Source organism: Cavia porcellus, unplaced genomic scaffold (assembly GCF_034190915.1).
Source record: "Cavia porcellus strain 051 isolate PalLab524CR breed Dunkin Hartley unplaced genomic scaffold, mCavPor4.1 scaffold_1, whole genome shotgun sequence".
NCBI lineage: Eukaryota > Metazoa > Chordata > Mammalia > Rodentia > Caviidae > Cavia > Cavia porcellus.
In genome coordinates, this window is record NW_026947484.1 from 110796472 (window position 1) to 110867482 (window position 71011).

Here is a 71011-nt window from a genome sequence, read left to right on the forward strand (position 1 = left end):
ATTTCCTCTCCTCTCTTTCTTTTCTTGCACTTTCTTTTCTTTGTCTAAAACTCAAGGAAGTCCCTAGGAGTTGCTGGCAAATGATGCTTATGGGATTCTACTCCACCGACTCAGTCTCAGTCTAGACAGAATCAAAAACCCCACCCTAACCCTAAACTAATGTCCAAGCCACTTCACTATTATGGCCATTGTGGATGAGCTAGAAAATGCTAAGAAACAGGTTCAGAAGTTTCTCTGAGATGCCTCTGGTGTGGGTTTCATTCCAGAGTAACTGTAGGACATTCCCTGAAAGGGACATTTTTGTTCATATTTGATAACTCTTGGATGATATGCTAGAGGCATAAGTCAGACATCACCACCCCACAGCCCATCATAGCCTTTCATCCTCCCAGGTCTCCATGCATCTTAGGAAGTAACACAGGATTACAACATATATCTTTGGTCTCAACATGCCTCTGCCTCCCACATGTGTCCTAAAATGGCCTTTAGTAACCTCCTTCTCCAATCTTCCCTCCAATTCAGGAACATAGAAGCTGTGCCTGTCACCTTTTGTGAGAAATGCTGTCTTTTCTAACTCTTTCCTACCAATTCCTACTGATATACCTACCAATCAGTATCCATTAGAGTGCTACATACCAAGATGGTCATTGTTTTTACCTAACACTTACCATGCATATTAAGCACTTATTGGTGCCATGAAAGATTCTTGAAACATAGTAATATATGGATCCTTGTGACTTCCCTAAAAAACTAGGTATTTTAGACAGGCCATATTGAGGGTTAATCTTCAACAACATGTCCTTATTTCCCAGAACTTCTGATTAGTTTCAGAAACCATGGAAGTAATAGCTGCCTGCAATAGCAATGTTGTCCCCAATATCACCTCCCCCAGGCCAGCTCTGTGATGATGAACCTCCTAAAAGATACTCCCTGATTTGGATTAAGAGCAATTTCATGAAATAAGCAAAGCAAAATAATTATTCCCTCAACAAATTTTAAGCTGTGATGTTAGATTCCTACCAGACTGATGTCAGAGCTGGAGGCCACAACCACCCCCCTCCGCAAATGTCCCACTCTCTTGTCAGCTGAACTTGAGGAAGTTACTGCCTCAGTGAGGCCTGGTTCTCTGTTTAGAAGACAAAGTCAATGAAGATCTCCACCGTGGTTCTAGGATTCTGTTCCTTTTGGAAACGATGGCCAAATACATGACCCCAGCCAACAATGAGGTTGAAGTGTGCTGGGCAGCTAGAGACTGCTGAAGATAGAGCCCATCTCATCAGGGAGAGATGCCTGAGGTGTAAGGAGAAGCACAGGACAGGGAAGAGGAGTGACAACTCATAATAGAATTATTTTCAAACCAAACCCAAAGGAACCTACAGTGAGAGAACATTCATCAGTCTAGACCCACTGCCAAGTGGGGAGGACAGCTACAGAGCAGCAACCAGGAGCCTGGGGAGGTAGCCAATCCCAACTCATTGCCTTGCTTGGATATTTTTTTTTTTTTTTTTTGCTATTAGGATCTCAATTCCCTTGTCCTTAAAATGAAAGGCTAACCATGTATTTTCTGATATTTGAGTTTTTCCAACAGTAACTCCAATATCATTATGTCTAAATAATAAGGAACAGAGAGACCTTTGTTGCATTATTGCTTCCAAACAATCATTATTCACACAAGACAATATGAAAACACATTCAAAAGTGAAGAATTACTTAACTCACTTCCATTTTAATTCAACAGCATCTGTTTTTAGGCATTTACTCCATGTCAAATCATATGTATAAAACTGTAAGAAATATTCTGATGTGTTAAAGAGTAGTGTTATTCTCAATGAGAATAACACATCGCGCCAATAAGCTCTTGTAAATGTTGGCCCTAATGCAATATTTAACCCCCTGATTAGTATAATGACAATGGTAAGATAATTAAATTATACCACAAATTACTTAGCACTTATTTCTTGAGCTTTGTATTAAATGCCTCACAACTGGTATATAATTTAACTCTCAAAAAAAATCCAAGAAATGAGCAATATAATCCTCATATCATGAAAGCAAATCAGACTCAAAAAACTAAGTAAATTGTTAAAGACTGTAGTACATATGAGGCCAAGGAGTGGAACAGAGGTCTGTCAACTCCAGAACAGAACTTAAAATTATAAAGTTACACTATCCTTTAGCAAAGGGAGAACACTGTGGTAATTTTTCTGTTATTCAGTTTAATGACAGTGAGTCTTTGAAATCACTTCTAACACAAGGAGAAAAAACTTACCACAGACCTGAAGACTCACAGCAGAGAAGACAAGAAGCCAGGTCAGCATCTTCATGGTGTTCCAGGACACCAGTAGGGAGAGTATGGATGCCAACCCTTGAGGGCAGTGACCCTGGAGAGACACTGGCTGTTAATATGAGCATGATTACTTTTAAAATCAAGCAGCCACTTGCTGCCCAGTATATCTGCCTGTTCCCTTACCACATTGTGGCCCACTGAAGGTAGTACTTGGCTCAGTTTTCTTAAGTTCTGCACGTATCAATAAATCTAATCAGATTAATATCCATTTCTAGCCACCCCTCTTCCTACCTACCTCCCATTACCTGTGGAGCTCCTAGTCCCTCAGAAGAACCCAGTTCTCAACTTTATGTCTTCCAGGATAGATAATAACAATTTCTAAAACTGTTGAGTAGTTGTTATGAGCAAACCCTGTGCAGATATTTCCATGTCTAGGGCCACAATTTTACTTCTCATAAAATCTCGATAAGACATGCATTCTGAGTCCCACTGTTAAAAGAGCAATGATGCTCAGAGTGAATGACTGATAGAGTCGGGCATGGGCTCCATCACATGCATTACTAGAAAATAGGAAGTACTTAAAGTCATCTGAGTCAGTTCCTCACTCTGCAATGATCCCTGGAAGATACCCAGATAATTTCTTCCTGAACAGGAATGAGAATTACAGTAGTTACCACTTATTGGTTCCATACTATGGTCCAGGTATTTGCTGAGGTTTCCATAGACATTTCATTAAGTCTCATAGTGACTTATGAGGCCCATAGTTTCCATCAGAAAACTGAAATTCAGCTAAATTAAGTCACTTGCCCAAAGTTGTCTAACTAGTAGAAGCAGAACTTTAAGCCTACTATCCAGGCATGTCTGACTCTAGAGCCTCTGTCTGGAACTTCACAATCTGCCTGAGTTTTATCAGTGGAAATTTTCAGTATGCCCTCAGAAGTAAAACCACAGGATGGCAATTATCTCTCTTAGCTCCTTCAGGCAGAAATGAATTGCTTACTCATGCTCAATCAATATGAAGTATCAAGTATCTCAGCTATCAACCAAAATTACAACTTACCCATCAACTGAAAAATAGAAAATCATTAACTTTCAAGGTTTTTATATAACAATCAGAGTACACAGGGAGCAAATTTTTGGAGCCACAGATTAAGAATTAAGCACATAAAACTTTCCTGAATCAGGACAAGCAACCTCTTAGCAAGTAACATCCAGGATTCCATTCACTTAGGAAAACTATGCATTAAAGACAAAATGATCCCATCAGAAATAAGCAGACACCTAATAAATATGAATGAAAGTACTCAGCTTTCCTCATTAGCTAAATGAGAAATAAGGATTAATTTGTCACTTTATTTCCCCAAAAAAGAGCTAACCTTTGCAAGGCAAAGGAATCAGAAGCCACAGTCATAATCAGTAGGAGGTTTAGATATAATTGAATCATTCTGTACCTCCAATCATGAATATTAAAATCACAAATCTTATCCCAAGCTGTTTATATCACACACTTAAGGCTTTAGGCTAGTACCAATTTTCCAGGGTCACAACTAATGATGTCTCCCATCCTACCTTCAACAGCAGAGACCACACAGGGACTTGAGCTCTGGATCACATTGCTATGCATCATTTATACTTAAATATAACTGGACCCAAGTGAGATATAACAAGTACAGAGTTAGCGCTCTATAAAAAGGGAGGAAATTATTTAGAGGTAATTCTAGGACCCAAACTTGGCAAGGTAGATCAAGGAATGTTAGTATCAAATTCATTTAGGAAAATGCAAAATAGAAAAAAATTCCTGATTTGAAGAAAGCTTTCAAAAGGGCAGATCAGGGGAACTTGTTCCACCATGTTTACCATGATGTAGCTCAGCTCCTTCTAAGAGAACATTCCAAAAAAGAACACTCACACGCATGCTCAGAAACACTTGTGGACCCTGTGCTATTCCAGCCCAGTAGGTCAAGGTGAAGTCCACTTGCCTCTCATTGGATGGCAGCTCCTCCCTTCAGATTTGGCTTCCAGGTCCTGTCCCTCTTCCAACTGGTTTCTCCTCCTCTTCCTCCTCCTCCCTCTCCTCTTTCTGCTTTTCTTCCTCCTCCTCCTTTGTCTTCCTCTTTTAACCCTTTCTGTCCCTCATACTAAGAGGGAAATTTCTCCTTGAGAAGAGAGAATTTGAGCTCTGCCTTCTCAGATAGAAAAAGAAAGTCCTGTGTCCCTAACAGAAGATGGAGGACAGAGATCTGAGGCTGGGAGCTGATAATGTCCACAGCACTAAGAGGAGCTCAGGTGAAACCAGACTTTAGCTGAGAGCACTTGGGGACCCACCCTGTGAGTAAGCCCAGGTGCCTCCTCCCTGGGAAAGGGCCTGATTGCCCAACTCTCCAGGGGTGCCTTCCTCATATCCAGCCATCAATAAGCCCTTCCAACATAGGCATCTCTTGTGGGGCCAGGAAACATTGTCTCTGTCATCTGAGAGCTTCCAGTTCATGGAAGCAGTACTACTCTAGGAGTCTGAAGTCTGTAGATTGAGGTCATTCATCAAGATTTCTCCATTTAGGGGAGTCCACAGATGGAGGAATAGATATAGAAAACTGTCTTCTTAGGAAATGTCTCACAGTGTGTCATTACTAGGCCTTTTGATCTTGCAGCCACCATGACCATTCATTGCCCTTTCCAACCTCAACATCCAGCTGTTCTGGGAAACAAAGCAATGACCTCTAACTCCTCAGCCACTCCTGATTGTGGCCTCTGTCTTCAGCTCTGGCTTCAGATTCTTTTTACCTTCATTGCACAGCTTCATGCAGAAGACTTTCTTATACTGCTCTGTTGAATATATCTGAACTGCAGCTCCTAGAAGTGGGAATGGTCAGACCAGAGGTCTGCCATCACTCTTCCAGCTGAGAGGGGATTTGGATAATTAGTGTTCTACATATGGATCAGCCAGACTGCATTTTAGTGCTAGAAGCTGAGAAGATCCCTCTCAGAACTCAGAATCTCAAAACCTGCTGGCCTTGGAAAGAGACATGCACAGTGAGCACCACTATCATTAGTAGTAATATACTGTACTCATGATAACTGCTGAGAGTAGACATTAAATATTCTTAACACTAAAAGTAAGAATGTGAAGTGATAGATGTGTTAATTTAGTTGACATAACCATTTCAAAATGTATGTATATATCATTAGCACATCATGTTTTGTACCATAAATTTATACAATTTTTATTTGGAAAAAAAGATTTACAAATCCACTGTAAATCACATAATCAAGATGGGGGAGGGGACAGAGCAGCAAAAATTAATACCAGAGGCCACAAGGCCTGGTTAAGTGACCAGCATCATGGATAATCTTGGGGTGGGCAATGAGACTATCAGGAGCAGAACCTGGAAGCAGCAGCAGATGTTTATCTTCAGAACATGGTGCCACCCAAAATGAGTACTGCTGTAGATAGGTCTGCCAAAGAACAGGACAGGATATGAGAGCTGGTGGGGCTGTCAGAAAAGCAGTGGAGTGTACCTGAAAGTGAAGGCTGGACCACAGTGCATTTAGTGAATAGGTCAGTAGGGGGCAGCAGCAGCAGAAGCCCATAAACTGGGACAGAAGAGTCATTCACATTCTCCCACCCAAACCAAGACTGTCACCAGGTACTCCTGCAGCAGCTAAGCCAGAAAGCTCCAACAGCTAAAATTTTAATGATGCAAATGTAAAAGTGTCACATTCCAGAGGAATATAGCAAGAAATAAATTTTAACAGAAATTTTTTTCATTGTCTAGCTACGAAAGGATATTTTAACTAAGTGTGGCAGTGCGTTCCTATAATCGTAGCATTCCAGAAGACTGAAACAGGAGGATTTAAAGTTTAACCCAAGACCAGGCAACTTAGTGACTTAGGGATACTCTGTATCCAAACTAAAAAAATCTAAAAAAACAAAACAAGAAAAAAATAAAACAAGAGAGAGACTAATCACCAGTACCACAAAAGAGGAGAAAAAGAATAGCAAGAGAAGGAAAAGAGGGAAGAGGACCAGGACGGGGAGAGAAAGATCAGGGAAAGAGGAGGAGACAAAACAGAAGTAAAAGATCTCAACGAATAGTCCAAGGAAACTGAAATAGAAAAAAAGAAAAAAACATTACAGAGATAGTGTACATAATACAAATTTATTTATTATATTTGGACTGTACACTTAAAGTAGTTAAGATGATTAATTTTATGTGTATTTTATCACAATTTTTTAATTGGGAGAGAAAAACGATTAGAGAAAAAGTGATCCACCTAGAAGATGAGCAAAGAAGATCCATCACACCTATCAAAAAAGGAAGACAAAAGTGTCAAAGAAAAAATCTTTTAAATAATAATTCAAGAAATCAAAGAAAGTATAATCTTTCTTGAAATATGACGCTTTTTTACCTCACAAAGTTTCCTAGAATACTAAACAATAAGATGTATTGTGGTACTTAAAATATTAGGTAACATCTTTTCATCCAGCCATGAAGAGAGGCCCAGACTGAGATGCCAGTCTGTGTCAAGTGCCTGTTTTTGGCATTGTCTTATGGTAGAAAGCAGATGTGTAAGAATGCAAGAGAACAAGCTCATTCCTATAGCCACTTTTTATAATGGCATTAATGTATGTGTGAGGGCAGGCTCTGATGATCCAAAAGACTCCCTGTGAATCCTGCCTTCCCAACTCTTGAGTGGCAGATTAAGCTTTTGACACATGAATCCTGGAGGACACACTGAAACCAAAGCAAGGCTCAGGAGCAGTAATACGTATCTAGTATCTGTGCCTTAAAACTGTTTTTTTGTGCCTTTTATTCTTTGAAGGATAGGCTGGCTGTATATAAAAACCCTTTCTCATGTTTATTTTTTCTGTAATGAGTGTCATACAGATATTCTTCCAATGTAAGTATTGCTATAACTATTGTTCTTGATAAGTATCATGCTGACCTGATTTTTCTGTTATAAATGGGCCTCTTTTTATGGAAGAAAAAAAACCTGGAGAGTCCTTGCCACGACCTTGAAATCTGGACAGTTTCTGATTCATGTATCCAGTTAAAGGAAACTCAGTTTCTCTTTCCTATTCTTGCTTACATCCTTCAGCAGAGGGGAGGGCGGGGTAGGAATGTCTGTAGAACAAAAAGATGGAGGTAGACAGACAGCTCATTGATGACATAAAAAGAGACATTTCCTCTGTCGCTGTTCCTATTAGGAAAGAGGGAAAATCCAAACTACACAGCAGCCTAAGGGAAAATGACCGATAGGGAAGAGAAACTGATATATTGTACTTTGAAAAGCACAAATATATTTTATTTGAAATTATGAGAACTCTTACATTTACTTCTGATGCTATAAGACTACAGAAACACGTTCAAGACAAAATCTAAAGAAATAAAAATATTTTCAACATGACAACCTCTTACCTTCTTTCCTGATCTCCTTTTATTCCCCTTTCTTTTTTGTAGACCAAGAGCCAGAGGTGGAGGGGGACTCTGGCTTCCAGCAAGTAGGAATAAGAGGGCTGCAGACCATCAGGACCCTGAGACCTCACTCTGTCCAGGTTCCACCACAGCCTGGCCATGTACATGTAGGCAGCAGGCCCTGAGCTTCCTGTGAGGACACAGACCTGGCCCTGCAGAAGTGTGTGGTACCTGCCCTCAGGCTATTCCAGACCAACAGGGACACAGGATACTGGAGACCCAGAACCCATTACAGACAATACCAAGAATTCTCTGCCTCGGATTGTGAAGAAACATGAGAAAATGCAAGTGGAGGAAACTGTTTCCAGAGGAGTTCCCAAAGAGGACAGGGCAAAACAAACTGCCCAGACAAACAGAGACTGGGCCCACTCATTTATTTATTCTTCCATTTCTTCATCAGACATCTAAAGAATCTAGTAAATTTCAAATACTCCTCAGGAACTGAGGACATAGTAATAAATAAAACTTGGCTGTTTCCTGGAGAAACTTAAAATTCAGGAATGATAACAGACATATGTATAAAAACTTATACCTTTTAAATAAGGAAAACATACAAAGCTGTACAAGACAATAATGTGTGAGCAGAGATGAGAGGTGGGTATCATGGCGTGGGTGATGAGTGAAGGCTGAGGCTGCTGGACAGACTGCAAGAGGAGGGAACTTAGGCACAGAGACAGGTACAAATCAAAGGAGAAGTATGACAGCGTCCACGCTGGGTCTCATCCTGCTGAGCAGATGCATGGTCAGGGGACAGGAAGGTAAAGAGAGGTTGTGGACCAAAGGAGGCTATAAATGCCCAACTATGGGGATCTGGTGGTGGTGGAGGATGCTAGCAGGAAAGGACATAATCATCACAACCTGGAACAAAGTAGGGCTGGCAAAGGAGGCAGAGACAAGTGTTGAAGCAAAATGGGAGGTGAGAACAGAGACCCAATGAAAGGAAAGAAGCCTCCAAAGGAGCTTGAGCCATTTTCAGTGTTTGAAGTGAGGCCATGTCTTGATGATGTTGTACAAAGCCTGTCCAGGGGACAGCGTGTTGGCCACGTCTCTATGGCCCAGCAGTAGGTAGTTGGGGGTCAGATACCCTTTGATCACAGCACACTGGATCAGGTCCTGGGCTGCCTCTAGTGCAGTAGCATTGGGTAGGTTGCCTGCAAAACACAACCGCCCATTGATCATAGGGCCTCAGCATGCTCAGTCGGACAGGATACACTACTAAACCCTATCCCACCCAGAACCACCACCACGCTATCCCACTGTTGGCAGTTGCACTACAGAAGACAGAAAACCAGTCAAGATTTTAGATGTGTCAGTTCCAAAAATTTTCTGAAGTCCAAAGAATTCAGCCTGAGAAAATAAACACAATTCTTTTGAATATATACAAAGCCATTTGCCATAGCAAATGTTTAATCTTCTAGCTCTCTTGGGGGGAGTTTAGTACACAAGAGGACATTATGCAATGTTTGGAGGTATCTGTGGTTGTCAAAAGTGGGAGATGTGAAGATCCTGTCATTATCTCATTGATGAAAGCTAGGGGTAATACTAAGCATCCTACAAAACACTGGACACCCAACAACAAAGATTTTTATCTGATCTGAAATGTCAATAGCACTGAGGTTAGAAAACCTTATTTTAGTGACAGGTATGCTTCCTGCATTTTACCATAACCAGTTCCAATGTCAGTTGGTCACAGTGCTGAATCACCCCTATATGTGTTCTATACCCATTCCAATATTGGTCTGAACCAACCCCAGTGACAGAGTTTCTCTTTCCATAGATTCAACTAAAAGCTCCTAAGTATAAATAACTTCTTAGCAAGAGCCTTGAGCCTTGACAATCCACAATGTGTACTCTCAATGCACAATCAGGATTCTCTGTACTTTGACATGTAAGGCATAATAGCCCTAACATTGTTCTATGATAACCAAAGAAGGATGCACCTGTTAAGATAATCTAAAAATACTCACAGAGTGTTCCCTGATTTCATATAGTCTTATGTTTCTTAGATATTGGAAAAGAAAGAGACTTACACACTTAATTACATGTCAAATTAGACGTCTCAATATGTGTAGGCATTTAAATGATGGTTTATTTCAATATCTCTACTGTTCACATCAGACACCCCTCCTTCCAAACACCACAAAAAACCACTTCTACCCAATTCATTCAACTCACCTGAGAAGGTGCCCATGAAGACAATGCCCAAGGCAATATCACTGTAGCCAGGGGTGGAGCAGCCTTGAACATTCCAGCCAACCCCTTCATAAACACCACCATCCTGGCCCACAAGGAAACTAGAAAGCACAAGGGGAGATGGAGACTAGCATGAAAGAGGCACTTTGAGTTGCTTTTTTGTCTGTATTCATTAATTCATTCATGCCTTTATCTTTTAGCTATAATCTATTAAAGTATAAATTAATATATTATGTTACCTATAACAGTCTAAATTACAGAGACAAATAAAAAGTCTTTAACACTGATGTGCTAGTAAACCAGTGGGGGAAATGGGGAAGCAAGATGGTAAATGGAAGCCCAACATATAGCACTTGTAGGTTTCTGTGGAAGAAAACTCCCACCATGGCTGACTTTATCTTACCAAGGATTTAACAACTGGATTGCAAAATTCCTGAATCTTTAATAACCAGTGCTCATGATCTAACACATGTCCATCTTTCTCCTAGACATCACTTGCATCCTGCAAGAAGCTCATCACGAGTGAAGAAAGAAGAAAGCTTTCAGTGCCTGCTTTCTCTACCTCACCAATAAAACTATTACTCTCTGAGATGAACTAGAACACCATATTGACACTACTATCTGGCACTGCCTACCAAAGCATTTAATGGCTCCTGGTAGGTGATACATGTTAAAGAGAAACATTCTCTTATTTGAAAAGGTTTATTACTAATATGTCAGAGAGAAAAGATGCAGTCAGCTCAAAAAAAGATAATCAATCAATAGAAAATCTCCACTGCTCACAGCTCTGCAGAAAGATACTTGGTTGGGAGACAATAGGGACTAAAACCCAGCTCCACTGGCTAAATCAGGAGCGGGGCCTCCTTTATTAACATGTAGAAATATACCACATTGGCTAGTGGAGGCCAGTCTTTAGATTTAACATTTAGTTTGATTGTGTCTGATCGGACTGGAGATGGAGTTGAACCCCAGATGTACTTGAAACCTCTGAAAGCATCTGCAATAAATTTGTATTTGTTTTGCGTACCATTTGTTTTTCTATGTGTGTTAGGAAGACACACATAGAAATGGGTGACACACATCCATTAGTTTAGATAGGATGACAAATATCCTTTAGTTTATTGTTGTAGTATTGGGGATCAAATCTAGGGCCTTTACACTGTTTAAAAAAAAACTCCCTTCTTAATTTTTTATTTTGCAACAGGGTCTCACTAGGTCACCATGTTGCCCAAACTGGCTTTGAACTTATAACACTCCTGCCTCAGCCTTCCAGAGTGTTGGGATCACAGCCAGGCCCAGCTAAAATTACTAGTTTCTTAAATTCTTTGATGGAAATATCTTGACCAAAATTCTGTCACAGAAATTTGAAACCCATTTGGATTCCATTTAATGAGGAAAAAAGAAAGAAAACTGTTCCTTTTCCATTAGATCAGTGTGTTATTACAGAATTACAGGCCTTTCTACTACAGAAATCAAAGGATATCATCCTGTCCCTCTCCTTGCTTTCAAACGAGAAATATTCTCCCAAGGAGATTTCCAGTCTGTAGACCCAGAGGCTTGGCACTATAACACAACAAGAAACAAGCTTCTAGGTGTGGCTGCTTTCTCTAATGTCTTTTCAACAGGCTTGGCATCCTTCATGTGAATGTATCTTTAAAGAGGCACAGGTTCTGAGATAGCCCCTTAGCTGCCTCCAACCTGATGCCCAGAGTTAGGTAGAAAATCAACGAGACGGTACCTAGAGGACCTGTCAGATGGTGAGTATTTGATATATGTTAGTTTTCTTTCTCACTGTTTCAGAGGTTCAATTTTTATTCCCACCAAGGGAAAAGAAGACCCTGGCCTTGTGTATACTTACTTGTATCCAATATCACACTTTTTGTGTTTGTCCATGAAGAGGGATTGGAGATCTTGGACCAGGAGACGGCACTCATTAGCTGAACTACAGGTTCTCCCACCCGTGTGGAGGATGATAACATACTTAGCGGGGAGGATCATCTTGCGACAGTGGGTCACCCTGGCCCCCCAAGCTGACCGTGGAACAATGCTGGGGCAAGCTTTGGGAGAAAAGAAACAAGATGTAGAGAATTTGATTTGCTCACCCATGTCAGCCATCTACATGGTTCCTAGGTGATTGAGACATCCCAACCCTATGCCTGCCCTCCGCCTCCAGCCCTGACACTGACTGTGGGTCTTAGGATCAGGATACATCCCGGCAGCAGGATCCAGATTCTTTATTCTAAAAGACTGTCTTTAAGAGTCACTTGGAATCCATAGAACTCTGTCAGTGTAAGGCAATACACGGCATCAGTCCAAAGACAGAATTCAAATTGATTCAGTGCTTTAGGATGATAGAAACAATTGCTTCCAAATTTCATTAAGCCCAAGAAAAGACTTAAAAGTGCCCTTCTCCTCCTCCCTCTCCTTCTTTTTCTTCTTTCTCATACACCACCACCACTACTACAGCTATTACTACTACTGCTAGTGGTACTGGAGATTGAATTCAAGACCTTGCACATGCTAGACAAGCACTTGACCACTGAGCTATATCCCTAGCCCACTTTACTATTTCTGATGTTTTTCCTTATGAACAAATAGTGTTTACCCAGTTATCTAAACTCTGTTAAACTCTTCCTATAAATTCATTATAAGTGGTAACTTAAGTTTTCCTGAGTACTTAAGTCTGTTAGTGCTGTTCTAATTTTTATCCAAAAATATGTGTTAGTGTATAAGCATTTATAAATATGCACGCAAATGTACTGTGGCCCTTTGTAAGTCATTTTTTTTTTGTTCCTAGTACTTTTCACTTGGGCTCACCAAGTATTTTACTTGTTCATGTTGCTGTTGCCTTTCTCTGCTCTCTATAATGAAATGCCACAAGACCAAAGATTTCTTGTGTTTGCTTCCTTTGTATATCTTCAAGGTCTAGCAGGTGCTCAGTAACTTCTTGTGGAATAATGGAATAAACAGAGGCATATATATACCCGGGCACAATGCCAAGGTTCCATCATTCTGAGGTCTGAATGGTAGAAAGGTGGCCTGGAGCATCTCTGTCAAAATTTTTCAGCCTCAAAGTTTCAGAAAGTTAAATGACTGGTAGCCTTCCGGGAAGAATCTAATGAGAATCTGGGGAAGAGGTCACTCTTGGTATTGTCTGAAGGTCAGTGGGTGAGTCTGGAAAGAGCCCGGTGTGGTTGGAGGTCTCACCTTTCTTTAGGATTGTCTTCTGAGGAGGGACCAGGCAGTTTTCACCTTCTACAAAAAGTGGCTGGGTGTACCTGGGTGATAGATGGCCCTTTAGGACAGCATAGGAGATTAGGCCTTTCATGGCTGACAGGGCTGCAGGGCTGGGACTATGGCCTGAAAGACAGTAATTTATGGAAAGTATCAACCTGACCTGGGTTTCCGGGGAGCTGAATGAAGAAAACAAGATGCCCTGTCAGACCCTGCTTAGCTGTTGGAAGAAAAGAAAGGGACGGAACTCATCTCTTAGGTCAGAGACATGAAAGTCAAGGACCACCTAGATGGAGTTCTCGGTGGTTCAGAATGAAGCCTTTTCTTAATAGCTTGCCAAGACCTCATTCAGAGATGGCACTGTGCTGGGCAGCACCCACCTTCTCAGGACAGTGGCTCCTGCCACACATCCCTGCCAGGCACGTACCAGGCTCTTTACTTGCCTTAACTCGTTTAATCCTCACTACAAATCTCTGATGTTGATGCTACTATTAATTCCATTAAGGCCATCTTGAAGCTCTAAAAAGTGACATGCTCAAAATTGCAAGCCATGGCATTATTTATATGTACATTTAACTTAAGTAGAATTTAAAAGAAATCTCTGTTGTGAAAAGTACACCAATTTCCACTGACCCTAAAATCAAAATAAAATCTTGCTCTGCAAAAAAAAAAATTGCAAGTCTATAAATAAAAAGAAATAAATAAGTAAATAAAGAGGTCCAGCACAAAGAGTCTTCTTGCATAGAACATGTTTTAGTTACTTTTCTCACGGCTATGCCACTCTGGGCTACCTACTGCTCAGAGACTCAGGCTGTACACTATAGTAACAGAAATCATGAAACTTGCCTGAACTATCTCAAAAGATATTGGTGAAGAAATCATAAACTAGATTATGATTTTTGGAGAAAGCACATTTAAGATGCAGGTGATGGCGGCTTAGAGCAATAGACTAGAAGAAAGTGGGAGGAAGCCAGAGACTAAAAGTCTCAAAGTGTTTTTTTAAAGGCTTGTAGGAAATCTGGGAGTGAGAGATGGAGAGAGGAGGTTCCTGGCAGGAAATTGGAAGCACAGTCTCTAGCCATAGAAATGTCAGTGCTAGAGAGGAAGTGTGATGGTTACTGATGTAGAGGGCAGAGTTCCACAGTCAAGAATGGGAAGAAGAGACTGGGGAGCAAATCCATGTGTGAGCTGACTAGAGGAAAGGGGCTGCTGCATAGATGGATATGGAAGTCAGAATAATTGGAGGGAGGACCATGATAACTTCATGGAAGCCAAGGGAGAAGAGCATGCCCAGTCAGTAATCTTCAGAGATATATGAAAGGGTAGCAGAGTGTGAAAATGAAACAAAAGAATCTTGGAAGAAGGGTTATCAGGGGTGATTATTACCTTCCTTGGTTCCAAAGAAGGCAGTGCTCAGGGAGATGTTGTATCCCTGCATGTGCAGGCCTTGGATATTCCAGCCGACACCTTCATACACTCTGCCATCATCCCCGACCAGGAAGCTGTACACAGTAAGCAAAGGTAGATTTGGTGGCTGACATGATAGCACACTCCTGAGAGAGAAAATTTCTTACCAAGGCTCATAAAAGAGGTTTCTAGTCATGTAAAAGGAATCTCCATGGATTCTTCGCACACAACAGAAAGACAAAGTCACTTAACATTCAGAAAGACCTATTCCCATATTGTGTATCTTTCTTCCCTGTGCAGACACAAGAGTTGTACATGAATCGTCCTATATGCTCAGAAGAGGAGAGGTGCTGAAACCTGCACAGTAACTAATAAGGACCCAACCACACAATGCTGACTCCACACATCCTGAAATATGGTCCTCCTCCCTTCTCCAAAGTGCATGCTGCCATGAGATCCCCATAGGATTTGAATCTTCTTGTAGGGTAACTGACTCACAGAGATCTTGGACCTACCACAAGGATGTAGATGTAAGTAATGCATCTGGGAAGTAATTCCAGAAGCCAGAATTGAGGGAGCAAGAACAATGAGAGAGGCTAGAGAAACTTGATAAAGTGTGACCACCTGTGATGTTTTTCACATCAGGGTCAGCATTCATACCCTCCATGTCCTTCTAAGGAACTGTGTACAGGAACTATGCACTTTAAAGATGTTCTTTAGAAGGGACTGAGGAGGCTCCCATAAACCCCTAAAACCCAGGTGCTCATTAACTCCTCTTTCCCATCAACCACTCAAGGGAAGGCCTGAAGCAGGAGATCATGGATGGTGTGGCACTTGAAGAAGGAAGCCATTGTCATTTCAGAACTGTCCGCAGATACCCTAAGTCAGATGTAGGTTTCCTGGATGGGTCATTATGGGAACAGGTGGGAGGTTCGCTCCACGAAGAATGAGTCTATACTTGTTGTAAGGTGGAGCACACTGAGTACAGAGATTAGGTTTCATGAGCCCACAGCTATGTAACTTGAGAAAACCAAACAACTTTCTCTACTTTGGGGAAGTGGAAATACTTTTCTATCAAACTGAGGGCTGCTGGGAAGCAAATGTATACAACTACAAGTAAGTCATCTACAACCTGTGATATGCTGGGAAAATCAAGTATTGATGAGAAAAAAGTACAATTACTACTTGACCTTCTTTCTTCCTTTGGGAGACTGCAGTGGCAAGAACTTCCCGAAAATTTCAAACAATTTAGGATTTCATGAGAGTCTTAAATATTTTATTCATTATAGAACCTACATAACCACAATCTAGAAGGTGAAAGCAGATGAGAAGGGACAGGAGGGCAGCTTTGGTCACATGCCTGGAGGCCCAGGCCCAGCTTCTTACTTGTAGGCCACATCACACCTGCTGTTGTTATGGACATGGTAGGACTGCAGTTCCCGAAGCCTCCGACTGCAGGTAGTCTGGTCTTGGCATTCCAGTCCAGGGATGTGGTGTGTGACAAGTACATCCACTGATGTAGTCATCTGAGACCTGCAGGCAGGAGCTGCTGCTTCCCACTCCTTGTGAGAGACTATTGTAAAGACACCTGTGGGAAGGGGCATGGATGTCACTTGGTGCATTCTGTCCCTGGAGTCCACATTAGCTTCCTGGGTTGCACTTGCTGGTTGGGACCACATCAGCCCCACAGTGGTAAAAAAGCCCTAGAAAGAGGCCCTCAGGAGGTAGGTACTCTCTCCTGTTCACCGCCATACTGTTATCTCACTGAGTCTGCACCCACCAAAGAACCAATATGGTCCCCATTCCAACATGTCCCTCAAAACAGACAGAGCCCATCTCCCAGCTTCTTTCCTGGGCTACCCTGAGCCCCTGCTTCAAGGAACATCTCCATATTATCCCCTGGAGAAAGTTCTCAGTGGCCTCACACTGTCACCTCAGCAGTTATGGACCCTCAGTATTCCCTTGAGTGTGGGGCTGCATCTTTTGTTACCCCAGGGCTCCCTCCAGATGCTGATTTTGTCTCCCTCTGTCTCTGCACTCCCTGAGGACAGGGTTTGTGGCTCCATCTACTGCAGAGGCTATTTCTTCCCTTTCTGGATTTCATTCCTTCCTGGTTCTGTACCTATATCCCAAGGACCTAAGATAATCTGCACAAGTAGATGGCCAGAGCTCCCCTCTACAACTCACATCTGTTCACCCATTCCAGTCACATGTATCTGTATAGATCTGGGAAACCTTTCTGGCCACATGAGAAACCTCAAGCGGCCTCACCATCAAGACCCAGTTTATCTTTTTCAGTGAGCTGGGAGATGTTTCCAAACAGGTACTGCAGCCCCTCTGACACTAGTTTCACTTGTGTTTTGTTTCATGAGAAAACACCTGCAAAATAATATTCCATTTTGCATCAGTCTTCAGAAACTTCCAGTACCAAGTATGTCAGTGGCATGGGCTCTAGCCCTGAAACAGCTGACCCTTCCGCCTTCTCCATGGCCCCAACCCCTCTCTATGAAACTAGAGTCCACAGCAGTTGGCATGACTTTCTAGAGCACCAGCCTTTGGCAGGGCCCCCTCCGCACCAGGTGCTGGTAATGCCTCAGGATGAGAGTTAATAGTTAAGCACAAGAAGTGAGTATATTAACCTAGTCTCCTGAGAGATATCTATACACACAATTAACAAAAAATCCCAACCTGGTATTGTAGTCAGGAACCTCAAAACCACAAAATGCTTCTTGGTGTGAATTTTACACAATGACAGCAAAGAGGATGAGTAAGTGGAAAAGCAGGAAGGATTATTTGCATAAATCAGGCCTGTTCCCAGTTATTTGGGAGCATCTGCTAAAACCATGTTCCCATACAAAGGACTATGGGTGTGGGCACAGGCATCAGTCAACATCCCCAGCCCCAGCAAATGACACTCTTAACCACAGAAAATTTTCTTTTACTGACAAGCATATGTCTGTGTTTGGTTAGACTCTAAAGGACACACCAAAAATAATTGTTGCCAAGCACTAAGTCCTCTTTGTACATTATGTTATTTAAACCTTATAATAAGATTAGGAGACCTGTTACCATAACCTTAATTTGCAGGTAGGAAGTCTAAGATTTAAACAGTTGCATAACTTATTAAAAATCATTACTAGATCTAGAGACTCCAGAATCTATGCTCTAAATATAAAGTAAAAGGGAAACAATTAAACAGTTGCTATTATGAGACTTTAGGATGACTCTTCTTAGTCTTTAGTCCAGAGAAAGAAAACTCACCAAGGACTTGGACACTCAGAGCAGGGAAGACAAGACACCAGAGTAGCATCCTCATGCGGTTCTGGGACGGCAAACCAGGGTAGTGTGGTCAGCAATCCTGGGAGGACAGTGTCCCTGGAGAGACACTGACAGGTAACATGACCGTGTTCACTCTGCCACCAGAGCACCGCCCAGACTACATGGTTCTGCAGTTTTCCTCCTGTGCCACACTGTAGGCCTCCTGAGAACCAGTGCCCTACTCAGATTTCTCAGAGCACTCTGCATATCACAGATGAAAAACATCCTGTCCTAGTACTCTGCCAGTTCAATTTCATTGAGTGTTTACTGTGTGCACTGGAGCACGCAACTCAATTTAATAACTCCTATCTCTATAAGACACAAGAAATTCAAACTCTCTGGGAGGAGTCTACAACAGAGAATTCCCTCGCAGTGGGAGATGGAACCAGATTGTGAGGTAGACAGGACTGAGAGGGCTCTGAAGAAGAAACACTCAGGTTCACACTCAGAAATATCTGTGGACCTTGTTCTGTCCCCGCCCAGGATCCTCAAGACAAATGTCTGTCCTAAACAAGGGCCTCAGGAGGGAGGGTGAGTGGTTTGGTTGGTCCCTTTCGGGAGGTTGAGGTTCCACTACAGCCCAACTTTTTCTGAGATACCTCTGTGACTAGAAGGGATGGGATAATTGAGGGGAAAGTAGATCTCAGTTCTAGTACAGAGAAAATCTGATTTTAACATTCATCTCGTAGAGTCCATCCTCTTCTAGAAGAGGGTTTCAAAGAATAAACACACTCAGAAATACCTGTGGACCCTGTGCTGTTCCAGCCCAGTAGGTCAGGATGCAGTCCACCTGCCTGTCGTTGAGTGCAGCTTTTCTCTTCAGACTTGGCTTTCAGGTTCTGCCCGTCCTCCAGCTGGTTTCTCCTCCTTTCTTCCTCCTCCTCCTCTTTCTCCTCCTCCTTTGTCTTCCTTTTCTAACCCTTACTGTCCCTCACACTAAGGGGGAACTCTCTTCTTGGGAAGAGAGCATTTGAGCTCTGGCTTCTCAGAGAAAGAAAGAAAGCCCTGTGTACCTTACAGAAGATAGAGGGCAGCCATCTAGGGCTGAGAGCTGACTATGTCCATAGCATTAAGTGGAGCTCAGGTGAGACCAGACTTGAGCTGAGAGCACCTGGGAACCTGCCTTGTGAATAAAGCCCAGGTGCCTCCTCCCTGAGAAAGGGCCTGATTACCCAACTCTCCAGGGGTGACTTCCTTATTTCTAGCCATCAATAAGCCCCCACAGGCATCTCTGTGGGGCTAGGAAACTGTGTCCCTGTCATCTGAGAACTTTCTGCACATCCAAGCAGATCTGCTCCAGGTATCTAAAGGTTGTAGATTTATCTTATTCACTAGTTACCCTCCAATGCCCCGTCATACACACACACAGGAGTCCACAGGGGTCTAGGGCAAGTGGAAGAGATATGTTCCCTGGAGGCACTCCCATTTGTGACCCTGTAGGCTACTCATCCATCATCCCACCCCCTGCCATAACCCAACTTTGTCATTAAAGGTCTCTTACTGAAGAAATCTCCACAAAATGAGTACCTCCAGCCTCTCTCCCACTCTAGGTTTGATAGTATTGTGAGGTAGACAGGACTGAGAGGGCTCTGAAGAAGAAACACTCATGTTCACACTTTGAAATACCTGTGGACCTTGTTCTGTCCTGGCCAGGATCCTCTGGCAAGCCCTGGCCAGATTTTATGGTCTTTCTTTCTTTCTTTCTTTCTTTCTTTCTTTTTTTTTTTTTTTTTTTTTTTTTTTTGAGCCAAAGTCTCACTCTGCAGTTCAGGCTGCTCTTGAGCTCACTTTGTACCCCAGACTAGTCTGAAACTGGGACAATCCTGCTGTCTCAGCCTTTTGAGTGCTGGGATTAGAGGCATGTCCCACCATACCCAACATTTTTTGCCTCCTAGGGTAGCAAGAATAAGACCCACATGACACTTTCTAAGAATGCACATCTCCCAAGTAACTTTCAGACCTGTCATCTTTAGAGGGCAAGGCAGCCTTGGATACCCTGAAAATGTCCCATACCCAGAAACGCTACCCTTCCTAAGTCACAGTCTCACCCTCAGGCCAGAGATTCCCAGAAGAGCGCCCTTAAAGGTACCCTTAAGTGAGCACAGGGCTCATCCACTATTTCTCTAGTCCTAAGCCCAGGCCCAGGCTAGAGCCCTATGCGATAGCAGGGACTGCTGACCTCTGCCCAGTCCAGAATGGAGATTGAGCAGAGCTGGCAACAGAGATGAAGGAGCCCAGGACTAGTACTGAAAGAGTCTGAAGGCTTCTGACCCTCAGGAACACATTGTTTCTCCATGCCTCGCTGTCTGTACTTCCCAACCTGCAGGAAGCCCTTAAGTAAGTCCTGTGAGACATCCAGAGAATTGCAGACATTCAGTTTCCTTCCACAAGAGGGAGTTGAAGACTGAAGGCCAAAAGAGAGACAGGGAGTGGCTGCTACTAGGTCCAGCAAATGCTGTCCTTTCTAGACATCAACAAATTTCTGGGGACTTACAGACCCCATGAGACAAACGTTGATCCTACAAAAAGGCATCAGAGAGAGACACAGAGTGGTTTTGTTTGTTCCTCTCTAGTTCTGTGATCTTAGAACTAAAGTCCTAAGAGGCTCTCCTAAGTTCTGAACAACCTGATTCATGTCACCTACCTCTTTCCCTGGCCCCATCTCAGTCTTGCCTCTCTACCAGAGTGGGTTCCCATGGCTGTCTGTCCTCTGCTGCCTCAGTGAACCCTTCCTATCTGCTCCCACTCCTTCCTCACCTGGGAGCTGAGAGAGGGGACTCTGTTTTACCCTGATTTTTTCCAAGAAGCTTCTGTGATGAGTAGGGACTGCTGGGCATCATAGTCACTATTTCACAGTAGCCATTTTAAATTGTAAATCTCAAGCCTGGTTCTCTCAAAGAAAAGCACTTATATGATTGATTTGTTAGCTGAACCAACCATTATTTCCACAGAAGGCCACCTTTACTTGAAAGAACAGGAAATGGTCAAACTATGAATACTCATACTTATGTATATACCAGGAATTCTTTTTAAAAATTAACAAAGTAAGCTTTGGTTTCAAGGAAAATAACTAATGGAATTATAAGCTTAATAAAATTAGAGCTTTGAAGCAAAAATTAGAATTCAGAAATTTATATCTGCTACCATCATTTTACAGCTTACTTAAAGGCTTTACTGATAAGATCAACAGTGATATTAACAAAGTGACGTAGGCATATATACACACATGTAAGTACATATATGTAAACTTATATACATATGAACATATACATACATTGGATAATAAAGCTGGTCAGCATTTAGAAGGTGTTCATCAGTCAGTGAGCCAGTATTTTCAAAATGACTAATGCATTAAATCACAAAATCATACTTAGATAAAAGATCAGTTAAAATTTCAAGATAGCCCAGTTGATTTCTAACGAAGCAAAAAATTTATCTATGTTGTCTAAGATTCTATATTACAAAAATTATTCAGGACAGTTGTTGAGTTTTGCTGCAAGATCAAAGAAGGATATCTCCAATTATTTGTAAAAGCTGGTCATGTATTTCTGCCCATTGCAATTACTTATCTAGGAAAAGCTGTGTTCACTCACAACAACATGTAGCAACAAACTGAATGCAGAAATAAATGTGGAAATACAGCTATGTTCTTCTATGAAAACAGGTGCAAAAAAATTTTTTAAATGACAATTCTTTTTTTTTTTTTTTGCCTTTTTATCAGTACCAGGGATCGAACTCACGACTGCTTGCTTGCAAGGCAGGCGCTTATGTGCTGAGCTAAATCCCCAGCCCTAAATGACAATTCTTGGGAGACTGAAACAGAAGAGTTGTGTGTTTAAGCCTAGTCTGGACAATATCAAAATAAAAATTTAAAAATGACTAAGGTTAGTTAAGGATAAAGGCTTTGGGTTTGATCTTCAGTACCACCCCCTCCAAAAGACATTATTCTCACTAACTATATATATATATATATATATATATATATATATGTGTGTGTGTGTGTGTGTGTGTGTGTGTGTGTTTGCACGCGCATGTGTATAGTAATTAATAAACGTGGTTGATATGTTTTGGGTTCATCAATGCTACTTTAAATGAGTTCGTAAATATTTAAATTATTTAAAACTCCAATATGGTAAGTATTGAGAGATATAACCCCAAGAAGGTTTCGGTTATACTCGGTAATTTTTTGAAGTACAAAGGGTCTGGGGCCAAGGGAAAGCCACAGGCTGTCCTGACGCAGGTAGGTCACCAGGGGGCAGCATGCGCTCTTTGATGACTTTGGAGCCGCTTCCATATCTGCATTTTCTCTTTGCATCACTTTTCTCCATTTCCTTTCTGACTCTGTGTTCTTCTACGCTGCACAGCTTCTAAATTACAGGAAATAATCTTTGGAGAATAAACTCTACCCAACCAAAGCTGGCATTCATCTTATCCTACGGAAGCTTATCAGATGACCCACAGGCAGTTTATCATCCAGGGATGGCAAAGCAGCGTAGGAAGCCGCTCTCCAGGAGTCCTGATCTAAGGAGGCAGCCAGTGATTGTGGGTCTAGTATGCGATGTTTGTGAAACCCTTTATTTTCTGCAAAGGAGAGTAGACTTCAAGGGGATTACTGAGAGGCAGAGGAAGCCAAGGAGCAATGCTGATAACCTTCGGGACTTGTGGAGGAATCTAGAACTTCAGTGTATATGGGGAGGGACACCGAAGAGAAGGGAGGACTGAAGAGAAAAGTATTCAGAGGACACATGAGGAAACACCAGTTTTTCTTTTTGGAATTTCCCAGAAATTCGGAAGATTTCTGAGTGAGGGTAGCTGTGTTAGAGTTAGGGCTGGTATTCACACCTGGGAAAGTTTCAAGGTAGGGTCCATGAAGCTCTGTTACTGTGAGCCTCAATGTAGGTGCTGGAGCTGCCCAAGATGTAGGGACAGGGGAGGGACTGTCCCATCAGAGACCTAGGACGGTCAGGCAGTGGAAGCTTGGTGTGGACAGAACCCAAGATGGTGAGACAATAGTCTGAAGATGATCCCACTGAGCTATCCTTGAAAACCTGCAGGAGTCAAGGAGGGGGTGGAAATGGATCACAAAATTCACATCCATAGAGCTCTTAGCAAGAGGAGGGGAGGAAGTGGAGCATGAAGCAAGTTGTGTGTGACCTGGGAGCTGCTAAACCCCAGATAACAGCCGTAAGGAGTAGAATCTGACTTCCACTGCTGGGGAAACAGGAGGGAAACCAGGAGTCACACAAGGCCTACAAAGATGCCATCCAAGTCTGGAGTCAATGATGAGAATGACTCAAAGTCCACCTAGCCCAACTTTCTCAACTAACAGATGAGAAAATTGAGGCCCTAACATGAAAGAGACAACCAGTGGTCTCCAGGAAGCCTGGCAATCTAGCTCTAAGTCAGTCCCTTTTTTAAACAAACTCCCATAGCTCCAAGGATGTAGAGCTAGGGAAAGTCCCCACTGTGTGGTATCCAATACAATGGAGAAGGGCCTAGTACACTGGAAGGCCACAGCAGCAGGGCAACAAGAAAGGAAAGGCACAGACCACTCCTGTAGCTAGGCCTGGGGAAGTAGCCAATGATTTGGTGGGAGTTTCAGGATCCTCTGCTCACCTTATTTATTTGCACACTTTGAACTCAGCTCCCTATTCTCCCAGTGACCACAACCAGAGTCACTGTCTAGAGCCAGGAAAACGTGGTTCGCTTTGTATCTCAGCAGGAGGCTCTGGGTATATCTGATAAGTCAGCATCCTGAGAAGACCCACGCCCCACCACTCTGCAGTCCTACCTGTGACAGTGAGGAAGTTAGTGGGATTTGGAGCACCTACTGATCAAGCCAAAGATAGACTGCTCAATCTGGGAGGCTCAGCCCCGGCCTCACTTGGGCCTGCGCTAGCCTAGGATCAAGGCCCTCCACAGCTTTCTGAGAGAAAGCCCACTGTCAACATGGGATCTCCCATGTGAAAAGACTTACCTGCTTCGAACCCCGTTTTAGAATCATTTGTCTTCCTTATCCCACTATTTTACTTTCATCTTGAACCAACACTATATGAGCCCAGTTGCAGAGTGTTGCAAAACAAAAGGCAACAGATCAGTGTTTATTTCTCACTCACTGCCAGCACTTCCTCATTCAGAAACTTTAATCTGACGTCCACTGATTCAGGCCTTTGTTCAATCCCAGGACCCAAGGGCTGAGTGGTCAGTGATCCTGCCTGGAGGAAACAGAGTCACATAGCACAGCAGAAGTCACCCACCATCTCCTGCAATTTTACTTTGCCATACACTTAACTTGATTGTTAACACCTTTGCTTTTCTTTAAAATTTATTTGGAGCACCATATAAAAATCCAGTTCCCCAGACCTTTAGGAGACCCCACAACATGTGATTCACATGGCAGCTCTCACCCAAGGCAGAATGCTGCTGGCTTTTGAGTTCAGATGGTCCAATTTGCTACAGGCTCCACCTCTCCCTAGTATCACCAACCCAGAGAACCAGTGTCAGCTGTCAGGGTAGTTCTTTTGTTAGACAGGGTCCAAAGAGATCCATCAAACAGGAAATGGAGACTTCAACTCACCCTACTCACAGGGTACTTTGAAGGTTCACTGATGTGTAAAGAACAAGTTGGAGATTAATGAGAGGCATAAATCTGTTAGATAGAAAGAAGTATATACTCAGTAGGGAGCATGAATATTTTTAGTGCAAGGCCTATTTTGGCCTGGGACTGGGAGAATTGTGTGTTTTGGGAATGTCCTCAAATAAGTGATCTCGGATGTATTTTCCTGGTATCTCTCGGGTTACTCATTAGTGGGCTAGGTTAAGATGCAAACTGTATGTTTGAATTTCCGTGATGTGGAACCCACTAAACAAGGCTCTGGCCTTATTTAGGTGTATGGGAGGAAAAGCTTAGGCTTAATTTATAAGTACAAGGCATGGCCCCCATTTATAAGCTGGGTGTATTTTTAACACCTGGAAGGACTTTTTAGAGTGAAGCTCCTGGTAGAGAAAAGGGCCTTGCAACCTTGGCTAATTTTGATTCTGCACTGAAGCTCCAGTTTTATTAAAAGTAAAATTTTAAAATTATGGTTTTCCTTGTCCTCTTTCTAACTTTCTTTCTTCTATCTTAGTCCTATCGGTACTTTTGATGTTCTGAGGTCCAGGTCATCTTCAGGTACCTGGGGGAGATCCTCCGTACAGATGGAAGTTTTTCAACCTTGCCAGCAGAGAGCGCTATGGGCGCGTACAGGAAACATCTTTGGCACAACTTGTAAAGGCCTAACACTGCAGGTTTCTCACTGGCATGAGGAAGCACGCAGCTTCTGTGCTGGCTGTCGTCTGTGCTTCCTCCTCTGCTAAAACAGTTCGGGGGCAGCCTCTATTAAGGAATGAACCTGAAGTTTCCCTTCACATATTCCTTGACTGTGTCTGTAACGTTCATCCATTCATCCTAGTGTGCACTTTGCAAGTATTTGTTAAATACTTGCCATGTGCTTTGCACTGTACCAGACCCTGTCTGTGGCTACCAAGAGTTTAAAAATGTATTTATCAAGACAGGCTATATAAGATTATGTGTCCCCTGTATGTTGTGACGCATTCACCAAATTCCCCCAGTAGCTAGCATTATTATCTGGTGCACAGAAGTACCAATACTCTTTGCACAAATGAATGAAAAGATAGCTAATAATAATGCTTCTTCTTCTTATTTTTTTATACTGGGGATCAAACTCATGACCTTTCACTTGCCAGGCAGGTGCTTACACCACTGAGCTAAATCTCAGCCCAATAATGCTTCTTATCCCCTGAAATTTTCCTAACTTTCCAAGTATTTTTACAGTTCTCCAGGTCAGTCCTATCTATTTACTGGTAAAGAAATCAAGAAAAAGTTAAGTCAACTGGCTAAGGTCAGTCTAAACTCATAACCTCTCTTGTGTGTAGCATCTGAGCAGGGCAAGGCAGTGGCCAGGGACAAGGATTAGCATCCATAGGGCTTACGTAGGGTAGGGTGGGAACTGGCCAGTGAGAAAAGGCCACATGAAGATTAGACAAAAGAGCTTGCTGAGGTAAAACAGGAAAAATGTCTTGCCTGGTATAAGAGAGGAGCTGGAATGACCAGAAAACAGGGAAATGCCCTAAGTAGACCCTTCATACATACTTCCTGCATCAAGGCAAGGATACCCGTAAGGAAACACGATGATTCAACATATGCAATGGTGCCCAGCCCTCGATATGTGCATAGGTGGAGATGAACATTAAGAAAAACCTGTCTCCAGGGATCTACAACCAGTTATTAGTCAGAAGAAAAATAATGAAACCACTTTATTCCAGGAAATCAGATGTTATGAGCTAAAAGTGGGGTGCAGGAAATTGTCATGGAAAAAAAGATTGTCTCCCCCCAAAAAACCAGAGCAGCTTTCTGGATGAGGCAGCATTTGAACTATACTATGAGGGATGGGTAGGACTTTACCCTGTAAAATTGTCAACCGGGAACCAGGAGATCTGAGTCCCATTCCTGCTATGTCACCAGCCCGCTCTATAATCTTGCTCATGTTCTTCTCTAGGCATCAGAGTCTTCTTCTACAATGCAAAAATGTGGGTCACCTGAGAGTCTTTCTAATCCTGACTCCCACCCCTGCAATCTAGTAACCCATGTACCCGCTGGCCCTCCTGAAAGCACTATCACAGAATCAGACACACCCAGGGGCAGGCGCAGCCCATCTGTAGACTGCAGAGTACAGATTGCACTCAAAGGGAAAGAAGAACGGGTCCTCAGCCAGTTTCTGGCCCTCACAGGTATATGAGAGGGGATATGTGAGGGGAGCAGAGGAGCTGCAGGCCTGTCTACTTGCTCAGGACAAGCAGGGGTGTGTTGGAGGGCAAGTGAATTAACCAACCAGCTTCCTCTCAAACCAGTTCAGGCCCAGGCCTGAGAGTTTCACAAAACAAGGAAAAGAGCTATGTTATGTGAACATTTCCTGCCCTGCTTTACCCGCCTCCCTGGCAAGGTTGCCACATGGCTCTCCTGTGAGGCAATCTTCCCCCGAGAAGGCCATATGTTCCTGCCAAAGGCTGCCTATAAATGCTGGGGCAGCCCAGGTGTGTCAGGTGCAGTGTCTCCTTCGCTCTGGTGAGTGAGCTTCCCACTTTCCCAGGCAGGAACCTGCTGCCAGGTCTTTCTTTTCTGCTCCAAACTTTCTTCCAAATCCTCCTACTAGAATACCCCTTTGGCTGATCCTGTTCATGTCATAGCTTCCTTCACACATTCTTAGAGCTTTTCCTGCCCTCAACTGCTTTGATTTTTTTTTAACATTCTCTGTCAAAATTCATTTCTCACATGTGCATGAGAAACTGTTTCCCTGAGTAAGAGGCATCCTATGCTTCTTGTTTAATTTTATATCTCCTCTTCTTCCTGCCTGTGGCTGGAGGACCTTTCAAGGAAGCATGGTGGCCTTTTCTTCTAAGCACCCATACCTTTGTTTCTTTCTTATTTATACAGAGTGCAAGAAGATGGCAGCCAATAAGTCGCAGCTGGAACGCAGCTTAGAAACCATTATCAACACTTTTCACAAGTACTCTAGGCTGTCCGGACACCCAGACACCTTAAACAAGAACGAATTCAAAAAACTCACGGAAACGGAGCTGGCAAACTTCCTCAAGGTAGGGCTTGACTAAGGTGAGATGAAACATGGGGCAGTCTACAGCAGACAAGAGAATTCTAGTTCCTTCCATCCAGAGGCATCTGGGGTATGTGTCAGGCCCTGTTTGGCATACAGGAGGGGAGTGAACAGGGAACCTGATATCCTGAATTAGGCAAGATAAAATACAGTTAATCCAACGTCAGTAAGTGCCCTAGGGGAAAAAGAAGATTCCTGGGCCAGGTGGGGCAGAGATGACTCTGGATAGTGGAAAGGCCTCCTGGAGAGTGGACATTTGAGTTCAGCCCTGTGGAGGACATTGGCAGGAGGTTGAAGGATTCTAAGCCTTAGTAGGGAACATGTGGTAGGGCTTTTCTCATCCTTAGGGTCTCCAGAGGAAAACAGAGAAATGAAGAAGAAGTAGAAAGCACCCAGCACAGCCTGGAATGTACAAAGGATGTAGCAAAACATTAGTGTTGTCCTCCAATCTGAAAATGACTAGGCAGTTCTAGGGCAGTGGGAGATCCCTCCCAAGTCTTTTCAGGTTCGAGGAAGCAGAGGTCTAGACTAAGAAGGAAGGGACACATGGGTGTCAATTCCATTCCTGGGTCCAGCTGACCTGGGACAAGTCCCTAGCCCTTTCTTCCCTTTCCTTGGTAAGATGGAGAACTGTCCTATGGGAGGTGTTAGGGAGATTAACAGCTTCCCACAAGTGGTGGTCTCAGGCATGAAGCCTTCAGGGTCAGGATAGAGAAGGTGCAGCTAGAAGACCATGTGGGAAAGGTTTCACTCTGTGAAGTCCCCATGTGCTCAAATTTCCCCTCCCTGACATCCCTGCCACATTTGGACGGGCCACTTAGGCTCTGGAACTGGGCATAGCTGAGGTGACACAGCCAGTAGGCAGCAGAGCTGTGGCCACCTGGTGCTCTCTTTGCCCCATCTAAATCCTCCCCACCTGACATCTTCCTTCAAATACTTTGGGGGCAGCAAGCATTTATTTTGCTCTCTCCCCTCACTCAAGATATTGCATTGTCTGGTTCTCCTAGGTCCTTCTCTACTATATAGGTAAGAATGAACTTTACCAATCCTCCAATGGAGAGGAGCAGGGAGTAACTGAGAAGAGAGGAGGGAATGGGGCAGGACTGCACTCTAAGTCAGATCTGCTTCCTAGCCTCCTCAGCTTGCAAAAACCACCAATCCTAAAATGTGGTTTCCTCAAAGAAGATACCACTTCTGCTTGTTAAGTTATTATGAGGACTAGATATGAGGACATTTCAGACTTACTAATTGTAGGACCTTCTCCATAAAATGAAGAGGCTCACCCTACCTGAGTTGTAGGAGTGTCTGGGGAATAAGCTGGCACATGATTAGCATGGATTTTGGCTCCATCCTGGGTACTCAGGTCACTTTTAAATTTTAAATTTTGAATTTTTAAATGGATCTACAGGGCCCAGGCTTCCCTGTGCATTTGCCATCCGGACATAGATTGTGCTCCCTAATCTCTATCCCTGGCCACATCCAAGCCTAATCGCTGTATTTTCTCCACCCACAGTGTGAGAATAGAAAAGAAGATGAAATAAATGACATCATGCAGGACCTGGACACAAACCAGGACCAGCAGTTGAGCTTTGAGGAGGTCATCATGCTGTTTGCCAGGCTGATCAATGCCTCCCATGAGAAGATGCATGAGGAGGGACACCACCGTGCTCCGGACCACAGCCATGGGCCAGGCCTTGGAGAGGGTGTGAAAGGCCATTGCCATTAATTAGGAGGCCAGGCCACTCTGCACCTGCCCAACCATGTTCATAGAAAATATGTGCTATATCATCTTGAATGTGGGGCTGGGCGTGGGGGAAATAAAGTCTTTCTGTATGCCAATGTTCTGTATGTTTTGTCTGTCTTCTTGCCAGTCAGGATTCCAGCCCTACACAGTCCTACCCTTGTCTGTAGCTCAACCCCTGAACTTGATCATAACAAAATGAGAGCCAACAACATGTGGGTCTGTTCTGAGCCCCTTGGGCCCACCTCCATGGCCATATATTTTCTGACATCAGATCCCACTGTTTAGATGCCAGTCATGCTGCATAGCATTTCAACATGGCCTTTGACACTGAAGAAAACAAAGTGGGTTGTCTGTGCCCCTCAGTATGCTGACTGGCCACCTCCCCACTCAAACCCAGTCATCACTGATTGTGTCTCTCCTAATAGAACCCTATTCCTGTGGAGGTCTTCCAGCAATGGACCCAAGCAGTGCCATGTCTGAGGAGGAAAAGTGGAGTGAGGCAGTAGAAAAAAGGATGAATTGGGTGTAACTGCCTACAAACTCATTTCTGGACTCAAGAGAGCAGTTTGGTTTCTTAAAAAGCCTAGCATTTTAAAAATACAAACTGGTGGCATATAGGAGTTTCCTCACTGGTAAAAGTGGGAGTTACCCAGGAGTTACCTCATTCCCAACTCAGGAGGAGGACAGAGAGTCCAACAGAACTGAGCTCCAACCCAGCTTCTGCAGATAGAAAACTCTGTGAAGAGTGTGAGGAGCTTGGATGTTGGGTCAGAGATCCCCTTGGCCACTTAAGATTCAGATTGGGGCCAGCTGATCTCTGGGCTGGTGGAGATCCTTCCAGTCCCTGATCAGTAGCTAAGGACTCAGCCTTTGGGGGGCATTTCCTCCTCTCTGCAAAACCTGTAGCCAGATGGACCTGGCTCTAGCTCCTTTAGGCCTGCTGTCACATCACATGGCTTCCTGATCCACGTGCTTACCTCAGATACTGCCAAGTGACTCCTTGTTTATCCACCTTCCCTCATCCACAAAGCCCCTCAGATGACAATGGTTTCACAACACACATATCTCATCCTTTTGTTACAGGCAGCTGAGCTAGTTAGAAATATTATAGGCAGTCAGACAGGGCTAGGCCCTCAAGGGAGCTGGTATAGAGGACCAGATGTCTGATGACCTTGGAGGAGACACACATCTGTTGCTGTAGGTCATATCTCGGGACAGAAGGCAAAACAAATGCAACCACACTCTTAAGTATAATCCTTAGGGATTAAGTCTGAATCACCATGAGAAGTTAGGAGTCACCATTCCAACCCCTAGGGGAGAGTCACTGCTCTCTAAGAATGCTGGCTTTCTACATGACTCACTTCTGAATTTGTTCCCAATTTAATCAATTTTACCTGAGCTATTAATCTTATTTGCTAACCAGAGCGAGTTCCAAGTTTTTCCCAATTTTAGACCTGCCTCACCTCATGGTTTTACTCTATAAAAATCCCTACAAAAGACAGAATCACTGGCAACCCACTTGGGACCCCTTCTGTCTCTCTCTCAGATAGAAACTTTCTTTCTCTCAATAAATATTTCTGCTCTTCCATTGTTTCTAAAATTCATCCTTCAACTTTAGAGAACACGAACTTGTTCTGGAAATATAGTAGGTTGGGAGTTTCAATCCCCTATATTACTTTCAACAGAGAAGAATCAAAGAATTAGGGCTTTAAGGAGTTGGAGAAAGATGTAGTCATCTATTCTGTTTTTAAAAATGAAGACATAGATGCACAGAGCAGAGAACAGATTAGTCCAAGGTTGTACAATGGTAAATGTGATCAACATATGGTAATGAGAAAGGGAGCTTGGATTCCGTCTGTTCCACTGGTGGCTCTCACAGCTCCTTCCAGAGCTGAAGCTAAAGAAATATTCACCAGGGTCAGATTGCAATTGCTCCTTGGTCTGGGGCCCTACATGCCTGTTGCAACCCCTGCTCTAGAAAGCCTCAGGGCCCCACTGTGCATGAGGATGAAAGGGTCCACGAACTGTTCCAGGCTGTGTGCCAGAGGAAAAGGGTTTAGAATCCTTCACCACATTCTCGGTGCCTATTTTGAAGGAATGACAACTGGCAGCTCTCATATGAAAGTCTTCTGAATATTCACATCCTGGTGATATAGAGAAGTGAAATTCCCAAACTACTAGATGGGCAGTACAAGTTTTTTTCCCTCTAAAATTGAAAAATGAATTTTAGGAACAATGGAAGTCAAGAGCATAATATATTTACTGAGAAAAAGAAGGCTTCTGTCTGGGAGAGAGATAGAAGGTGTTCCTAGTGGGTTGCCAAAGACTCTGTCTTTTCTAGGGCCTTTTATATAGTAAAACCATGAGGTGAGATGGGTGCAAGATGGGGAAAACATGGGAACTCACAAAGAGGGCATAAGGTGGGACAGAACTGTCGTCAAACAATAAGATTAATTGCTCAGGTAAAATTAATTAAATCAGGAACAAATAGGGAAGCAAGTCAAGTAGCAACTGTGCAAACTAAGTGTGCATCTGGGAGATTGTTCTAGAACCCATGGTAAGTTCTGATAACAAGTCATTTTTACAATTCCCCATGGAGTTTTCTTTAAACATAGTTCAATAGAGCTATCAAGTTGCCTTAACCCCTTCATTGACATTAGCTCCTTCAGTTCAAGCAAACAAACTTCTCTTTTTTGTTGAGTAAAGGGAAGATGGCATCATTCCCTATATAGACAGCCTAAATAGGTTGCAGATCCCAGTGCTATGAGATGGCTCTAAAATTTGGGAAGAAATGTAGTTCCTTGTCCTTTTGTTGAATAAAGGGGAGATGGCATCTTCCCCTATGTAGAGAGCAAAAGTGGCAATTTCAGGATAAAGATTCCCACTTTACATCTGAACTTCAGGCTACCCCTGTGATTAATGAGTTCTTCTCGAAAGTACAAACTCTGGGCAGTTCTCTGGGATTACAGTGACTGTGACACCACAGACAACCTGTCTGTCATGAGATGACTGTCCTCTAGTTTTTACATGGGGAGTTACCCTCCAGCGGGGAGTTACCCTCCAGCAGGGAATTAACCACTGCAGCTGAACTTCCTGCTGTCTTTCTGGGAAGAATGAGGAAGGACTAATGGTTTCCCGAGCTGTTGAGCTCTGTCCAAACATGTAACAGTGCTCTGAATTTGCTTGCGGTCCTGAGTGGTATGAAATGGTTCTAAACTTGAGGAGAAATGGAATTTTCCATTTCTTTGCTTTCCCACTCATTTGCCCAGCAGATATTAACAGGACACTTGCTGCATGTGAGGCAGACCATAATGCTGCCTAGGGCTGCTATTTTAAACAAGACATAATTCTATTTTCAGGAGTGTACAATCTTGCAGTGGGGAAGAGATAGCTCCTCAATTTAGACAGCTCCTCATTTTCTAAAAAAAGAAAATGAAAGGCCAGGGAAGTGTGCAGAAAGCTGGGCCTTTGAAGTAGATGGTCTCCCTGGAGGGACGAGGTAGGGTAGTGCTGAGACTGGTAGCTGCAGACATCCCAGATAGACATGAAAGTGATTCAGAGAAAGGAGCCATGTGTGCAAAGGTCCAGGGTGGTTTATATGGAATAGAGCACAAGTGAGGAGACTCGGGAGTTAGGAGGAGAGAGGAGAGCTACAGAGAACAGGATAATGCTAAGGCAAAGAGCTCACCTCTCATTCAGTGGATGTAAAGGCAAAACAAGGAAAGGTTTCAGGAAGGAAAATGATGCAAGGGAATTTTTACTTTATAAACACCTTTCTCTCTCCCTGTCTTAAGGTGTAGATTTGTTAGGAGTCAGACCATGGGCATACAGCTACTCTAATAGTCCAGGGCAGAGCTGAGCAGAACCTGCAGCGAGGTTCTCAGAAAATGCAAATTAGATCTGAATCTCAGACTATTCCAAGACTCCATCTCAATTAAGCAAAACACAACCTGAAACTTCCTTAGGATAAATAGATGTCATAATTTTATGCTGTTTACCAAGACTTTGCTGGGAGGGAAGGCCTCTACTTTCGCCAGTCCCTTGAAGCAATCTTATGCAATGCTGAAACAGGTCTTAGTCTAAAGTAAACTTGAGAAGTCAACCTCAGACCCCCTGACACCTCCCAGCAGTTGCTTAAAATTTTGTAGTTTAGAAAGCTTTGTGTCATGAATTTTGAAATTTTACCAAGATGACAGTAGGACTGAAACACTTGGTTGCTCAAGTCCTATTGTCTCTTGGGGTTCAGACCTGAACCAGTTTCTCTACCTAAGACAGGCCAGCTCCCTAGCTAGTTTGGACTCTGAGATCCCTTCCTTGACACAGCAGCAGGGAGAGTGAGCTCCAGCAGGGAGCCTCTGACTTCTCCCAGGTTTCTCTTTTCACTCTAAGTTCTCTCATTTTTGACCACATCCCCAAAGTTATCCCATTAAGACTGCATAGTAAGGAAGGGGATTGTCAGTAGGGCCTGAGATGAAAGGGAAGAGGAGGACAGCAGCTCACAGCCACAGCAGGGAGGTGAAACCAGGGGCAGCCTTACCTTGTGTAGAGCTGTCCCTGTCTCCTTGCTCTCTCCTGCCCCTGTTCCTCTTTTCTTCTTGACTTGCCCCTCTTTTTTTTCACTATGGTCTTCCTACATTTTCTCTGGACATTTCCATGCTTTAAGATTTTTGTGCTTTATCCTTAGTGATGAAATGAGTCTTGTATATTGGAGTATTTTCAGGGACAGAAATAGCTTTGAGAAGTTAGTGAGGATTCCATCTAACAGAACCAGCTTCTTAAAAATGCTCAAGGTTAAACTTCTAGGTCTCTTCTGAATAAAGAAATGAGCAAATTGTAAGGAGAAAATACGGTTGTATATATTGACAAGGAGTAGGCAATTGGTTATTGTGACAGTGAAGGCGTGAGTGTGTATAGAAGGTGCACATCACAGAGTGCATGTAGAGAATGTGCATCATAAAGGATACATGATGTTCAATGTGTGCATCACTCACTCCCTTTGGCCTTTTCCTGCAGTCAAGAACTTGGTTATTAAGGGACAGATGCTGGCAAAAGTAGTGCATTGTGTTACACAAGCAGGGTGGGCAGACTAAAGTGACAATAAATGTATACTGAATATATAAATCAATAATATAGATACTACCATTATCAAGTACTATTTATGTACATAAAGTGTATGCTCTATACTTTTATATGTCTAGAAGTGCACTGTGTTCTGCATTAGCATCTCAGCCAGAGAACAGGTATTCTATGCAAGGAACCCAACACTCCTTCCTTCTGCATAGGCTCCCTGAGTGGCCACTTTGTGCAGGGAGCTGTTCTAGGTGCTGGTTCACAAAGTTTATAAGGCCCTGTTCTCTTGGAGCTGTATCTCAAGGAGAGGACACAACACACAATGCAAGGAATAAGTAGCTGGCATTATTTCACATGGTTCTGAGTACCACAGAGGAAATAAAAGAGGAAGATATGATTGACTGTTGTTAGGTGAGGCAGAGACAGGGTCAGATCCTCACTAACGAGGGAAAAATGAGCATGAGGCTTGAGTGATAAGTATCAGTCTCCACAAAGAGGATGTCCTAGAGGTTTTGGATAGGTTTACTCAGGTGGTGATCTGAGCATGGAGGGCATTCTGGCTGCTGTGAAGAGTAGATGCAGGGTCCAGAGTGGAGTAGGTAGAGAGAGCTGGTGAGGAGGAAGCTACAGGGATTCATTGACTCTGTGTCAAACACTGTACTAGGTCCCCACTCTCATGGAGACCACAGTCTAGTGGTAGTGATAAACAAACAAATACTGTCAACAACATTTGTGGGCAGAAGATTAAAAAAGAGTAGTTAGTACCAGATGTCCTGGGAATACAGAAGAGATGCTTCCTATCTGTCTTTTGATTGGGGCAGGAGAAGATAAGGCAAAATTTCCTCAGATTAATCCCTGTCTTGACTTCTGAAACTGTGAGAGTTAACCTTCTGCTTTCCCAACACTGTATTAGGCAGTGAGAAAATGGGAGAAGCCAGAAAACCAGTGTCCTTGCCCTCTAGATATTTATACTCATTTGCTTTCTTTCAGTTTTGAAGGCGACATGTCTTGGCCAAGGCAAAACAACAAGGGCTCTCTACTATCCCCATGTCAGGGGCTGCTGGTAGCTATCCCACAGATCCAAATTTCTAGTTTGCCGACTCTAAAGGCAATGGTACAGAGATGGGCTTGATTTGTGGTGTACCAGCAGCCTGCCTCAAATGTCTTCCCTAAGGGCAAGAATTGTACACAAATCACCAAAATAAGGACATTGCTGTTGTGTACTATACAGTGCTAACACTCAAGTGGTTCCATCACTTATCATTCCAGCAGGAGCCCAAGAAGGGAATATGTGGGTCAGACCAAAATTAGAAAAGATCTAAAATCTACTTAACATGGGAAATTTGTGAGGAGGTAGGAACAGGTAAGCTTCCTGGATGAAGATACTGGAGTTTGGTCTTTGTGTATGAGCAGGAACTCCACAACCAGATAAGGGTCATACTGCCCTGTACCAAGACAGAGTAGACACAGACAGTGCTGTCCGTGTCTCAGGCAGTGAGAGAAACAAGGACACTGCAGACAAAGGTACCAACAGCATTGCAGTAATAGGAAGCTGAAAATTCCTGGGGTAATTGGAGAATATTCTAGAGTAGCTGAACAGTAGGCTTCTAAGGGTGCAAAGATGGTGAGTGTGAAAATACTAGTGAAGACAGGTCCAGTGTTTCTCAGCTCTGAGAGTCTGAAAATGCTTGTGCTTGTACTTTTGTTTCATGACACCTGTCATAGTCAAAGATTCTAATCTTTGTTTCCAAGTTGATGGAACTTACAGAAAGAGACAGTTCTCAGAGAAGGGAAGCCACCTGCACAAACTCAAATCCCAGAAGAAATTGAGCTGTTCTCTATCCAGGCTCATGTGATTCTAAGTGGAAAGCTCCTTTTACTTATACAATGCTTGAGTTTTTTTTCTTTGATTTCAACTCATTTTGGGTTCAGCTGGATGTTGTAAAAAAAATGAGAGCTGGCAAATGTTCTCACAACAGCAAATACACTAGATTGGGTTCTTGTTGACAGTGGTTGTTTTCTCCCATTGTAAATGTTGGAAGTGGTCAGAGATATATGAGGACTTTAAGCAGGAGACCCTGTATGTAGATGCACAGTTGCCTGCTTTAAAGGCCTTTAGAGAAAGACATTGCATAGTTGCCCTTGGTTACTTGTTTCATACTAACCAATTAAGCTAAGTAGACCCTAAGTGGTCCCTCTATCTTTACTTTATTGTTGTAGTTGTGATAGTGAGGGTTAGTTGCAATGACTTCCTCCTGGACACAGAACCCTCTTCCTGCTGTTGCCCATTTCTATGGAGTTCATACCATAACAGTGCTGTGCCAAGTGCTCTATTCATTCTTTGCGATTATGTAGTCCTTATATTTTCCTGAGAGAAAGGTGTTATTGCTATTCCCATTCTATCTATAGGGTAACTGAAGTATGAGGATTGTAATTATTTTTTCAACACATCACAATGAATAAGTAATAAAACTGGGAGTCAAACACAGAAACGTAACTTTAGTCTTCATGCTGTTGTCATAATGCTCTAGTGTCCAGGAGTGTTCTCCTAAAAACCTACTAATGATGGCCCTGAGAACTGCTCAAAGTTCTCAAATAACTTACAATCTTAAAACCACATGGTTCACCTTGTCTGAAACTTTTCAAAAACAGAATTTTAAAATTCATCAGGCACCCTCAAAAAGTGGAGGAAATAAGGCAGCCCAGAGAGATAAATTAATTCCCTCAAGATGTTTGAATTTTCCCTCAGTCTCACCCACATTAGGTAATCAAAGCTGCCCAGGACTGTCTTCTCTGAGGCCCTTATTTTTTCCTCTTCTGACAGATTCTACCCCCATCTTCCATCTCTCCAACCTGTCCTATCCTCAAGTTCCCATTCCTCTTGTGCTTTCCACACTTCCTGCTGAGCTTTTTTTGACTCACACTCATGTGTCACAATGCAGTTGTTTCCACACACAATGCAGGTGGCTGTTGGTGTGCTAACCTAGATAGTTAGAACTTGTCACTCACTATCCCTGTGCTGAATTGTAGCTTCCTGGACAACGTCTCCACATACTTTTCATGAAATAAAAAGAGCCAAAGTCACCTACTTCCAATAAAACACTTCTTTCTTCGGTTTTTCTTATATCTGTCACATCTAGGCTCCAGTGAGCCTATTTCTTCAATTCTTTCTCTGATCCTAAACTTCTGATTTTTTCCAACTACTAAAGAATAATCAGGAGAATAGCCTTTGGAGGGCCTGTCAAGGTCCAAGAAGGCATTTGCTTCTATGAGTATCTTGAAATTTCCATAAATTTTAACTCCAAGGCACACAGCTTACTTCAGCCTCCAAGCTCTCCATAGATCTCATCTACCTTAGCAGTTGGTTGGCAGGAGGCAGATCTAGAGGGTAGAGAGTCCTCCAGCCAATCCTGATGATCAACTGAACTGCACTTCCCTACAGAGAACACTGATCCAATTCCTTTCCTTTTGGGAGATTATTCCTGCATCCTAAGATCAAATTCATTTCTATTTGCTCTGGGACCATGTGTGGGAAATCAAACTAACAGCTTTGTGATTTCCACACTTAAATTCACCTATCTATAAATATTGATCCAACATTGCCTCACTTCAGTTGTACTGCTAGCACAAAACACTACAAACTAATGTAAACAATGGTATTTTATTTCTGTCATTTTATAAGGCCACTCAGTCCAACACTGAAATGCCAGAAGGTCCATTTTCTAGGGAGGACTGCTATGATTGCAAGCTGCATCCTCCTGAAAAAACAAAAGGGGCAAAACTGCCCAATCAAACTTTTAAGGCCCTAACCCATCTGTGAGGGTGAAGCTCTCACGGCCTTTCACCTTTTAAAATCTTACCATTTCACACTGTTGACACTAAAATTAAGTTTGTGTGAATTCTGGAGAGTCAGAGACATTGAAACTAAACCCAAAAACTCCCTCATACTAGGTTTTGTGCTGTTATAGGTGGTGGTATAGAACCTATTGTCAAACAACCTACTTCACCAGAGGAGGTAGACATTAAACAATTAAGCACAGCAATACATGGAGAGTCACAAACAAAAAAAGAACACCAGGTCCTATGGGAGTGTTTAGCAAAGAATCTGGCCTGCACTTGTGTGAGGTGACCAGAAAACTCTTACTTCTCCTTCTTCTTTGCTGATCACAAAATAATATTCTTCTCCCTGGGTCTTTCTCCTCTATTCTTGCCATTTCTTTATTTTCTGTCCCCACACTGAGAAAATTATAAAAATTATTCTTTATTTGTCAGTGCTCATGGACATGCACATTTGTATTAATTTCCTCCTTTCAAAGTTCTACCCCAAATATCATGATCAATTCTATTCCTTCAATATGAATGACCCTATATCCCTACGTTGGACCTCCTTCCTACTCTTCCACAATATTCTGTGCTAACTTCTGACAAAACACATGACACAGCATAAAGCTTTCTGGTAGCTTGAGTTTTTCATTACTGGAGTGGAGCACCTTAATCTGAGGATTTACCTCTAGCACTCAGCCCAGTGTCACAGAGAAAATATTTGGAGTAATCTTTGAAACCTTTTTAGGTTCTATCTTGTAAATGTCTTCACAGTTTACCCATTCCCATCACCACCATTACCACCCCCCAACCAACCTCATTTCATCTCTCCAAGGATCTTGGCTTGCAGCTTATCAAATCGTGCCTATGAGTCATATACGACCATCAAGCTGTTGAAATATAGCTATACCTCTGAAGAATATTGGAAGTAAAAAATACACATTTTTCCAAAGTGTTAAGAGAATAAAAATATAAAACATCTCAAAAGAATTTTACATTGTGGAAGTGATCATACTCCTATCGCATGAGACTCAAACCACACAACTCTTTGACCTGGCATTTCAGTTACGACTTTGCTGTACTCTGTCTTTGGTGCTGTTCTTTGAGCAGGTCAAGCATGTATTTACTTCAGGGGTTTGTCTTCTCAACCAGGAATTGCTGGCCATCTGATATATGAAAAGCAGTTTCCTTTATTTCCAGTTTATAATGTAATTTTACACAAACATCTGAATCCAAAATTCCAAAACAGAATGTCTAAAATTCCAAAACAGAATGTCCGATCTGTGGATGAGAGAGGGCCTACAAAAAATAAATAAACCAGGGGAGCATACACAATCGAAGTAGAAAACAATCATCAGAAGAGTCTCTAGTTCAGTTGTACAAAGTCTGTGTCTGTTTTAGCTGTGAGATGGGTGGCAGAGTAAAGTTGCACAGTGATGTACTACCTACCAGATATATTTAAACTTTATCTGATTTTACATCTATGCTCTAGGAAATTCACACTCAGACTGTCACTGTCCAATTAGATAGACAGTGATGCAGTTGAGACCCTGGTCAACTTAGTAACAGGTTACACATGGATTATTCAAGTCTTGGGGGAAAGTGCTTTAAATGTGGAAGTCGCAGGTTCAACAATGTTTTATATCACAAAGGAATTTTCAGGGTTTCTAAGACTGAAAGGAAGGCTTCTTGACCCCAGAATGGAAAGTGAATTATTACTGAGACAACCCCTAAGAGATTAAGGAAATCAAAATGCCAATTCTCTTGCTATAAATATAGGGAAATTACACTTTTTGGAAGGATCGCTCACACCAGGAAAAACTCACCAGTACCTCATGCCCCAGTGCATAACAGGTAAAGTCTTGCACAGAGGCAAAGCCCTAAAGGCTCTTCACAGCACAGATTCTTCAGGGATCAAAGAGAAAGAACCTACAAAGGCAGGCAGAGGAAGGGCTTGCCCATCCGTGCCAGCTAAAAACGTGCATGTATCTTGAGCAGGTGATGGCTAGACACCCAATCTAGCTCTCTACTCACCAGACTAGTAAACTTGTCAAGTTTCTTAACCTAAATGGGTATAGTAATCACCTCTCTTATAGGATTGTTATAAGAAATAGATGTGATAAACTACCAGAATTCTGTGCTTAAAAGCAAAATTATCAACAAATGTAGTAAACCCATGTCCAAATTTTTTGTTTTAATTCCTGCATAAGAAAAGCTGCAAGAAATTTTTTTCTTTTGAAAAGCTGATTTGAGTAATATTTCAGAATATACAAAAACTGAAAAAGGAATGCTTAAGTAAGATTCTTAACAAGGTGACAAAACTATGATAATTTTGAGTTTAACCTATTGACCAGACTATAAAACTGTATTACAATATAAAGCAGATATAATCCATCTCCCTCATGTCTATTTGAGTTGTTGTAGTCAGTGTTTGACAGGGAATAGATTTAATACAGGGAAAATAATTTACAGAATTATTTTAAAATATTTATTGAAAAAGTAAGTGCAGAAAAGTACAGGAGATCTGTCCATGCACTGGAGACCCAAAGATTCCAGCTGAAGGTCTACAATCCACAACAATGTCTCATGTGAGTCTGCACTGGGTAGGCCCAAAGGTCAGTGGTGGAAGCTAGAAAGTCTCCACAGTGAGATGAAGTATCTGAACCACCAGACTGAGAAATCTACACTGGAGCTAGGAAGTGACACTCAAGGTAAGGACCAGAGTTCCCCTGGAGAACTGCACACATCCTATGACAGCAAGGACCTGAGCTCCTCTGATGACAAAGGCTAAGTTCATATGAGGAAAACCAGTGAGACAAGCTTCTCCAGGAAGATCAAGAGCACATCATCTTCCCCTCCAGTTCTCCTTTTATACTATTGTCAGCAATCTGCAGGTGGGCCTTCCACACCCAGAACCACACTGATTCAGTTCAACTGGCTATTACAATTTGACCATTAGTTAATCTACCATGGTTGTTAGTTGAACATACTTTGCCAACTACTTTTCTCAAGTGTCAGGTGTTGACAAGTAGCAAGAAGTACATTTATCCACACCAATACTGGTATGAGATGAAAACAGAAGCAATCAATATTTCGTGTTTTTCAAAGTTTAAAGCTTTTTTCTGCATTCTTCCTAGCGAGAGCTGGAGTCTAATAAGAACAGGAGCTCTCTTCCATATTCATTCATCAGCCTATTTTAATGTAGACTCAGTTCCCCCAGTAAGAAGGAGTAGGATTAGAGTTAGGACTGGGATCTGAGTAGCTGGCTTTCTGACAACGGGACATACAGGCAAAATGTTTTGTTGAAATAAGCTCTTTTGCTCAGATGATGGAGATTAATTCTCTAGCACTAGATCCTCTCTGTGTCCTCTTGGGGTTTTGTAATGTTTACTAGGAACTCAGCTGAAGTTGAGAGCCTTGGGTGAAGAAGTAAATGGAGAAACAAGATTTCAGTGAAGGTCATCTTTAGGGACCCTGGAAATCTCAGTGGCCGGATCTGCCTCAATTGCTGGGCCAAGATCTCCTTTGTGGGTTCAAATGTTACATGACGTTTCCTGTCAAACTACTTGTTTCCCAACTTTGCACTACCTTGTTCTTCTTTTGTAGCTGGGGAAACAGGAAACAATACCACCTTACTGAATCTGCCCAGTGTTTCCAGTAATGGGCACAGCTGTATTTGTAAATTACCTTCTTCAAGCCTCCTCTTGAAGTTTTTAAGAACTGTGTCACTCACCTCCTCCTCTTAACCCACACTGTCAGACCAGCTGGCTACCTCCCCATCTAAGCATGAGTTCAGGAATAAACTGTTAATGGTTCAGTGTGGATCCAATTCTTCATTCTAGAATCACATCGCTTATGGAGAAACTGCACAGGACACTCTGGGTGGGCTCAGAGAAAGCAAACTCATTGTACTTTTAACTAGTACCATTGTACTACTGCAGAGGAAAGCACTATAATAAATCTCCCCCAGATGATCTGCCAACAAGTCCAGCAGTGGATTTTAAGAGGAATCAAAGACACTGAGAAATGTTGCCTCTTAACCTAACCCTGGAAAATACACACACCCTTACCATCATCATCACCACCACCACTACCCCAGTGTAGGAATGTTCTGGAGTAGTCTTCCCATTACTACCCCTCATTGCTGAGTGAGATGTAGAATGTGGGCTGATGAACCTGGAATGCTTCCCATCTTGGACTATGTATTATAGAAAATAGCAAGACTAATATGATGCTTCAGAGAACTGTGTAATCCTTGTTATGCAGCGTATGGTTCATGCTTCTGACTTAGGTGGGAACCTTAGCTTTGAGGGATTGATGAAGATGTACTTCAGCAGAGCTGAGAAAGAAACAATTTAGTCTCTGGGCCCTTTGTAACCAAGCTCACATAATCAGTTTAGGTCCTAATCTTAACACTTAGCTTAATGTCAACCATTTTTACTAATATGTTGTTGATACTAAAATTGGCTGAAGCTTTAGGGAATAAGAGCACATGTTGCTGAATTATATTACATCACATATTTGCATTTTAACATAGTTAAATTCTAGTACCAACAAAAAGCCCAGTGAATCATCTTGTTGGAAGCCAGTTAAGCCTACTGGTGTTTTGTTAATGGTGGGGAGGGGTTGCTCCTCCTGAAATCCTGGGGAACTGGTCACTTATTCTCTTGTACATGAAGCATGCCTGGTTTCTCTAAAGAACTGTGCCTTCAGCGTACCAGAATTGGATTCCTTTCTTCATCCCAGGCTCCAGGATCTAAGGCACAAAGGGTTCAACCTTCATAGAGGATTGAAGAGTCCCTGCCGTATCCACATAATGCCTGGGTGCTTTGTGTAGTGCAGGATGACTTCAAGCCAGCCTTTGTCTTCCAGGGCACAGGACTCCCAGTGCTCTCAGAGCACAGTGGTTCTGAGGACTGTACTTGCAGCATAGAAATTGATCTAGCCCTTGGCAACAGGTAATTACAGAGTTCAATCACCTGCTCAAAATACAACATCCTTAGCAATATTCCACCTTTCACCGCTGAAAAGTCTTTAGTAAAGACCAATGTTGTTAACGTTTTTGAGAAAGTCATGAAAGAATGACCTTCAATGCCCAGGCTCAAAATGCTACATTCAGCTTCAATTCAATTACACTAATGTATATAGCCATGTTTTTAAGTTTTAAATTTTTTTGTTGTTAGTATACTTTTTTTTTGGTGGTGGCTTTTTGTTTGGGGTGAGTGTGTGCGTGTGTGTGTTTTGTCAGGAATTGAAGTCACAACCTCATGCTTACCAGGCAAGCACTATGTTCCTGCGCTATCCCCAGCCCTGTTAGTACATGCTTGCAGTACATAATGACTGCAATCATCATGAGGAGTTGGTAAATGTACATAAGTATCTTTATTATTTTTTCATCAACCCTACCTCCTTCTTCCCTCTCTTGATCCCCTTCTCATTTGCAAAAGATCTCTGTCTCCCAGTTTCCTATCATCTATCTTTTATCATGCTCTTTACTCAGATTTTTGGGTTTCTCAAATCAAAGAGGCCATGTAGTATTTAAGCTTGTGGGTCTGATTTACTTTATGTAATATTATGGTCTCAGGTGCATCTATTTATGCATGCATTTACAAATGACTCAAGTTTATTCTTTATGGCAGAGTTGTATCCATTGTGTGTAAATATCACATTTTCTTTATTCATTCATCTGTGATGTACTTATAGGCTGCTTCCAAGATTTAAATATTATGAATTATGCAGCTATAAACATGTGTACATGTGTTATATATCATATAATATGTTGTCTTTAACTTCTTTAGGAAGATACTTAGAAAGTTAATAATTGGATCAAATGCAATTTCTAGTTTCAATTTTTGAGGAATCTCCACATAGATTTCCATAATAGTTTTACTAGCTGACATTCCCACCAACAATGTGGAAAGGTTTCTTTTCCCCACAGCCTTTCTGGCTTTAATTTCTCAATGATGGCCATTTTCACTGGCCAAGTTAAGGGACATGATTTAGTGATTCTGGTGATAGCTCCTTATCTCTTGTACTTACACCATTGATCTGTGTCTAAAGGAAGACAATAGCACACTTCCCAGACCAGTTTGGAAATCTATTCTAGGAATTTGGCTCTGTTGAAAGGTATCCATTTATGTTGGATTTTACCATTTTACCAGGTCATTGTATAAATCCACACATATAATGACTAGGAAGTTACTTTAATAATTCATACATCACTAGAGCATAGAATCCCACAGGGAAACATTTGAATAAGCTATTTTTGAGCAGAGTTTTATTAATGCATTTTGGCCTCCCTTCCCATTCTTGTGTCACTTAATCCAGTTGGAAGTTAGAAGCTGTAAGAGAAAGAAGCTTCCAAAATCCTTAAGGTCAAATTGCAGAAGGGGGAGAGGACTGTTCCAATAGTACATTAGACACAAAGTCACTCCCTTCCCATTGTTCAACTCTAAACATTACACCACCCCTAACGGTTATCCGGTTATCCATGCTTTTATAATCCCATACCAGGAAGTTATATGAGTCACCTTCTTTCAATCCATTCAACTGTAAACGCAAGGCCACCCTACTGATTATTCAGATTTAAATTTGGGAGGTCACACAGATTGCTGACCTCAGGAAAAAAGGCCAAGGTGTCTAGAATGAATGGATGTCTGGCCCTATAAATACTGTAAGCCTGAGTTACGAAGGCTTTTTTGCCCACTTTTCCCTTCTGTCTGTTCTTGCTGCTGCCTTGTGATCTTTAATAAAGATAACTACATACTTATTACAAGGTGTATGGTTGGCAGTTCTTTCATTGTCATACACAAGAACCTGGACCCCTTTCCTCCATCAACTGTACTATTAGTTTGCCTAAGTAAGAGTCTAAATATTACCCACATACTGTCATACCATACAGAAAATCTGCCTGTTTGGCTCTGTCTCTGTCTCTCTCTGTGCTCTTCCCCCAGCAAACTCTTCATGCCTGTGTAGTTACCTTTCTAATTTCCCAAAAGCTGTATCCAAAACTTTTAGCTGGAAACCAAAATTTAGCTTACAGAATGGAACTGATTTTTTTCTAACATTACCCCAAATGATCCCCACATCACACATTTGGGAACCAATAAATAATATCAGTAGTCCTAGGCTCTTTTTAAATCCTTAAATCTTAGAACAAATGACTCAAGACCATGACGTTGGAAGAGGCTCAGAGGTTTAGGGACCATGCAGTGAAGGACTGAAGGCTTACAAGTGGTGCAAGTGAGGATAACACAGGTTTATTCTTCCTCCAAAGGAGTTTTCCAAGCCCATTTCAGCCCAGGAACCTCATTCCACAAAGGCAGAAACAAAACAACCTCAAAAAAACACAAGAGAGTAAGAAAGGCTTGAGGTATTGATAATTTTATTATTTTGCAGGAACAATTGCATGGGCCCAGGAGCTCTACTAGTGTTTGTGGCTCTCTTCATGGGCTTTCAGGGCCACTTTTACCACAAAAACAAGGAACTCCTGAAAGTTAACTGCACCATCTTCATTGATATCCAACTGTCTGAACCAGGCATCTGCATTCCTTTTCTGTGAAGAGTAAAAGGGGAGAAAGCTCGAGCTTAAAGATCTCAAAGAAAGTTGAGGTATGGCTGCCTACCGAGGACAACACAGAAGACCAATGTCCTGGGAGTTATCAAAGCAAGTAGAGAACTCCATCCACATCCAACCCTTCCTCACCTTTGTGTACTGAGGACACTCATTAGTTAGCAGTTTCTTCAGGTCATCCTTGTAGAGGGCATGGGGATTCCCTTTTATCAGGGAGTACTTGTGGTAGATATCAATAATAGTGTCGAGGGCTTTCTCCAGTTCAGTCAGCATGGTGCACAAGGGTTTGTTCACCTGAAAATGAACCACATAGAGTATCCTGAGTTGGGCACAGTAGGTTTTTCTTATGGTAGATTGAGCCCTACCACACACAGGACTCAGACCCCAAGTAATGGATTTGACCATCCCTGTTCCACCCAAATATCCACTACAACAGACAGTTGCGCATCTTTAACAGGTACTATAAATGCATAAGTAGGAGATAGTGCAAAACACACATATACAGTGTCCCTAACTCTCCCCATGGCCATTCTCTCTGCCCAAGAAAGGCCCAGACTGGCAAGTGACAATGTCTTTGCCCACTGAACAGTGCTAGGAAACTCCACTCATCTCTTATCCCTGCCTTGCTCTCATCCTCCAGGGACCCCCAGACCTTTTCTTCCCTCTCACAGAGGAGGCTACTCCACCCCACCCCCCCAAAAGGAAGCCCAAAGTATGGGGCAGATCTGGAGGGTCTCACTTACCAGCTCTGCCCAAAACAGAATTGACAAGGAACATACAAGCCTGACTGTAAGCTCCTTTTTATAGCGGGTAGGTTGGGCTGGTCTATAGCCTCAGGTCTTGTAGAGTTGCTATACTCGCTGTTTCCCAACCAAGTGGATGTGGCAATCACTGCACAGAATGAATGTTTCAGAGAGGCAGGGCTAAAGGAAGTGGAAGACCTTGATGAAACAAGGTGACTATGGCAAGTCCTCTTTCTCCGGGGATGGGGGGGGTTCCTAGGAACCCCCTCCGTGTTCTACCCAGAATATTATGCTAATCTCTTGTTTTTGTGGCCATTTGACACATTATTTAAATTGAATTTAAACAGAATGCATCATTTTGAGTGTGTGCACAGAACCTTCTTCCATGGCTTTCATCAAATTCTCAAGAGTCAACAACCTCAAAAAAGTGAAGAACATTAGTGTTACTAGGGGTGCTGAATTTTGGGTGGGTGCTTGGACCCTGTATTACTAAGGTCTTGGTCAGTTCCTACTGTATCTCCCAAAATGGCTCAAAACAATTGTGCTCTTGAAGCAAGGAGGAGGGGTTCACTGCCTTGGAAAACAAAGGGTAGCTTGAGGTCCTTATGCACCATGTAAGGCACTCAGCCATTACAAGGACACAGAGAGACTCTTCACCCCTCTATGGGGTCTCAGACCACCAGCAGTGTGGGCTAAAAAGAGGAACATTTGGGGCACACTTTTTTAGAGAAGGCAGGCATATTTCATGTATAAAAGGAGAAGAGAGAGTGGCAAGTTCCCCAGGGTTTCAAGGGGACCAAACCTTCCCCGCTAACAAGATATCATTCAGTTTAACTGGCTTTCAAAATTTTGGCTTGGTGGAGTATTTCTCATATAACAATGTATTTCACATCCATATAATCTCATAAGAGCCTCACAATATGCCTACTAGAAAAATAGGGCATGGAAATTCCTCTGTCCACAGATAAGGAAGCTGAGGCCCAAGCATGCAAAGTTATTCACCTCATTTTCCCCTGCTGGTATGTTGGAGTCTGGAGTGAATCCCCAAGAATCTGACTCCACAACATGATCTGACAAGAATGTGACTTGGGGAAAACACCTTTCCTTTTTCCTTCCTTTATACAAGCAACAAATATTGCCCATATGCTTAGCCAGCAGCTAGGCCATTAACGCCTTCTTGTGGAAGTGTATGGATTAGCCTTGCTCTTCCAGGATTATATAGCACTGTGAATTTTCTTATATCTCTTATAGCATTGTGACGTTGGACCAATTATTTACTCTACCTTATCCTTAGGGAAGATTCCTTATATCAGATATTAAAAGGAGATTTAAAATACTTTCAATCTGTGGAATGGGAAATATACCTTCTACTCAAGGAATGGGGAAAATATTGGTAAATCATGTATTTGATAAGGGGTTAATATCTGGAATACAAAAGAACTCTGAGAACTCAACAATAATAACAAAAACAGCAAAAACATCAAAAAATCAATCAGCAAAAATGGCCAAAGAATTAGACATGTCACCAAAGAAAATATAAAAGTGGCCAGCAAGCACATAAAAAGATTCTCAACATCACTAATCATTAGGAAAATTCAAATGAAATCCATAATGAGATAGTATCTCTCATTTGTCAAGATAGGCTGTTGTCTAAAAACTTAGAAAATAATAAGTTTTGGCAAAGATTTAGAGAAATTAGAAGACATAATTATTGATGGGAATGAAAAATAGGGTATGACTGTTATGAAAAGTAGTGTAATAGTTCCTTTAAAATAAACAGAATAAAAAAATTAAATTAAACAAAACAAATTAAAATAAACAGGGAAGTGCCTGCCTGGCAAGCAGAAGGTTATGAATTCAATCCCTGGTACCAAATATTAAAAATAAATAAATAAAAAATAAACAGAATAATCAAAAGAATTGAAAACAATATCTCAAGACACTTGGACACCCATGATCATAGCAGCATTATTCACAATAGCCAAAAGGTGAAAACAATCCAAGTGTCTGTCAAAAGACGAATGGATGAATAAAAAGTAATATATGCTCACAATGTAATGTTATTCAGTTTTTAAGAGGGAGGAAGTTCTGACATGTGCTACAAATTGATGAACTTGAGAACCTTATTGTGAGTGAAGTAAAAGAGTCACAAAAAATACTGTATGATTCCACTCAATATAAGGTGCCCAGAATAGTTAGGTTCATGGAAATAGAAAGTAGAATGGTCCTTGCTAGGACCTGAGAGGAGTGAAATGTATAGTCATTCTTTAATGAGAATAGAGTTTCTATGATGTGCTTGTTTGTTTGTCTCTTTGTTTGCTTGTTCTGGTGCTGGGGATTGAACCCAGACCATTCTAGGTAAGTGTTTTCTACTATCCTGATACATACCTAGTCTCTACAGTTTCAATTTTGTAAGATGAAAACAGTTCTGAGGTCGACTGTACAACTATGTGATAGTGCAGAATTTTCCACTTAAAATAGTGAAGACAATAAATCTGATGTTATAAGTATTTTAGCACAACTACAATTAAAAAATGTCCTAAGTGCTTCCAACTTAAAATGTCTAACTTGTGAAGACTGATAATTGATATAAAATATAATTTGTTCACTTTTCTAAATGTGCATTACATTTTAATTTTTGTATAAAGTGCAGTGCCACAGAAGCCACAATGACTGCTCCATCTCTAGCCTTATTCTCTAGCTTCCCTACATACTCTCCAGGGCCAGACTGTCTCACCTCACCATTCCTGAACACAGCACAGTGTCCAGTATACACAGAACTGCAAGTACAATCCATAATAAGTACAGACAATAGTCAAATAACAGCTAATACTCGCTGGACATACGTCATGTGCTAGGAATTAATCTATATGCTTTACTTGCATCAATTCAATTAACTCTCACAATAATCCTATGGGGTAGGTACTATTCAATTCTCATTGTACAGATGAGGAAACAAGGCCCATGGGGAGACACAAATATCCATCTCATTCAGATTTAAGTGATTTACCATGTGATGTGATAGTATTTATTTCCTGTTCCCACGTGGAATGCTTCTTCATCTGAGTAACATACTCCTTACCTATCCTGATCAATTTAGGCATCATCTGCTTCAAGACAATCTTTTGATTTTCTTTCTTCCACCCCATCTCCACAGGTTAATTCTTCTCTCTTCATCCATCACATCAGCTCTGCTAAATTATGATTCACTTATTTATTATCTGTCTTTTCTTGGGGACCAGGAGTCTTTTTGAAAGAGGAGTTGCATCGATTTCTAAACATGCCTAGGACCTTTGAGGGAATAAATAAGGCAAAACTGAATTTTTGCTTGTTTCTTTTTCTAACGCTGAAATTCTCTATGTTATATTCAGCCACCTTAAGTCATTGTTAAAAAAAGTAAAATATAAAGTCAGCAATTAAATGCAGTCAAACTTCTTCAACAACAGATGACTTGACCTTTAGATAGGAAAACAAGCCCCTTTACAACATATAACATGACTAACTTTCAACCAATAATTAGTCCACAGTTCATAACTTATTCATCAGGCACTATTTTATTTGATTTAGTAGACATCACCCTATCCTAATGCAGCACATCACATTTTCAAAGTGTGCTTACACCTACTGATTTATTTGTTACTCCCAGTAACTTTATAAAATGGGTATTGCAGTTACAATTATTCTTAGTTGACAGACTAAGCACTAGTGTTTCCTTGGGTTCAATGGGTGATAATAAAGGCAGTCATGAAGAATGTTCTTTAGCCAGCACCATGTACAAGCTGACAAGGGAGACCATGGCCTGTCACTAGGTCACCTTAATTACCCTCCCCACGGACAGACAACTCTGGGGGCTTTAGAGAAAACAGGAGTCAGGATAAGCTTAGCTAAAAGAAATGAATGGTAAGAACTGGGAACACACATCAAGGAAATGGCAGAATCGACCTGAACAGTGTGGGGTAACCTACGGGGAGTGGAGCCTGGCCATGTTTACAGGAAAGGGCCAGTCCCCTATGTGTGTCCCAACAGCCCAGGCTGAGGAAATGACAACAGATCAGGCAGAACTGGTGGAGAAATCCCTAGTAAGAGCCTGTGGGGAGGCACAGAAGACTCAGACAGGGTGACCTGGTGAGTCCTGTGGAGCCCAAGGTCCTCAGTTGAAACTGGCAGGAAGGACTCTCCCCTGGACCTCCAGGAAGAGTGACCTCAATAATCAGGCTCCTATACCCATGACTGAGGGACTCTGTGGGAGGAGCACAAATTCATTACACCATTCCAATTCACAGGTCCCTTTCCTGCATCCTTTCCTTGAGCTCCCACTGCATGGATTCTGGGTCAGGTGCCACATCTGGCTAAGTGTGGGCATAGATTGAAACATAACTGGAGTGCAGCTTAATATGCTCCTCTGTGTGAGTCGGACCAGAGGGAAACACACACAAAAGTCTCTTCAATACCTTGACCTGGTGGTCAAGTCTATAATCTTAGCTGTCCAAGGGGCTGAGGCAGGAGGACAGGAAGTTCAAGCCTAGCCTGCACAACTTGTTACTTAATGAGACCACATGTCAAAATACAAAATAAATAATAAATAATAAACAAATAAATAGGGTTGGGGATAGTTTCTTTTTAATTTTTATTTTATTTAAAGGAGAAAAAACCCAAAACAGTATAAGGGTATAAGTAATACAGAACTTCAAAAAAAAAAAAAAAAAACAGTAAGAAATCACTAGTTAATAGAGTACACATTATCATCTTAGAAATAGTTGTTCAAGTTACAGGATTAAAGCATACAAAATGGACATTCAAACAGTGAGACTGCAAACAATTGTGTTCAATGATCCAACAAAAACTTAGTAATATGGTCATCTATCTTAACACACCTAAACACACTTGCAGTTGTATCTTTTAGAGCACTTTTTTTCCTTTCTTTTTTACAACAACATTTACACCCTTTGGGTTTTATTACACCCATAGTTCTTATTACTTTGAGGATAGTTTCAATAACCAGTAGAAGAAAAAAAATGTTTCTAGAGGTAAGCATTGCAGTGATCAACTGTCATTCTTTTAAAACCCATTGTTTAGAAATAAGCACAGTTTAGAATATCAGTTCCCAGACCCATTCTCAGAAAGGAGATAAGGCAGGGACAAGTCCCAGGTGAGAGAGGTCAGGGACAATAGGATCTGGACCACTGAGTCATGAACAACTAAGAGTCAGAGGCACAGGCCACATTCATCATCATGTTTTATTAGTAAAAACCAGACCCACCACCTCCCTCCTTCAGGAAGCCTTCCTTGTTGACAGTCTCTCAAGTTTTCTTTATGGCTCACCCATGACAGGCATGAACAGTTCTGGTTTGTTGCCTCTGGTCTCATTTCCTTCTCCAACTCAGAAGGCGTAAAACTTGACCTTCAGTCTTCCTGGTATGGTGGCTCCTGGCCTGGACACCTGTGATGGCCTGGACACCTGTGATGCCCATAACTCACATCATCTTTCCCTCAGTTATGAACACCTGAAACTGAATTCATTTGGATCCTTTCCTGCTCAGTTGGTGGCCAAAGTCTGACACTGATATTCTCATGTCTCTAATGTCAGCTGCCTCCCTTCTGTCACTTCATGCAGCTGTTGAGCTGGTCCTCAGGGTCCTGTAGACAGGCCACACAAGAGCCACCCAATGGGCCCAGCTTGTCCCTGTTTGTTCTGATGCTTTGGCACCTAGTTGGTTTCTAAAAGCACAGAGCTAGTCATACCATAGTCCCACTCCCTGCTTATACAACTGCTCAGTGTCTCATTATCTAAAGCCCACTGCTCAGTTTTTAAGGACTTCCAGAGTCTGATCTTGACCCATGCATTCACATTGAGTTCATACATTCTCCTTGGACACTAATTTCCAAGCAAAGATTTTATTGGTCCTGGGCATAGCACACTGGTCCCCCACTGTGTTTCCCCATTTAGAAATGCATCCTCCCACCCTTCTTGCCCTTCCCAGGCCCAGGCCGGTTCCCCTTGGGGTATGAGTTCACCGAAGCTTGCTTCAGAGCAGGATGTCTTCAAAATTGGGGTCCATTTACAGTCCAGTCCTGCCTGTGAGCCTCTATTCCTATGCTGTGTGCAGGGGATAAACGACCAGTGACAGTATGGTGAGGCCTGGTTTCCTTATCAGAGAGTCATCTGCCCAAGACAAGACCTCCTCCTTACAGAGTGAAAGTGGAAGGCCAGAACTGAGTCTTCCTGGAAATAGATGTTCTCCAGGGTAGTCTCTACTAAGCTGACTAATAACCCATAAATACATATAAAAGACTTTGCACAGGTATATCCATGTCTACATATCCACATGTAGACATGCAGCAGAGTTCTCCACTTGGCCACTTGTGGCCAGGTCACACCTTTCCTCAGGACAGGCTCCAATTGCCCTCCCTCTAGTAGAGGTTGTGCTGGGCAGAGTAATGGGCACACAACTGCCGGTGGTACCGCAGGTGATAGTCTTTCACCAGCTTGCCCAAGATGTAGAGGAACTCATCAAAGCAGATCTGATTGTCCTTGTTCTTGTCTGCTGTCCGGAACAGTTCTGCAATGTAGTATGGCTCCTTCCGGCCCTGAGGAGAGGAGTACAGTGATCCACCCACCCAAGCATTCAGACCACCCACCAAGCCTTCACCCACTGTTGTGATGGAAGAGGTAAGAACAGCACTGGGAAAGAATTCCTCACTCAAATAGCCAGTACATACATGCTGCAAAACCAGGCAAAAGAGGCTGAGGTGTAGGTGTCTCAGGTCAGTGAAACAGAGTAGCATAAGGGCAGACAGGTCATGTACACAGCCCAGATCATAGGCTAACTGTATAGATCCTCAGCAGTGCTAAGGGGCCTAGCATTTCCACATACACCTCCTGGCCATGGTCAGTGACTGTGGAAAATTTGCTCCTTAGCTGTACAGCCTAGAAGGACCGCTACTAGCCTCCTAAAAACAGGGAGCCATCCACAATCCTAACACTAGGAGCTCTCCAAAGACAGGCTCTACTTGCCCCTCATGTCTGTGTTTCCAGCACAACAAGGTCAGCACCATCGTGGTCAGATATTTGTGTGCTGTGGCATACACGTAGGCATTGTTTATGACACTCTACCTACACAGAGTGCACAATGAGAGAAAGGACAAAACAAGGAGCTCTGGAGTCATCCAAGATGTCCTGGCCCTAATCTATCTCTGAGGCTGAAGATGGAAATGGTATAGGAAAGAGAAATTTGAGGTAGAAGGATAGCATAGCATGGAGAAAGTCATGGTTCAACCCCGCCAGGATATAGGACAGGTGAAGACCAGGTAAGTAAAGGAAGATGCCACGTAGTGGAAGTGAACTGAGGTTTAGCAGGGTCTGGTTAGTGGGCATGGCCATGCTCAGCCCCATGAGAAGCACTTCAGGGAAGGAGTTGCTGCATCTGAAAGTATCTGGGGACCAGAAGGACAGCTCATCATCTCTTCAGGAGATTCACAGCTTCTCCCCTCACTGCATATCTCTTTGTGCGGCTCTTATAATCCAGTTGCCTCCACAAAGCTGACTGACCAGAGAAGAGCTGGAGGCATCTTGTCTTGAGCACGCTCTGCCTAGCTTCCCTCACCTTGGGCCAACTTCACAAGGTTTCCTACCTGTGTGTCCAGGTGTCTGTCCCTAAGGATTCTGACCTGAGTTGGGACTGTGATCTCCACAGGTACTGGGCTGGGGTAGTACAGGCCCAGCCCATGAACCTCCCTTAGGAGCGAAAGGGTTTCCTGGTACCAGGCCTAACCACAGTAACCTCCAGCCCTGGCTATTCCTCTGATCCTTCAGTGGCACCTCAGGTAAACACAAGCAACACTGATCCTGTTATCTCCCCCAAAATCAAGTGGTAGAGATGAGAAGTGCCAAAAGAATGGCTTTCTGGAATAGAAATGCTTTTGAGATGACAGTCCAGAGACCATGAGGTATGGAATAGAGGGCAGAAGTCAGCACCCACAGACAGTCCTGTGAGTTTGCCATTCCTAAGGAGCCTGCTGATCATGGGCTGTACTGATGGTTGAGAAGATGTCAGTCCTGGAGGGGTGAAAATATTGTTGCCTCAAGGTATAAAAGACTTTAGGAACAGGTAGTAGAAGCAGAGGTTAATTTTGCCTGGCCTACAGCAGCCTAAAATACATTCCCCTAGTTCTGTGACAGAGGAGCAGAAGAAAGGGATGAATCTCAGAGGCCTCAGAAAGGTGCCTAGGGTTTGAGGCAGAGCCATAGACTGAATGCACCCTGAGCAGAATGGAGGAACAGAATAGTAGGCAGGAAGCACAGGGAATAAACAGGTGGATGATGGGGCAGAGTTTTAGGGATGAGCTATGGTGTGGCTGGAGTGGGACAAAAAGTTTCAAGGGAGGGGAGAAGAAATCAATCTGGGGAAATCCTGTACTCCTCCCTCCCCTAGGCTGGAGATTTTGCATAGGAATCAGATCCTTCTATTAACATTCATCACTCACATCCGAAACTCATTTCCCATCCCATAACCAATCTTGTACAGGTGCCCTGCTCCCCTATTCACCCACACTGTGGTCTCACACCCAGCATACCAAGGTGTCCATGAAGTGCGGCACATTGTCCATAAGTAGGGCCTTCAGCTCCTCCAGGGACAAGGTCTCCACATCCCCTCCACGGGCTGCATACTGGTGGTAGCAGTGGATGATACTGAAAAGGGATTCCTCCACTAGTGTGTTAGGCATGACAGCTCAACCCAGCAGGAAGACCTGAGAATGCAGGAGTGGAGCAGTCAGAAACGGCCAGTCCACAGCAGGATGGATGCTTTCTTGATGAGTCTTCTGCCCTACTGTTCTAAATTCATGTACTTTGTCTCAGGTGTCATTCCTCTGTGCCATCTGTTCCCTTGCGAAGGGTACTTATATTCATTGCTCTACAAGAAGCTATCCTGCAGAGTGTCAGGGACTGAGGGCCTCCTGGACACAGGAGCTGTGTCCTCTTCCCTTTCTGCTCACCCTGAATTTAGGAGTTAGCTGTAAAGAGAAACTCACTAAAGCAACAGCAACAGAGTGTTTATGCTATTTAACATGGAAATTTTTATAGTCTTGAAAAGTCAGAATCCTTCTCAACAATAAACTACTGGGACATTAAAATCATCATACTACCAAGGAAACAGGCTTACATTTAGGGTGCGTTTTCCTTCTAACTTCACAAATGCAGTGCCCTCTTCACCTCACCATTGCCTCACTAGGTGAACCCTTTAGCAGTGAGGCACCAACAAGAGCCTTAGAATCTTGCAGCCTCCCACAGACACAGTACAGCACCCATCTGGTGTTTTGATATAGGACCTTCCTGCTCCTCTCACTCCTCTCTTCCTACAGAGTTGGAGATAAACCACTCTTTTCAGAGTGCAGTTTTTCCTAGACCATGTGAAGATCAGAATCACAAAGACTGCTGCTTCCAGCTCTCCCAGAGAAGCATGTTCTATACATGATCCCATTCAATCCTCAGCATGACCTTAAAAGGGAGGCACCAATGCCCCTATATTTCTGAGGTAGAATGAAATCTCTTCAGGTAAAGGATTTCTCAAGATCATACAACTGATCTACCTAGAGTTGGACTAAAACCCAAGTCTTTAGGAAAAAGTCCCAAATCTTGCTTTTCAGTTGGGGTTGTAACTCACTTTTGGGCCAGAATTGTGATGCTGAGACCCCCATCAATGCTGTACATGTTCTCTACAACAGGTAAGCTGCCAATGTCTGCTCTTTAGAACATGTACACACCCAACCCAGCCCATCTGGCTTCCTGGGATGCTGCTGAAGGAGCACTGACCTGTTGCTGTCTGGCAGGGCTCTCAGAATCCGCAGTCCAGCTCCCACTTGATTGTGGAGATTCCCAAATTCAGACCAGAGGTAGCTGTGTCCGATTTATCCCTGGTACCTCCAGTTATGACAGCCAGACCCTGACTGTCTCCACAGACTCCTACGCAGCACCACTGAGCCTTGACTGCCTTCCTGATGATATCACAAAACTCATCACTAAGATTAATGCAGCTGTTTTCAGGGATGAAGCATCCAAAGAGTCACAAAAGGGCTCATTATCCATCCCTGCCTCAAGCTAGCTCATCCTCCAGATTAAAGGCTTGGGTGGGGTCAAGCACACACTTAGACACATCTTTTTTCTATGTCCCCCACGACAGATTGTGAATCTCCAAATTCAGTAGTCATGAATGCACACATTTATTCATTCAGCAATTATTTCTTGAGTACCTGCGGTGTCTCAGGCCCCCTGCTGGGCAGTGCAAACATACACTGTACACTCTGGCTGAGTGGTAATTTTTGCACCCAGCAAGGACAACTTCTACTGGAGAGTTGAGGAAGACTTCTTCAGGGTGGTGATCATTGAGCTGGGACTTGAGTGGTTTTGAGTTGCAATGAGAAATAGGGGACCAGGTGCTCCAGGCAGAGAAAACCACATAAGCAAAGACCTGTAGGCATGAAGGGCTGAAAGAGCATGGCCCACTCAGGGATGGTATCCACAGAGAGCACCAAGAATAGTTAGAGGACTTGAGGCTCCAGAGGTACCTTGCAAACAAGGCTGAAGGGCTCTGTGCACCACGCTAGAGCAGCAACCTCACTCTATGCATGGAAAGAAGGAAGGAGAGGGTTTTTAATAAGATGTGTGATGATGGGAAGGGAAAGAGAAGTGGCAACCAGCTTCGAGATTAAAGAAATATCCAAAGCAATGAGAAAATTATTACTTTGAAGGGCACTAGACTTGCAGGTTGGTCTTCTGGAGGGAACAGACATAGATGCCTCCTGTCCTCTCTAGTAACAGTTGAACTCTTTTTCTCCAACTCACTCCAGCACAGGACTTTTCTGGGCAACCCCTTCAACCTGCCCCCATATCACAGCTCCCTTGGGAGGGGCTATGTGGGCCAATGAGTGAATTTCCCAAAAAGGGGTGCCAAAGACAAGTAAACAAAACTATCACTTCAGATTTGACAAAACAGTGGGCAGGTGCTAGGATGTAGCACAGCACAGCACAGGATGCACGTGCCCTAAGCCTAGAGTTCACTTCCCAGCACCAAGATAACTTCCCAAGTGTTCTACCCAAATATAAATTAACAAAATCAACAAAATCAAAGTAACTTCTCAAGTGTTCTACCCAAATAAAAATTAATAAAATCAACAAAATAGTGATTCATCGATACAGTTTTCAATTTCTAAACTAGAAATATGGCTTGAATTTTTAAAACATGGCAAGAACTTGGCAAATGCCAAGATAGAGCAACAAAGAATATGATTGAAATGCCTTTCATTCAGCCATCATTCTCCTGGGACTATAGCCCAAGGAATTAATTAACCAAGGGTTAAAAGCTATGATGAGGAAATGTTTCTTGTTGCAATATGTATTATCAAGAAGCAACATTATAGTTAAAGCCTTGAAATCATATAATTAACACCAATATAATTCAGCCTTGGGCAATTGCTAGAATATAATCTGTCTCTTAAAAGAAGCTCCATCTCTGACCTACGGTTGGCTGTGGCAGGGAAGAAAGGTCAGACTACCTCCTTTTCACCCTGACTTATCCACAGCCCGGGACAAAATGTCTACACAATGCCAATACATAGGGACATTCCTTCCACAGGTTGCCTTAAAACTACTCTCTTACTGAATGTTACGCCATAGAAATCTCAGATGCTAATTCATTGCCAGCCTGGAATTAAAGAGTACATAGTACTTGCTTACGTGTATTGAAGTTTGTCTTATTAATCCATTATTGGTAGACATTTGAGTTATCTTAATTTCTAAATTACCTAAAACTGTACATTTTAATATACTCTTTCCTTATTGATATTTCACTAGAATTTCAGCATGTGTTACTGGCTAGGTGCTTGAGATAAAGTGGGACAAAAACAAAGTGATCAACACAGTGCCTGCCAGAAGTTCACAGTCAGGGTGTAGAGGGAGACATTAAGACAGAGCCTCTGGCAGTGTGCTTAGAAAGGAACCATAAATTGGGTACAAGTATGCATTCCCCACCCTCCCTACACCTCTTCATTCCCCCCACCCACCTTTACACACACCCATGTGGTCAGGCTCAGTTTGTGATACACAGTATATCAGGCTCCAGGTTTTTCTAATGTGGAGATCAGTCAGGGAAAGTTAGGAGACAGACTTTCTGATTAGCTCACAAAAGGAAGTCTGTCCTCAGTTCACTATGGACCACTAGGTTTTTAGACAGGCCAAAGACAGATGAAGACACTAACAAGATGATAGGCTTGAGGGAAACAGAGCTTACTCTGTGGAGTATGTGGAGTTGGAGGAGGGACCAGGCAGCACCTGAAAAATTAAAGTGTTCTGACCCTACAGAAACAGGCCTGGCCCTCTTACACTCTAACCTTATTCCTTCCTTCTTTTCTTTTTCCTACTTTATTCCCTTCTTCTCTCTTTCTTTCTTTCTTTCTTTCTTTCTTTCTTTCTCTTCTTTCTTTTCTTTTGTTCTTTCTTCTTTTTTGCTGTACTGATGATTAAAACCAGAACTTGTACTTACTCTGCATGTTTTAACTTTTATTGTGAGACAGGGTCTCACTAAATTACCCTGAATAGCTTTAAGTTTGTGATTTTTTTGCCTCAGGTCCCAAAGTAGCTGGTATTAGAGGTCTCCACTAGCATGCTTACCATATTTTAATTTTCTACATAGAAGATATTCAGTTGCACCCAAATGCACCAGCACCATACTGTCTTTCTCCTTTAAACACCAAAAATTCCTTGTGAAGATTCTAAAGCATCAAGTAGGCATGGCTCAACTTCAAGTATAGCCCATCCCTCATGTGGTATAGATACACTTCAGGTCATTAAATATGAATACTAATTTGCCCTAATGCTACAGATAAAATTGAATTTTCATCCATCCCTTTATCTCACTTTTCACTAGTAATATTTATCACACCTTGTGCTAGTGCAGAGTAACAAGCAAAGCCACATGCTCAAAGTGACACAGCTAATATAGCAGGGGTACTGTCTGCTACAATATCTAGCCATGAATGACAGAATGGAGCAGCCTTGGGCAGGCCAGGACAGTGTCCTCCAGCTGAAGAAAAGAGCTGAAACAAAGATACTACTTGGGAGGTAGCCTGACATGTACTCAGCCCTTATTTCTATACCAAATGGAAGATCCACTAATGAGCCATAAATTAAATATTTCTCTGAGCACCTCTTGAGGTTTGGTGATTTGCTACAAAGACTCTCAGAGCCCAGAATTTGTTTATCATGGTGGGTTTTTTTTTTGATAGTTTAATCTTTTTTCTAAGAATTTTTATTAACATACCTTTGTAGTACATAATGATCACATTCCTCTGGGAGTTGGAGGAAGGAAAGAAGGGAGAAAAAAAAAGAAAGAAGGAAAGAAAGAAAGCAAGAAAGGAAGGAAGAAAGAAGAAATCCATGACTAGTTTTGTATTAATTTTTGTATATGATATAAGAAAGGGAGGGTTCAACTTTATCCCTTTGCACACAGCTTTCTAATTATCCCAGAACAATTGGTTGAAGTAGCTATTCTTGCTCCATTGAACTGGCTCGGCATCCTTGTTGCAGATCAACAAGCTATGAATGTGAAGGATAAAGGTCTCTCTTATTGACTCTTTGCTTCACCTACATAACAATACCTTGCCTCAACTATGCCAAATACAGTCTGATATGACTTGCTCAGAAGAAGGTCTATTTCCTGAGTGCTGTGGCCCAGGCTGCAGCATATTTTCAGGTTGAATCCTCAAGTCTCTTCCCTATACTGTGCCTGCTGCAATTACATCCTCCCAAGCCCTCTGCCTACCCGATCCCATATATATTCTGCTAGCCACATCCACTTTATAATCTGCTTTTCCATTTATGTTACCTCATCATCTGATTTTTTGTAATCTTTTTTTCAATTAGGACTATTTAAACATTTTATCAAGTCCTCAGTATTCTTTATTTGATTCTAAGTAGCCACCTTACACTGTGAACCATCATTACTGTAGGAGCGAAGAAATAGTTCCAGTCCACCATCTCAAGCTTGCTTGGAATGATCTGACAGAGTCAAAGAAAGAAAAGGCATATGCATTTACTAAAAGGGAAATCACAGCAAAGAAGGTAATCAATTTGTGATTAAATAGGAACACAAAATTATTCAGAAGCTTACATATCTTATTTCCATGGGAGAAGGGAAGAATGGGGAACATGGAGTGGGGAATGGATAATATATCATTTTAAGAGAACATCAATGAGTTTGGAACACAATTTCCTGGGACAAAATCTGTATGGAAGCCATAATGGACAATGGCTTGTAAATGATGCTTCATGGAACAGAAATAGAAGTGAATACTGCTGACAAAAATGTGCATATGTGTAAATAGACTTCACTATCTCTTCTGGAGATATGGATTTAGCTAGTGAATGCTCAAGAAACAGACCAGAGGTAACTGCTTTCTCCCTGAGGTCCAGACTTTAGGCAGATTGGAGCTATCAGAGGGAAGCTGCTTCCAGATTTTGCTTCTCTCTGAGTTCTTTAATGTGAAAATAATCACACACCAAGGTGCTACATTTGGAATGATGGTCCTTGGACTCCATCATTATTCACAATACTGCTAACACCAAATGAGGAGGAGGAGGAGCTTCATGCACCTACCCGATCTCCAACTCTTCAACCACCAAATATGCGGTCTACAATGCATTCTGACCCTAACCACCAGAGATAACATGGGCACACCAGCTAAAGTCTCAGTCTCACAAGACAGCCCCATTTTCAGTACCAATTGGAAAAACCAGGCCCCTGTGCCTCTGACTGATTGGCCATAAATTGAATATTCTTCTGAACCCCTCCTCATGCTTGATGATTTGCTAGAATGACTTTGGATACCCAGACCTTGCTTATCATGGTGAGTTTATTTTATGATAGTTTAGTCTTTTATTTTTTCTGTGAATTTTTATTTTCTTATTAGTATACCTTTGTAGTACATACTGCCACATTCTTCTGGAGAGTTAGTAAATGTACATAACACATCATAATTCTTTTTGTGGTACCAGCAATTGAACGCACAACCTTGTGCTTGCCAGGCAGGCACTTACGCCACTGAGCTAAATCTCCAGTGGTAATTTTTTTTCCTCTCCCTTTTCCCTCTCCATCCTTTTTCTTCCTTCTCTACCATCCTTCTCATTTGCAAAAGATCTATCTCACTACTTCCTGTTATATTTTATTTTATTCTTTATATTTGGTGCTTCTCACATAAAAGAAACTATGTGATATTTAAGTTTGTGTGACTTATTTATTTTACTTAATAGTATGGTTTCAAAGTGTATCTATTTTTTTTTACAGTTTACTCAAGTTTACCCTTCTTCGTGGTAGAGTAGTATTCCATTGGTGTTAGTATCACATTTATTTAAATAGACATACGCTCTTCTTCTAAGATTTAGTTATTATGACTTGTACTGCTATGAATGTGGGTATGCATGTGTCACTATAATATGATGTCTTTAATTTGAAGATAGCTGGACCAACTCCAATATCCAATTTTAGATTTTTGAGAAATTTCTATACTGATTTCCATAATTCATATTCTATTGTTTATACTCCCATCAACAATATATGAGGGTTCCTTTTTTCCCCCTATAACTTCAGCAATATTTGCTTTCTTGATGATGGGAATTCTTTTTGAAGTAAAATGGAATCTAATTGTTTTAATTTGCATTTCTTTAGTGGCCAGAGAAGTTGAACATTTTTTCATGTATTTATTTGCCTTTTGTATTTCTTTTTCTGAGAAATGTCTGTTCATTTCAGTTGCCCATTTTTTGATTGGATTTTTATATTGGGAGATCTAATTGTTTGGGATTTTATATATATTCTAGGTATTAGTTCTCTGTTCAAAGAATAATTGCCAAAATTTTTCCCATTCTGCAAACTCTGTTCATTGTTTCCTCTGCTGTGCAGAAACTTTTTTAAAAATTTGGTACAGTCTCATACGTCTTATTTCTTATCCATTTGGAAGTCTGTTCAGAAATTCATTACCTAGGCCCACAAATTCAAAAGTTTTTATCTATTTTACTTTCCAACAGATTAAATGTTTCTGTTTTAACATTTAGATCTTTGACCCAGTTTGATTGTGGTTTAGGGCATGTGATACCTATGGTCTAGACTCAGTCTTTGCATGTGGATAGCCAATTTTTTCAACACCATTTATTAAATAGTCCATTTTTCCTCCAACGTAAATTTTTACAGTCAGCTCATTATAAAGAATGCAACTCAGAAACAGCCAGGTCAGAGAGTTGCATCCAGTGAGGGATAGGGGACAATGAGGGGCTTTCTCCACACCAGGCACAGTATCCTCTCAATCACTTGTTGTGTTCAGGCTCTCCAAGTCCAGAGGGATAAGGTTTTCCTGGGGCTCCAGCATGTAGGGACAACTGGTTAAAGCACTGGCCATTAGTGATTGAACTCCTCCAATTCCTCTTCTTCCCTTCCCAGGAAAGAATGGGGCACTTACAGTTTCAACTCCACACAGGTCGATTCTCTGTCAACTAGCCCCATCCTGAAGGCTCACCAATAGCTGACTTGGTAGCATTAACTCAGTATTGCCAGAAAGACTAGTTATAAATAATAAAGGATGTTCTGAATGATCCTATCTTTCAAGAAATTATGACAGCTTTATGTGTCAACTACGTGTTAGGAAAAGAGACATAATCAAAGACTTCTACTAGTACACGGATTTTACACATATATCTGCATGAAAATTTACTTAATCTATCATTCCTAAAAACAATTATTTTATTTCTTCCTATTTCTTTCCACCCCTGATTAACAATTACATTCCCCAAATATGATTTCATGAAAAGGCTAATGGAAAGCATTGGGAACAGAATAGAATGTAAATAAACAAGAAAACCCCTAGGTTCTTCAGAAGCCTCTAGAAAAGGCACGAAACACACAACTTTAAAACCATGTGTGACTTTCCTGTCCAACTTGGACAATAAAGGAGTACCAACACCGAGATATATCCTGGGAAGGCTACCCTGACAACTGAGAAGAAGGGTGCTCAGTAGCGTCCCTGTGTGGAAGCTGGAGAAGTAGACCATCACTGCTCTGGGCCAGAGTCTGACTGGAGCCAAACTTACCAGCAACAGCCCTGACCGTAAGTCAGACTCATAGAGTCAAGGAACCTTCCCAAGCACCCCCACTGCTTTCTCCACTTGGCAAGTTCCAGACCAGAAGAACTAGCTTTCTCCTGAAATTAGACAAGATGAAGAAGGATCACTGCCATGTCCCATTGCTTCTCTACCTGTGATGAAATAGAACATCATGAGAGAAGGACAGACTGAGACAAAGCTGCTCACTTCACAGTAGCCAGACAACAACAATAGAAGAGGGAGAGAGGAAGAAGCAGAAGCCAAAAGAAGAGGTCAGAGACAAAATGTAGTCCCTAAATGCATGCCTCTGCCAACCACTCCCTTCAACTGTGCCCTAAAGTTTAAGTTTCCATCCCTTCCCAATAATGCCATCAGTTTATAAGTCCAAAAATAAATTAATGTACTGATGAACTTGGAAGTCTCAAGTTTTAATATCCTTCCCCAAGGCCACATCTCTATATACTGCCGCATTGTGTATCAAGCCTTTTGGAGAACAATTTAGATATAAACTATAATACTGACTTTACTGGGATTTTCCCTGAATAAACATGCACTATTGTACATGAAGAACAGAGTTGGTCCACAAAATATAAACAAATGAATAAATCAATTACAATAAAAACAAGTTTCTGATATCAGACTATCTAGACAACCAGGACTGTTTTGGTTTAATCTCAGGAGTGGGAGACCCACCCAATTAAAATATAGAGGGTGAAACTATAGCCCACCAGATTTCTAGTCACTTTCAACCTTTTCTGACCTCTCCATGTGGATCAGTAGTGGATATGTGGTCAGGTGTGGGAAACCCTGCAATTGGCTGTCATTTTATGTTAATAAGACAACAGGCATCTTAATGTTAAGTTTCTATTTGGTAGCTAAGTTTCCACCTCTCCTCACCTAGCCTGTCACATGTCCCTGTGGTTGGGCCCATTCAGTGATTATGTTAATTAGCCTGCCTTACTGCCTGTGCTCTGGGAGATTCGAATTACCCTATAGCCTCCAGTCTTGCTAGAACTTCCTGCTGTTGCTCAGTTACTTGCTGAGGTGTCAGAACCCAACTCCTTCCCCAATACCCTGTGTATTCACTACTCCTTTGAATAAACGAGACTTGATCAGAGCACTGTCTTGTCTCCATTCTGCGTATCTCTTGTCCCTTTCTCACCCCCACTCCCCCTCTAGGGTCTCCATTGACTTACCCGCGGGTTGAGACAGTTAGGTGAGGCATTAAAGAGAATATTGGTTCCAAACAGGACACAGAGGAAGGCTCAAAGGGTTCAGCTCCACTAGGGCATGGACAAAGTCTCTGTTAAAAGAGCTTAAAGAAATTTAAAGTTCTATCGCTAGAATCTTGTTTCTACAAGCACAATTTATCAGCTTTCTTAGATGTTCCAAAAGTTTTAGTCATTTTATAGCTGAGCACAACTTTTACACATACATAATGTTTGTAAAATTGAATTGTGTTGCTCAACTGTTTTCTATCAGAAATCAGCAAACTCTGATCAAACCAAACTTAGCTCAACATTTGGTTTTGTGAGTAGATTTTTATTGGAACAAAGTTTGTCATAAATGTTTGTTTTAGTATCTGTTGCTGCTTTTGTGCTAACGACAGCAATTTCTATCACCTTCCTCTAGATCATTATTGACATTTCTGTCTACTCGGTGAATACCGGAGTCAAACACCAAATCCAATCAGAACATTGCAATTTTGTTAATTTCTGGTTATTTCTTTCAGTGTTTGCTTTATTTACTTCAAAATTTTATTCTCATGAATATAAGAGTTAAGATTATTGTTACTTGGTGAATGGGATAATACCCAATAAGAAATACCCATCATTCCCATTTAATGTGTTTTGTTTAAATTCTCTTATAGTCTCATGTTCATATTGGTCCGACTGTCACCTTTTGTATTTCTTTTCTTATACTCTTTTCTTTTTATGAAAATTGAACATACATTAATCAAAATTAGTCATAGGACAAAAGGAAAAACACAAAGTTTTAAGAACTTCAGGAGATAAGTAGTAGAAAATCTAGATGAGATTGCATTTAATTCATAACCCCAGAAGGTAAGAATCAACAATTTACACTTCATTAAAATTTTCATTTTTGAAATTCTCTATAAAAGTAAAAAGACAATCAAACAGTCAATGGTTTAAAAAGTAATTTGAAAGGATAAGTAAGATTGATTAAATCCTTGGCCAAACTTAGAAAAAAAAAAGAGTAGTGACTAACATTAAAATAACTCGAAATTAAAAAGACAAATCTACAACAAACACCACTGAAATTCAAAGCAATATAAGAAGTTATTTTGAAAACTTATATCCCTAAAATTGGAGAATCAATAAGAAATGGATAAATTTCTAGACACAGAGGATTAGCTAAAGTTGAACCATGAATACTGTGTAGCAAATCACTAAACAGGGTCTGAATATGTAGCTCAAGCAGAGTGCTGCCTAATATCCTGGAGGCCCTGGCTTCAATCCCCAGCTTTGCAAACAGCAACAACAATGAAAAAAACCAACTAATTTAAAAAAGAAAATCCTTGAATTGACCAATGACCAGCAATGAATTCATGTAGTAATCAAAATTCTACCAAGAGAACTGAGAACTAAATGAATTCATCACTGAATTTTATCAAAATTTCAAGGAACTAATGTTCTATAATTTTTTCCATGAAATTAAAAGGTAAAAATGCTGCAAAAATCATTGCACAAAGCCAGCACTATGTTAATACAAAAACTTGGATAAAAATTCAAAAGAAAAAGAACAAAAGAAAAGAAAGCTACAATGTAGTACCCTTGATGAACACAGATACAAATACTTTCAAAAAGATATTTGCAAACAAAATTCAATATATCATTAAAAAGATTATACATCATAATCAAGTTGGCTTCCTCCTAAAGACAGAAGGATGAAACAATATATGTAAATAAAAATCTCATACACCACACACATAAAATCATTTAAAATTGCATGATGATCTCAATAGATACACAAAATCCTTTGCCAAAATCAAACATCCCTTCATGATAAACACTCAGATGAAAATATGCATAGAAGGTCCTTCCCTACAAGACAAAATACATATGGCATGTGAAACTTGCATCCCACATCATACTAAATGGGAGAAACTGAAATCATGGCCCTCTAAAATCAAAAATGAGAAAAGTGCACTCTCACTACTCCTCTTCAATGTAGTACTGAACACGTCAATCAGAAAGATTATGCAAAATAAAGAAATAAAAGGGACACAACTAGATGAGGAAAACTTAAAATATCTTTATTTGTGTATGATGGAACCCTTAATATAGAAACCCCAAAAATTTCCATGAAAAGACACTGAGAGCTAATATGCCAATTCATTAAATTTGCAGGAAGCAAAATTAACAAATAAAAAATAAATAGAATTCCTATATACTAACAGATTCACCAGGAAAAAATAAGGAAATAAATTCCATTCACAATAGCTTCAAAAAAATTAAACTTTTAGCATCTAACCTAATCAGGCAGGTGAAAAACTTCTATAATGAAAAGTATAGTGTTCTAAGTGAAAAGACTGATAATGATTTTAGAAAACAGAAAGACATGTGCTCCTGGGTAGATAGAAGTATATTATTAAAATGACCATATTACCAAAAGTTTTATAAATCTATAGATAGTTAATGCCTGTCCTATTAAAATACCAACAATGGTCTTCACAGACTAGAAAAAAAAAAACCCTGAAATTTACATAGAAACAGAAGAGACCCAGAGTAACCAAGGCAATCCTGAGCAAAAAGACACAAAGCAATATCATAGTTCAACTTATTATTATAGTTATAAAAACAGCCTAGTGCTGGTACAAAAACGTATATAGACAAATGAAATAGAATAAAAGACAAGAAATCCCATTAACTTTCAGCCATTTGATCTTTGGCAAAGGGACCAAAAGCATATGCTACAGGAAAGATAGACTCTTTACTAATTAGTGCTAGGAATATTATTCTTATAAGCAAGAATTAAATTAGATCTACATATCTTCCTCAGTACAAAAAATAGAATTGAATTACATCAAAAACCTAGATATAAAAACAGAATCAGTGAATCTGCTGAACAAAATATTTGGTAAAACTCTTGAAGACATAGATATAGGCAAAGATTTTCTGAAAAGAACACCAACTGCACAATAAATAACATCAACAATCAATAATAAATGATATTCTATCAAATAGATAGCCTTATGCACAACAAATGAATCAACAAATAGTGTGTAAAGACAACCTACAGAATGGGAAAATAGTTTTGACAACGACTCTGCATAGAGGACTAGTATCTTGATTATATAAAGAATCCAAATAAGTTAGACCTCAAAATATAAAAAAATACCATCAAAACATAGGAAAATTAACTGAATAGACACTTCTCCAAAGAAGCACAAATGGCTAACAAGTACATGAAGAAGTGTTCAGTATCTTTAGCCATTCAAAGCAACTCAGATTCCACTTTACCCCATCCAGAAAGGTTAAACTCAAAAACAATAAATGCCAGCAAGAATGCAATTTAAAAAGAAAGGAAATCTACATTGCTAGTGGAAATTTGAACAACCACTGTGGAACTCAGTATGGAGATTTCACAAAGAATTAAAAGAAGGAATTCCTTTTGATTCAGCTGTACCACTGCTGGGTAATTTCCCAAAAGTTTTAAATTTATCATACTGTAGGGATACCTATGCTTATAGCAGCACAGTTCACAATAGCAAAGCTGTGGAAACAGTAACAGTACATGCCTATCAACAGATAAATGAATAAACAAAACGCAGTATATTATACAGTGCAATGCAATTCAGTCATGAAAAGACAAATATGTCATTTGCAGGAAAATGGATAGAAATTGAGCCCACAAATTAATTGAATTAAGTCTGACACAAATTTAAACATTTCATGGTTTCTCTTCTATAAAATTTCCAAACTTTAAATGAATTAAAGAATAAAATAAAGGCAAGATGTTGAAATACAAAGAGGCAGGAATGTTAGAAATGGGAAAAGCATCAGGAAAAGGGGTTGGGGCAATGATAGGGCTAAGAAAAAGGAATTAAAAGTAATCGAGGTATTATATATGCATATTAATTCCCCCAAACAAATATTATGTTAATATGTATCACAAATGTTACAAAAATACAAAGAGAATAAATGAAAATAAAATTGTACGCATGATACTTTAATGACTGACAGTACAGTAGGTTGCCCACACTGGCATCTCAGAAAACACAGGAGTAATGCTTATATCACAGATTACATCAACAGCACTAGGCGGTAGACTTTTTTAGTTACATCTTCTAGTAACATCATTATCCCTGCTGATAAAGAACTCAGGATATTGAGTCTAAAAAAGTGAAGTTGAGAGATCCAGAAGCTGCTTTTAGATATTTCTGAGTCCTGCAAAGGAATCCATGGCAAAACCTGCAAAACCCTTCTAAAAGGAACTCATTCACTGCCCTCTACACACAATTGTACCACCACAATTGTCTCCCTGACAGGTATCTTGAGTTGCTTGTCCATTGCCTTGATAAGAATATACTAACTCCATCCAAGGAAGGGAACCCTCAAAATTATTACTAAAAAGAAGACAGATCCTTAGCCAAAAATACCAGAAGAAGAAAAAATGCCTATCAGTGCAATGCAATTAGAAAAGAAAATTGCAAAGCCACCATGGATACCACTAAAATCAAGATGATCATTAGTAATTCCTCTGAAAGATAGTATTCCACAAATAAGAGAATCTTAAAGAAATGAACAGATTCCTATATGTATATTAATTACCAATATTAAATCTAGAAGACACAAAAACCTTGGAGCCAATAATACACAATTAAATTGAATCAGTAATAAAAAACCTTACCAACAAAGAAAAGCTCATAACCTGGAATATTTACCACTGAATTCTACAAGAAATTCAGGGAAGATATAATGACAAACTCATTCCTGGAAGCCAACATTACTGATTCTATATCAGACAAGAAACAAATACAGGCAAATCTCTTGAATGAACATACTCACAAAAATCTGCATCAAGATATAGACAAACAAATCATAAGATCACGCATCTTGTAGTCAGAGATTACAAGGAACAGAATTATGTACAAGACACATAATTTATAATATTATTTTTAATGGTCCCCCAAGCAGTCAAATACAAAGAAAATGCAGGAAATCTATCCACACATATGTTTATCATTGCTGCTTTTACCTGGGAGATTATTTCTGATCTGAGTCCTTTATAGCTTCCTGGAGTTGTTTCTTTACTTCAGTTGCTATCATTTCAGGAGTCTCAGTGTACAGCTTACATTTTCTTCTATGTCCATGTCTCCTTGGTTTGTTTGGGATGGTTGGAGGTTTGAGACTGCATTTTGCTTTTTTATTTTGTTATTTTCCTGTATTCCCCTCGGGAAGCTGAATACAAGTTTCAGTTGTTCCTTGGGATTTGAATATCTGTCTGTACTGCAGGGAGTTTCCTCCATTGAGTGGAGATCATTTGTCAGGCCTTATCAGGCAGCTCCTGGCCACTTGAGGTTATTGGATGGGGCTCAACCAGGCCCCAAGGGACCTTCCCAAAGGTTGTCAAGTGATCAGGATGCTGAGTAGGGCCTACCAGGTTCCTAGTGACTTGCTGAGGCTGGATGGAGATCATGGTTGGGTTTTGGCTCCAGTCGTGGCGTACCAGCAGCTCACAGACATGTGAGATCACTAGGTGGGGTCCAACTAGGCCCGGAGGACCTTCCCACTGGTCCTTCTGTGATGGGGGTGCTGGGTGGGGCCTACTAGGTTCTGAGCCACATGCCGAGACTGCATGGCTGTATAGAGATGGCTGGGCTGGCTTTCGGCTCGCCACACGGAATACAGACAGCTCCCCCCAAATGAATTTTAGAATTGTTTTCTCTAACTCTATGAGATACACTGTTGGAATTTTGATCAGAGTTGCAGTAACAGTTTTTTTGTTTTGTTTTGTTTTTGTTTTCGTTTTTTTATCGGTACCAGGGATCGAACTCACGACTTCACACTTCCAAGGAAGGCCCTTATGCTGCTCAGCTAAATCCCCAGCCCCGCAGTAACAGTTTTGGAAGCACTGCCATTTTCACTATATTGGTTCTTCCTATCCAAGAACGAGGGATAGCTTCACATTTTCTGATATCCTCTTCAATCTCCTTTTTCAGAGTACTGTAGTTTTCAACATTACTTCCTCTGTTAGGTTGATTCCTAGATATTTCATTTTTGGGGGGTGCCATTGTGATTGGTATTGCTTCCCTAATCTCTCTCTCATTAGATTTGTTATTTGTGAACAGGAAGGCTATTGATTTTTGAG

General features: G+C 41.5%; 5 protein-coding genes across 6 annotated transcripts in view; 1 reads left to right on the top strand and 4 right to left on the bottom strand.

Annotated features, from left to right (window-relative positions):
• The window catches only part of Pglyrp3 (peptidoglycan recognition protein 3), a 15575-nt gene extending 11031 nt beyond the window's left edge, over positions 1–4544 (bottom strand). Inside the window, exons 1-2 of the mRNA XM_063253782.1 lie at positions 4267–4544; positions 2270–2381 (exon numbers count right to left, since the gene is read on the bottom strand). Of these exons, the coding sequence (XP_063109852.1) occupies positions 2270–2324 (55 nt within the window). The 5' untranslated portion in view covers positions 2325–2381; positions 4267–4544. The remainder of the gene's footprint in view (positions 1–2269; positions 2382–4266) is intronic.
• A 3574-nt stretch (positions 4545–8118) lies between these two features.
• Positions 8119–18929, bottom strand: Pglyrp4 (peptidoglycan recognition protein 4). 2 transcript variants are annotated; one of them, XM_013143122.3, is made up of 8 exons: positions 18656–18929; positions 17857–17970; positions 15982–16183; positions 14575–14690; positions 13162–13314; positions 11813–12011; positions 9937–10055; positions 8119–8912 (listed from the first exon to the last, which is right to left on the bottom strand). In XM_013143122.3, the coding sequence occupies exons 2-8, from the start codon at positions 17909–17911 to the stop codon at positions 8734–8736; spliced, it is 1023 nt and encodes a 340-aa protein (XP_012998576.1). In that variant the 5' UTR covers positions 17912–17970; positions 18656–18929; the 3' UTR covers positions 8119–8733. The 2 variants fall into 2 exon arrangements, with proteins under 2 accessions (XP_012998576.1, XP_023417096.1); XM_023561328.2 differs by having other exon boundaries at positions 17857–17981.
• Positions 18930–26885: 7956 nt separating this feature from the next.
• Positions 26886–29423, top strand: S100a9 (S100 calcium binding protein A9). Its single transcript, XM_003478917.5, has 3 exons — positions 26886–27037; positions 27407–27567; positions 29098–29423. Exons 2-3 carry the CDS (start codon positions 27418–27420, stop codon positions 29308–29310), a joined length of 363 nt encoding a protein of 120 aa, XP_003478965.1. The 5' UTR covers positions 26886–27037; positions 27407–27417; the 3' UTR covers positions 29311–29423.
• A 16164-nt stretch (positions 29424–45587) lies between these two features.
• On the bottom strand, positions 45588–46689 carry LOC100735514 (protein S100-A8). Its single transcript, XM_003478918.5, has 3 exons — positions 46537–46689; positions 45926–46087; positions 45588–45775 (listed from the first exon to the last, which is right to left on the bottom strand). Exons 2-3 carry the CDS (start codon positions 46064–46066, stop codon positions 45647–45649), a joined length of 270 nt encoding a protein of 89 aa, XP_003478966.1. The 5' UTR covers positions 46067–46087; positions 46537–46689; the 3' UTR covers positions 45588–45646.
• A 4311-nt stretch (positions 46690–51000) lies between these two features.
• LOC100733847 (protein S100-A15A-like) lies at positions 51001–56476 on the bottom strand. Its single transcript, XM_023561340.2, has 3 exons — positions 56348–56476; positions 55111–55284; positions 51001–53124 (listed from the first exon to the last, which is right to left on the bottom strand). Exons 2-3 carry the CDS (start codon positions 55258–55260, stop codon positions 52948–52950), a joined length of 327 nt encoding a protein of 108 aa, XP_023417108.1. The 5' UTR covers positions 55261–55284; positions 56348–56476; the 3' UTR covers positions 51001–52947.
• Positions 56477–71011: the final 14535 nt, after the last annotated feature.

Bases quoted from the DNA above. Each gene is read 5' to 3' on its own strand.
- S100a9 (XM_003478917.5), top strand. From the start codon at position 27,418: ATGGCAGCCAATAAGTCGCAGCTGGAACGCAGCTTAGAAACCATTATC. The intron at 27,568-29,097 runs GTAGGGCTTGAC...CTCCACCCACAG, and splicing joins AGCTGGCAAACTTCCTCAAG to TGTGAGAATAGAAAAGAAGA.
- LOC100733847 (XM_023561340.2), bottom strand. From the start codon at position 55,260: ATGCCTAACACACTAGTGGAGGAATCCCTTTTCAGTATCATCCACTGC. The intron at 53,125-55,110 runs GTATGCTGGGTG...TCCTCTCCTCAG, and splicing joins CGCACTTCATGGACACCTTG to GGCCGGAAGGAGCCATACTA.
- Pglyrp4 (XM_013143122.3), bottom strand. From the start codon at position 17,911: ATGAGGATGCTACTCTGGTGTCTTGTCTTCCCTGCTCTGAGTGTCCAA. The intron at 14,691-15,981 runs GTAAGAAGCTGG...TACTGTGTACAG, and splicing joins AGGTGTGATGTGGCCTACAA to CTTCCTGGTCGGGGATGATG. The intron at 13,315-14,574 runs GTAATAATCACC...ACTGTCTTTCAG, and splicing joins CTTCTTTGGAACCAAGGAAG to GCCATAGTCCCAGCCCTGCA.
- LOC100735514 (XM_003478918.5), bottom strand. From the start codon at position 46,066: ATGCTGACTGAACTGGAGAAAGCCCTCGACACTATTATTGATATCTAC. The intron at 45,776-45,925 runs GTGAGGAAGGGT...TACTCTTCACAG, and splicing joins AGTGTCCTCAGTACACAAAG to AAAAGGAATGCAGATGCCTG.